Source organism: Maylandia zebra, linkage group LG23 (genome assembly GCF_041146795.1).
Source record: "Maylandia zebra isolate NMK-2024a linkage group LG23, Mzebra_GT3a, whole genome shotgun sequence".
NCBI classification, from domain to species: domain Eukaryota; kingdom Metazoa; phylum Chordata; class Actinopteri; order Cichliformes; family Cichlidae; genus Maylandia; species Maylandia zebra.
In genome coordinates, this window is record NC_135188.1 from 34,125,003 (window position 1) to 34,197,091 (window position 72,089).

Here is a 72,089-nt window from a genome sequence, read left to right on the forward strand (position 1 = left end):
CAGATAGTTAAAACGGGTATGCTGGTGGCAAAGAAACTTATTCTTTTACAGTGGCGGTCTTCTTCGGCCCCGTGTTTTAAAAGGTGGCTTAATGAGATGGTGTCTGTGGCCAGGGGGGAACAGATAAGATTTGATAGAAAGGGGAACCTGGCGAGTTTTTGTACAATTTGGCAGCCATTTCTAGAATTCTTAAAAATTAACTGATCATAATTCATGCCTCACACCCCGCATGAATTTTCTTATTTTATTTTACTCTTTATTTAGTTAATATTGCTATAATTCTTTTCTTCCTCTTTTTTCTTCTTTTTTTCCATGCTTATAAGTTCACAACTGCTAAATGTAGTAATTGTCCTCAGTTGAATCTGTATAAGCATGATGTGTTTAATTTAAAAGCAAAAAATAAAATAATTTAAAAAAAGAAGAAAGTTGGCTTACAGGAGAGTAGCTACAAGACAATAGATGAACCACTTGCTTTGATGCTTAATAATGCAAAGCTACTCTAGTGAAGTAGAGCATAAACATACTGAGAACAAAGGCACCAATAAGTCATCGATAAGTTAGAGGTTTAGACAAAAAAGATCATTTATTAATGTATTCTGAATTAAAAGCTACAACCAAGTTCAGTTAGCTTTTTTCATTATTTGTTTACTGTGTGTTTTAGTAGGCTTTAGAGTTTTTTGTTGGCGGTTTAGCCTTAAGACACATGTCAGCGGGTTCTTGTCAGAGGATAAAAACCACGTGACCAACCTGTCTGAAACGTCCAGTCCAATAAGAAATAAAATAGTTTTCAGAAAAGCTTCTGAACGACTTATACAGAACACTCACACATAAAATGCTAAGTCCCTATACTTATATTTATTTAGTTACATTCCTATGAATTTTATGCCCAGCAATATTCTTTTCTTTAAAGAGTTTCATTTCAGAGCTTTAATTCTGAAGTCACACTTCGAATATTTCTGGTGAAATTTTGGCACGGTCTGTTTGACTTGATGCGCCCTTGCACAGAGAGATGCGGCGACTGTGGTGCGCGCGCATAACGTCAGAGCTGAAGATGTTTGGTCAAATCGCGTTAATTAAGTAGCACCATACCGGATGTTAATCGAAATTACCGACAAAATAAAACACATGCTAGGTTTCAACGTTTAAATGTGATATTCTGTATTTGTAATGTACTACTACTAATAATGATAATAATAATAATATGATTGTGCCTTGGTTTGTTAAATAACTTTTCAAATTATTGTGTTATTTTTTTGACTTTCATTATTTTGCTTGAAACATTCTTTTCCTGCTTCATTTCATTTAAATAAAGAGGTTGGGTATTGGTAGTTTAAGATTTTCTGAATAATAATAATGGAATATTTTACAATTCCACGATTCATTCACTCTCACACACTGGTGTAGGCAAGCTACAGTTGTAGCCACAGCTGCCCTGGGGCAGCCAGACTGACAGAAGCGAGGCTGCCATATCGCGCCATATCGGCCCCTCACCAGTAGGCGGCAGGTGAAGTGTCTTGCCCAAGGACACAACGACCGAAACTGTCCGAGCCGGGGCTCGAACCAGCAACCTTGCGATTACAAGACGAACTGCCAACTCTTGAGCCACGATCGCCCACGATCGAATGTGTGGTTGAAGGCTTCCAGAATAAATTTAAAGTGGATCCAAGGCAGAAGACTTTATTTTTTAAATTAATTTTACTTCTTTATTTCTTGTTTTCATTCATTAATTAATTTATTGTTTGGGTTTTTTTTTAAGTTGTGTTGATTTATAAACATTTTTTTAAAAAAAATCAGTAGCCTTAAAAATAAAACAAAAAACCCTCATTTTGGAAGCATCGCGTGTCATGAATGTCTAAAAAGCGGGAAAGCTGTTAAAACGAATCACTAGGAACGACTAAAACGAGCCTTTATTTTGAGCGGCGTGACCGGAAATGCCGCCCGTTATCGTCGCCGCCTTTATCCAGCTTCCAGCAAACACACAGCATCTCTTAGCGAACATGGCGGCAACTTGACAACGGCAGCGAGCTGAGGATGGTGAGGGCTTGAAAAAGAAAAAAAAAGAGGTCTGTCACAGGCTGTAGGCCCATCCGCCGACACAAAGGCATACAGCTTCGCCATGTTGGAAGAGGATAGCGCCTTTGTCCCTGCACGACCGAGGCCGGGGGAAACGTAAACGCGTCGGGAAGTGTTTCTAAAAACGGAGTCGAGGCTACGCAGAGGAGCGGAGCGGCGCGGCGCGGAGGAGAGCTCGGGGCGGGCGGGCGGGAGGACAGCGGCTTCACCGGTCAGCCATGGAGGATGCGGCCCGTGGTCGCCAGCGTTTGATTTCCCAACCGACCCACGCTCCTTTTAATGGGAATTACCGCTGATAGCAAAGGCAAGCCGGGACAACCCACCGCCCGACACTTGAGGGGAGGAAAACGCGAAGCGGACCCGACGTCAATGACTGTTGCGGCAGAGGAGCCCCCACGGTGGAGTCGGCCGGTTCCCAAAATATGACCAGGGGTGCTGGGACGTGTTGGCAGCAAGAAGATGACGACGGCTTCCAAATCTGGCTAGAGCCCCCCCGCGACAACCAAAAGCCATTCACCGACTCAGAGAGGGCGCAGAGATGGCGACTGTCCTTGGCATCCCTCTTGTTCTTAACCATCCTCCTCTCTGATCACCTGTGGTTCTGCGCCGAGGCCACGCTGGCCCGGACCCGGGACAAGTTCGCATCCACCCACCCTTTGTCACCTCAGACATACTCAGCACACAGCAGCCTCAGAGGAAACCCAGATGATATTTTTATAGGAAACTCTACCAAACATTTGTGGCGGCTCGAAACTTGCCACCGGGATAGTTTATCTAACGACTGCTTTACTTTCTTGGATGCCGACGAGTTGTGCAGGGGCCTTTCCGACAGAGAGGGGACGCGGGCTGTAAATATGAGCAATTTGTACCTTTCCTTTTGTAACTCCTACTCCCTGCTGGATTTGTTGTACGGCTCGACGAGTCCGGACAATTTGAACTGCAGCCTCGACGCGCTCGGCGACGGCGACGCGAACCGCTGCAGTCTGTGCGTCCAGGCGTACCAGCGCTACGACCAGCACGCCCAGGAGAAATACGAGGACTTTGAGCTCCTCACTCAAAAATACGAGCCGGGGGCATATTCGGTGAGGACGTGCATGGAGCAGTGCAAGGTAGGCTGCAAACAAACAAATAAAACCTGCAAGAAAAGAGAGGAAACAAACAAACAAACAAACAAAAGGGATGGGGTGGGAGGGTGTTGGGGAGAGGGGGGTGATGTGGTGGTGGCCATCTGTTGATTTGGGCCCGGATAGATGCCAGTTTGTGGTCCTCCTCCTCCTCCTCCTCTTGTCGCCATGGAGACGGGTGACAGATTCAAGGAGACTCCCGGCTCCGGGCCTCATGTTCATTCATCTCCTCATCGTGTTTAGGCCCCATGCTAATGTGCAGATGGAGGCCGTGTGTGCGCGCCCCATCCCCACAGTCCTCCCTTTTACAAGCTTGTGCACTTCATAATACCGGAGAACGCATATGGTTAAGTAAGACCACTGGATAATTTAATGCAGTGGTCCAATTTACCCACCCCTCCAAAAACAATGTGTCTGCTCTTTAAATGTACAGGTGCCCTTGTAGCTCACCTGGTTGAGCAGGTGGCTCAGTCCGCTGCTGATCATTGTCTTCTGGTCTCCCTTATTGGCTCCCCCCCCAGGAAATGCACATTTAATTAGTCCTGCGTTTTCTAACAGCCCAGGTTGTCTTTGTCTGTTCTGTTAATCAGTTGAAATCAAAATCGCGTAAGTCTTTGGAACTACACAGCAGTATTTTACTACTTGAAGTCTAGAAGTGCTTTAAATTTCCAGATGCTGCCAGCATGTTTAGCAGCTCATTTGACCAAAAAATTGGAGTAATTATGTACCAGCCATCAAGCAGGGCCAGATCAGACCCTTCCTCGGCCCTTTTTTGGCCACTGTGCCGCATGGTTGACACTCCAATTTTATGGCCTTCTAACAGTTTAATGATCAGGAATGAGGCAGGCACCTTATGCAAACAACTCTAGGATCCCCGTGTGTGTGTTTGTGTGTTGCTGCAGTCTGCCAGGTGTTCACCACCACTGCCCCACTCCATATCAAGAGTGTTTCATTACAGTCAAGAGGTGGTTTCCCTGCCTAATGTGCCGGAAGTCTCCTTCCCGCTGCTGTTTGCTTATCTCCATATCCGCACACACACACACACACACAAGCAAACGGCCTCGCGTTGGCTCTACTGTTTGATCGTTTAACATCTCCTGACAGAGCACGGCGAGGTTAATGTGGGCTGTAATGGGTGCCCGGTTAAGAGCTGCCTCTGACAGTCAGTCGGTTCAGCACCATGGAGCTGTCCACAGTGCTGAATGGCGCTCCCCAGCTCCATTCACAGAAGCCCTGGCCAATCCCAGATGGCCTCCATTCACCCAACCAGCGGCAGAGACACAAGCACAGGCGTCAAGTGAAAAATCTAACCAGGCCATCTGCCTGCTTATACAGACCCAATGTGTGGCATGCACAGGAGCGGGGCCTAGTTTGGAAAAAGTAGCTAGGATCTAGGGGAAGGAAATGTGAAAAGGCAAACCAAATCCCTTTTGTGTGCATTTGCAGTCAGCAAACTATGATTCACTTTCTTCTTTATGTCTCTGTTCTATTGAATGTCGTAATGCTGGTAAATACAGCAGCCTTTTTTAGGTACGATAATGCATATTGTTGCATATAAACACTCTGATTCTTTGAGTGCAGAAAGGCGTTGGAGGAAGCTGCTCTTGAATTTATCTCCTGCACAACAGTGGAAGCCTGTATCAGAGGCTAGTTTATGACAATATAAGAACAAACTGAATGGATTTATTGTTCTGCTTAGTATTTTTAGCTGGACAAAATTTATGCATTTTTAGTGCACGTGAGGATCAACAAAAGCTACACACAATTGTTTGACAACAAACATCTCGAGGTTAACCACACTGGAATGTGATCCAAGAAAAAAAAAAGTCAGGTTTCATCATCTGCAGTTAAAACTCTTACAATACTTACAATAAGGGGAACAATGGCAAACGTGCCTAAAAAAACATTAGTACGAAGCTGTTCATTAAAATATATTTGAGCAGTTTGTATAAATAGATGTACAAATGTACAATAAATGCAAACTCATATACAGAATAACATTCTGACCCTGTGCAGTCAACCGAGTCTATACGAGTGAGCAAAATGCACAATGTTTAAATTGAATGGCATCAAATTTAATCCGTGAAAGGGGCATCCATAAAATGGAAATCCCAGTAGGCGGTTATTATAATAGGCTACAGGAAGCAGCTCAACATTCATTCTTCAATTCTTCAATTTCTAGTGTATGAATCCAAAATGCTCTTCTTTTTAACAGTAATCTGTCTGCATTCCCACCACTTTTAGGAGTAATTGTAACCACTATTTCTATTTCTGTATGTATGTTAGGTAAATGTACCAGGGTACACTGAAAATTTTACAATGTGTGAAAATTTAACCATTCACACATGGGTAATAACTTAGTTATGTAAAATTATACTGTTCTTGACTCTTAACAGCCAGTGGAGTGACTTTTCTACAAAGGATTCAGGTCGAACTTCCAAAGGATGCAAAACTTATGCTCATTACTAAGTGCCCTGCTGCACTGCCTCTTTGTTGATGCCAGCATCAACAGTGAGCGTTACTAGCTAATAGTAGCGTAGAAAGAGTCCACTAACCTGAGTGACAAATGGCTGACTCGCAGCGCCAACAATTGGCTTCAATGTGCTACTGACAGTATCAGTTGCTAAGTTGGGTATCAAGTCTGTGTTAGCAGTCAAGCTAATGTTAGCTACAGGGATGTGCAGAACTAGTTGACTAAGCGACTAATGGTTGCTGTTGTCAGTAGTCGGGACCAGATGTACTAGTCGTTAAATCTAATTGTTAACATTTGAATTGATGCCCAGTCCTAAATGTTATGCAGCCAGCTGCCACCAGATAGAGCACTTAATTTAAGAAACACCATGAATGGATCTTTTTGTCAACAGTATTAGAGATCACAGATACAAGCGGTGAAAATGAGCTTTTTCCGAAGGGTGGATGGGCTCTCCCACAGCGATAGGGTGAGGAGTTCAGTCAATCGGGAGATGCTCAGAGTAGAGCAGAGTAGTCCTCCACATTGAAAGGAGCCAGCTGAGGCTGTTGCCTCCTGACTTTTTGTTTTTTTCAAAAGATATTTCAGTAATACACGAGCATCTTTTGTAGTAATATCTTTTCATATCATATTTAACATCAGCTTATTTTATGTGTTTTTCTTCTTCCCTGTCTGTTTGGAGTATTATGTACAACACTCATAATGGGCCAGTCGCATAGCTCATTATTGAAGAAGTCATATATTAATGGATTCAAATGCCTTTGTTTAAACAGTTTTTGGCATTAAATTATTTTCAAATTGAACGTTATATCTGAATGTTTCTTAGTGTAAGACTAGTCGTTTAGCCTAATTGATTTTTTCAAGTAAAAGATTAGTTGCCAGGATTATCCCTAGTGATCTAATATTAGCTAAAAGAAAGCCAGCTTTATCTACCAAAACCGGTTTGACCTAACCGGCTAAACCCGGCTAAACCAACAGCAACATCAGCAGTGTGTTTCATTCATATAGAATTTTTTTCTCTCCCGGCTCAGAACCGACTCAGTGCTGTTGTTTTTCAGACTAATGTTAGCTAAAGCTAGTGTGCTTGCTCACATGCAAAAATACTGTCTTGAGTGGACAAAGCTAGCTGTTTTATCCAAACACCCAGGGCTGATCTGGCATCTTGGCTGTCCATTTTCACATTACTTTATGAGTTTAATGTTACTAACCAACCATCACCAGATTTGTGCAGTGTAGATAAGTTACAGCAGACTCACTGTATGTCACTAGCAAAATCATATCTGAGTATAAAGGTTAGTTGACTAGTCTGCCATATTTGCTTCATCAGCCAGGCTGTGGGTGTCATTGATAATACGAGTGTTAAGGAGGTTGTTAGGTCCACGAGTTGGACTAAATGATATCTGGAGAAAATAAGAATGTAGAGTCACAGTGTAAAGGAAAATAAACAGCTGATCTTGCACACTTATGGCAGGAAACTTCAATATTCCAATATTGAAGTTTCCTGCCATAAGTGTGAGACGGCTGTGCGTTTTACTCCAGCCGCCATGTCTGACATTCTTTCTTCTCCCCTGCTGAACTGAAGCCCTGCTCATGATTTCATGTTTTAGCCACTGCCAGTCTTCAGGCCCATTCTTCACACTCACCTCTTGGCATTTGAAGGGAAAACAGTCATTTAGTCAAGCTGCTAATTTCTTTAACAATGACCCTTCTCAGTCACCTTCTAGATTATAGGGTTGCCCGAGTCCTCCGTATGGTACAGAAAGAGCAGCATGACTCAAAGGATAATATCGAGCTCTTGTTGAGTTAATGGCTACCTGCCTCGGAGAAACCTAGCGGTTCAACTTGTGTGCCCGCTCAGATGGAAAAGTGTGAAAACATTAAACAAACAGAGGCCTGAATCACTGTCTGGTGCACGGTTAACAGTGCAGACAGGTACAGCAGGCGTTTGCTGCAGGACAGTCTCTGACATTTCGAGCGAGGATATTTGAGAGTCGCGTTTGTTGTGCAGGAGTGTCTCCAGTGGTCCGCAGGTGGTGCTTTGATTCCTCTCGCCTGAGGTGAAACATCACACAGCAGACACGGCCAGTGTGCTGTTCCTCACAATGGGATCCTCCATCATCGGACTCTGTGAAAACCCACCATTCATCCTGACAGCAGGGCGGGCTTAGAACATACAAACCGGGGCAGATGCACTGAGCAGCGGTATTTTCCAGCTTTTGTTTTTTTCTTTTTTTTTTCATCCCGAGCGTGAACCAACATGTCAGACTCAGTCAGAGTTTTACAGGAAACAGCGAAGCTCTCCAGAAAGCATTTGACTGGAAAATGACTGTTAGCTAACAAAGGCAAGGGGTCACAGTAATTAGGGTGTTCCCTACTCTGGAAGCAGGTGCACGAAACTCACGGTTTGCTATGAGCCTTGTTTTTAAAGTGGTGTTCAGTAAGTTTTGTAAAAGCTGGGAAAATGAGAAGACCGGTTGTCTGTCTCTATGTTAGCCCTGTGAGACTGGCGACCTGTCCAGGGTGTACCCTGTCTCCTTCCTTCCCAGTGCTGGGACACGCTCCAGCCTCCTCGCAACTCGATTCTGGACAGTATTTAAAAGAAATCATGCTATGTTCAGTGAGAGTTGAAACTAGAGATTGACTCTGTGAACTCGTCAGAAAAATCTTTACTGAGGTCACAGTTTGAGGGAGCCAGAGAGACTCATTGTAACCATAGATCTCTATAAAACCAGACTTCTTATTGAAACCAGAGGAATTCTCAAGAAAGTTCATTTGTGTGGCATATTTTAAATGACCTCAATTGACCAAAGTGCTGTAAAAGCTATTCAGAATGTACACTGTAAATATATATATATATATATATATATATATATATATATATATATATATACATTAGGGGTGGGGGAAAAATCGATACTGTGTAGTATCGTGATATTTTGTTTGCTAATAATGTATCGATACAGGGACAGCAGAAATCGATATTTTGTTACAAAAAAGTTTTTGTGGACTGGAACATGCTCCGACTTCAGAGCATGTTGATCCTTTTTCTGAGCAAGAACCCTGACATTCCTTCACTGTCCAAATGTGTTTAACTTTTTTTTTTGCAGCAATAAACATGACAGTTTACTTATCCATCCATCCATCCATCCATCCATTCGCTACCGCTTATCCTTTTCAGGGTCGCGGGGGGCGCTGGAGCCAATCCCAGCTGTCATAGGGCGAGAGGCGGGGTACACCCTGGACAGGTCGCCAGTCTGTCGCAGGGCTCACAGTTTACTTATTTTAAGACATATTTTATTTTAATTAAGTGTAAAACTTTTTTATTTAATGTAAAATTATATTTTGTTTTAATTTACTTTCAAATTCTTCAGTTGCTGAATGGGCTGCATGGTTTTCATAAATTGCATAGTTCAGAATAGCTATAATTGTACCAGATGGTTGCATTCAGTTAAGTTGGACTAGACTGTAATACAAACCGTTCAGTTTGTCAACAATAAAACTGACTGAAATGAGAGAAAGACTGAGTGTGAGACTTTGATATTAGATAAAATGAATATTGATAAAGTTTACCTTTATGTACAGAATCTGAATATTGCAAAATATTTTTAAAAAATTGCAATAACATCGTATCGTGCGTTAAGTATTGTGATAATATCGTATCGTGGGATGTATGGTGATTCCCACCTCTAATATATATATATATATATATATATATATATATATATATATATATATATATATATATATATATATATATATATATATATATTAGATGGGTTTTTAAAAGTGTTTTAAAACGATTAAGAGACTTGGCAGCTCTTATGTGAAAAGATAAGTTGTTCCAAAGATTAGGAGCCACCACCGAAAAGGCTCTCTCGCCTCTGCTTTCAAGCCTGCATCTAGAAAGAGCACAGACCTCGGTGCTACTGCAGGATTGTATGCCTTCAAAAGTTCTGTTAAGTGAGGGAGCGCCAAACTACTGAGATCCTTAAAAACAAGCAATAAAAATTTAAACTGGATCCTGAAATGTACTGGAAGCCAGAGGAAGGAGGCCAGTATAGGTGAGCTGCTGCTTGGAGGTGATAATGACTGGATTATTCTCTCAAAATCATGTGGCACGACGTAGGTAAAGGTAACCTCACTGAGGAGCCTGAACTTGATATAGACTTCTGCAGGAAATCAACGTCTTTCTCAGGAAGTGCACGAGAGGTTATTTGGAAGTTTACAGCTTTACAGCTAAAAGGAGTTTCCCGTTATGTCACAATTACAGTACAGTTTACAGTTAAAGCATAATTCATGCATTAGTTGAAAGAAGCTGAGCTTAACAAGAGAGCTAATCTGTTTATCACACTGTCAAAAATCACAACAAGGTTCCTTGCAACCGGATGACAGCAATCGGCTAAGGGTGTTTCCTCCAAGTTTGTGTTTTGCATTTGTTCAGATTGAGGAATTTCATCTTCAGCCGTCATTCTTACTTTTGATCTTTTAAAAAGATTGCAGGTTAGCAACACTTCTGTATTGGCATTGCTTTAGAGGCTCAGAAGCTCCAAATATCTTTCATGGATTAGAGATATTTCGGGTTCTGGCTTCACCAGTTATGGCCAATTACGTTGTTTGTTTAATCAAATACGGCTGGACCATATCATACTGTTCACGGTAATAATGTTGGGCAATGATAAGAAAATGAAATATCGTGATAGAATATGGGTAAAACGCTCATGCGCAGTGCCTTTGTTTTCATACGCACATGGCGGAAAAAGCATGGCGGCGACGGAGAATGAGAAGGACGGAAGCGGATCGTTGAATGAAACAGATGAACCAGAATTGGTTTGTCAAAATGCTGCAACTACAGTGGTGTGGAACTGGTTTGGCTTTCTTCCGTCAGATACACAACAAAGCACTATTTTTGGTAGAGCATGCTAGCGAGCCGTCGTTATTACCGTGTTTTTCGGAAAATGCGGCACAGTTAAAATCAGTCCTTTGATTTTCTGAAAAATCGACCGTGCCCCTTATAATCCCGAGTGCCTTATTTATGTAATTCTGGTTGTGTTTACTGACCCCGAATCAATTTTATGTGGTAAAAAAATCTGTCAAAAATGTTTTAGTACGACTTTGCTAAGCTACAAAGCCGCACTGCTTGATGGATTGTCGGAGCATTACTGCTACCATAGTCGGGAGCCTCGCGGAGTGATACGTACTGTGCTTCAACATAATATTACCGTATTGTGTGTGTATAACCTCTTTTTAAGTTTTGTGTATATTATACATGGTTAGGATATGCTCAGGATATGATGGCCCATTTCCCCTGGAAATGTCTTTTGGTTAAATTATCAGCAAGGAATTTGCATTTGCACTGTTAAATTTGTATATAGCTTTAATTTACATAAACCAGCTGCTTGTTTAAGTGAAAATACATTGATGGGATTTTTTTGCACTAATAAAGTTGTGAAGTTGTAAAGTATTTTGTCTTGCATCAATTATATCGTCAGTTATATTGTTATCGCAAATTTGCAAATATATATCGTGATAAATATTTTTGGCCATATTGCGCTGCCCTATAATCAAATTTGAATTCTCCTTACAATGTCCTAACAAGCATCATGTTGGATTCAGTAAGACTGCAAACTTGTGTCTAAGCCCATAAACATTTCACTGTAAACATCTATACAACTTTTTGTAATAAGAATGCTGGTTTTAGGCATTTAAGTTTCTTGAAGACGTTTCATCTGAGAAGCTTCTTCAGTTCTAAGAGCAACTGGTAGAGAGTCCCCGATTTTGATCATCTTCCTAATCACACGAGCCAGGTTGTGAAAACAGGTGTAGGTCACAATCAGCCAAGGTTTCGGGTGAACCCATTGTGAAACCTAGCCCCACCCTATCATGTGAGGTCAAATGGCCCAGGATGTGAGTGGGTGTTAAGGTGTCTTGGAAGGGATCTCAAAACTGGATTATAGATGGCAGACAGTTGGTGTCGCAAGCCACCTCCTCTGTTCAAAGATAGTCGTTCACAGTGGAAATAGATGGCTTTTTTAGGCACTTTCACAATGGCTTCACTTTTCAGGCCTTGATCCAGAGGCTAAAGTTGGCTCGAACGTTAAAGATGTGCAAATTACTGTTGAATGCGTTCATTTTAATGAGCCTAGCCTTATTTCCAGTTGCATGGAGTTACTTGCTCAGTAATAAGAAAATAATACCCACAGCATGGTTACACACTTTTTCCCCCTTCTCATCTCTGCGATGCCTTCATGGGGCAGATGTAAATAAAGCTGGAGTTGTGGTATTCCGCATGTAGCCTGGAATATAGAAGAGGAGCAAGCATTAATGGATTAGTGTTTTCTTAAGTGGCAGGTCATTTCAAATGTAACATTTCAAACAGCTCAACAAATAAATCACCAAACACACAAACTCTTTCTGCGCAGTGTGTCTGCTCAAAACGTTAATGTGCTCCACTCTAAGAGATAAAGATGCAAGAAAGCCAGGACAGAAGAGGAAGAGGAGATTATTTTCAAAGCTTATGGAGTCACAGCAAGTGAAGTTTGATAAACTGGAAAATGAAAGCTTACAAGCGACGTATTATTTCACTTTGGAGATTTTCAATTCAGATGTGTTGTGGAATTATTATACAAACTCATACTAAGCTGGAGTTTTATAAAGCTTGCATGGATATAGTGTACCGTGCAGTTTTGTGCAGGTTAGTTTGCAGTACTGTGGAGAAGTTTACTGCAGTGACTGGTACAGAGCTGGCTGTGGTTCTCAGGTCAATGCTAGGCTACATCAAGGGTAGCGGACACTAACTTATATTTAAGGTGGTGATGTTAATTAGATTCACCCAGTTTTTATAGAGCTTATTAATTGAAAAATCAGCAATGCGATTCTTGTTGAATGCAGCTGGCTGAATGCACAAAGAGCAGTGAATATTGCAGTATTATAACAGGTCAACTGATCACAGCCCAGACAAAGAAAAATCTACTGGAGATCACAAAACAAATTATTATGCGACTTACTTACTTAGAATTACTACTAAGTAATTTTTTGCCCCACCTGATGTAGGGTTCCCCCACCTTCCTATTTGTTGGTAGTCAATGATTTCACTAAAACCACAAAGGGCTACATCTACATCTTTTATACACAGTGTTCAAGTCTGGATTTGGCACTGTTTGAATTTGGTGATATGTGATGGGTTATTTTGTCACTGTAAGTACAGTCTGGTTTGCCTTAGACGTGTTTAGAAGTTGTTTTTCACCTTTATAGCCACACAGGGGACGTTAAACTGGGACTTTAAACAGTAAATGTTGGCATTTTTGCTTAAAATATACTAACATAATGATAGGATGCATGGTTTGATTCAGAATCCTGATGTTTTGCTGTTTGTAATGAAAGGTAATCCAACTGAGCAAAATAGGAAGCATCCCAGTGGGGCTGCACACCTCTCGGAAGGGCTCTATTATCTTCATTTCCAGCTTTTATACATGTTTTTAATCTTCAATTCTGCGATTTCCCACCAGAAATGATGAGCCTGCATCTAAGTGCATAGTTTAAGCCAGAAACTTAAGTAAAAGGATGCGTTATATTCACCCAAATAATGCTCCATTAAGAATTCTTTAATACAATTAAATACTGCTTTTCAGGTAGTTTTAATGTATTACGTTGAACAGTGCTGGAAGTGAAAGCAATTATGAACCATAATGATATATCCACCGGGCAGCATGGTAGTAGCACGGTGGTTAGCACTGTTGCCTCACAGCAAGAAGGTCCTGAGTTCAATTCATAATAACAATAATAATGTAATTGGATAATCCAAATTGCCACTAGGTGTGAATGTGCGAGTGAATGTGAGTGTGAATGGTTGTCGGTCCTTGTGTGTTAGCCCTGCGACAGACTGGTGACCTGTCCAGGGTGTACCCTGCCTCTCGCCCTATGACAGCTGGGATAGGCTCCAGCGCCCCCCGCGACCCTGAAAAGGATAATCGGAAGCGAATGGATGGATGGATGAATAATAATGTATACTTTATTAATCCCATAGGGGATTAGTCCTGGGTCTTTCTGTGTGGACTTTGCACGTTCTCCCCGTCATTGCGTGAGTTTTCTCTAGGTACTTTGATTTCCTCCCACAGACTAAAGGCAAGCAGGAAGTGAGGTTAGGTTAACTGGTCATTTGGAACTGCCCAGAGGTGTGAATCTGAATGCGAATGGCTGTCTGTCTCTGTGTTAGCGCTGTGACAGACTGGTGACGTGTACCCTGCCTCTCACCCTAAGACAGCTGGAATAGGTTCCAGCCACCCCATGACCCTGAAAAGGAGAAGAGGAAGAGCTTCAGGGAACAAACTGATGGCTGGACTTTCTCCTTGATTTTCCAGTAGAGTGCAGAATAAATAGTTCCATTCCATTAGTTAAACTAAGTCCTCCAAGTCCTGAAGTAGCAAAGCAACCACCATGTTAGACTGTTAGTCTGATGTTCTTTTTATGAAATGCTGTGTTAACTTTTTACCAGATGCAACAGGACTCAAACCTTCCAAAAAGTTCAGCTTTTGTCTCATCAGTTTATGGAATATTTTCCCCAAACGTCTAAAATGTGAGACGAGCCTTTGCGTTGCTTTTTGGTCAGCAGTGGTTTTCACTTTGCAGTCCTTTAGATGTTGTCCTGGGTTCTTTTGTGACCTTGTAGATGAGTCGTCGCAGAGTCCTTGGAGTAATTGGAGATCGGTCACTCCTGAAAAAGTTTGCCAATAATCCAAGTTTTTTCCATTTCTGGATTTGTGGCTCCATCTGTGGTTTGCTCGAGTCCCAAAGCCTTAGAAGTGGCTTTGTAACCCTTTTAAGACTGATAGATGTCACACACTTTGTTCCTCAGCTTCTTCAGATTGTGGTGTGATGTGTTACTTTTTGAGGCCTTTCTAAATGTTAACAGATGTTTTTACCTGAAAACCATAAAGTCATGCACTTCACACATCTGCAATGGAAAAGTTTTTATCTTTTATTATTGAGCCTTATCAGCTCACAACAATAACTCAGTCAGCTGGCTAGTTACACACACTCAGTAGTCTGTTTGTGTTTTTTATTATTACTGTAATCACAATCATCCAAAAAGATGCAAAAATGTGTAAGTGATAAATGAAATAAAAATTTCTTGAGGAGGCCCTCAATAAAAAAGCCCTTAGGCTAATCTCATCTTAATTTGGACCTTCAAAATTTCTTCTGTTCTTGACACAACGACACAAAAATATCTGCTGTTTTTTACTGAATCGCTGGGAAATATGCTTCAGGAAGAATAATGAATTAACGGCACAGGTGTCTGCACCGTTGTTCCTCCTGGGTAATTTTACTCATTTGTGGATTTGAAAGCAGAACTCTCGGCACCTGCATGGAAAGTAATCACAGAGTCTGTGGAAGTAAAAAACTTTTCCTGCTTGTATTAGGGTTTCTGTTATTTCTCTGTTGCTGCTGGTTATTTGGCTGCTTTTTGTACTACACCTCATCATTTCGGAACACAATCCCTGACCAGTCCTTCCACAAATTCATCTCCTCCGCCCCTCCCTTCAGGTCCGATTGAAAGTCTAATCTTAGCCGGTGTTGTGTGCAAATGGAAAGGAGGACAGCATCCACAGCATCCTCCCTCTTTACATCCTTGTCAACCGCACACATCTGCATTGATCTCAGGGACGGGTGGCAGCGATATCAAGAGGTTGATCCCTATTGATTTGAGCCTAGCGCTGCATGTTCACACGTCCTTCATTTGATAGTGGGCAGCTCCTCTGACCAAAATAGGGCAGCTGCTGAGCTCAGTGAAGACATCACGTTATTATCTGAACCTGTCTGATTGTGCCATTCGATCTGGGAACAAACGTGTGTTTCAGAGGAGGGCATGTACAGTTTATAAAGAGACCGGTGTTAGAGTATCAGCCACCTCATCTGTTATCTCTCAACCTGCAACATGGACAGCTATGCAATTGTGCAGCAAATGATGTGTAACAACAAGGATATCAGCTCTCAGATGGGGGGGCCTTGAAACTAAACCTAAACACAGATGGAGCTCAGTGAAGTAATGTGTTTTCCTGTTAGGGTTTGGAAAAGGCTTATGCACTACATTTTGAAGAAGAAATCAGCAAAATCTCATCACAGTTGAATATACATTAAAACCAGTGTGATACTTTTACTTTACTATATGTTGGATGGACTTCTCCTTTCACACAGTCATCTGATTTTAAGATGAGATTGTCCTGTAAAGACTGTCCCACCTATCTTAGCTGTTGTTTTTCATAATTACCTTGCTCAATTGAGAATGATCCATATTGCATGTAATTTATCATATTATTTCTCTTGATTGCAGGCATGGTTGTAAAAGTATCTGGTCAGCTGTGTCCCTGTGTTAGCCCTTAGACAGCAAAACAAGACCAATTTCTCTGCAGGCCGATAATATTAGCTGATCTTAGCTATTTGCCAGTTTATTGGTATCTGCATTTACACCAGTGAATACATGAAAATTAAAGAAGTGACAGGATAAACACCCTTCAACTATGTTATGAGTATTGACTTTACATAGTTTGTCCACCAGAGGCACTCCTTTTAGCAACATATATGTTTGGACAAACACAACCAGCTGATCCAGGCCGAGCGTAAATGAGTATATAAATAATTACATTTATATGCAGGAAAATCTTTTTACTTTTTGTGCATCTGAAAGAAAAACAAATGTTAGCCAATATATTGACATATCTAATTTTTAATCACAAAATTTGGATTAAAAATCCTATATCGATCAGGATCTAATACAGTGTAACAGATGGATGTAGATTCCTGTTCTGAAAGTGAAGCCATCGTGGGAGTCTTTAAAGACAGCATACTTTTTAATGGTGAACAAGGGCGATCCAAATATTCCCTTCCCTAGTGCTCAGTCGCTAGTTTCAGGTCATGTTGAATAAAACTTGATTTGTTTTCTAAATCCTCAGAGTCAGAATGGAGGGTTATTAATGTTATGCTGAATAGCCAACAACTTGACTCTGAGCTTCGCAGTCAGATCCTCTCAGTTGTCCTGTCCGGTTTCAAAATAAGAAGATGGTGACAGCAAAGCAAAAATGTTGACTGACTACTGCCTCTGCTTTAGTTGGATAACTGGTGGACAAATGAACACATGGACTAAGAATGCTGATATTTGGAAAGGATATTCTGATCCCAATCCAGAAATCTCAATATGGGTGATAACGGATTGCTAGCACTAGCACTAGCATTGTATAGTGAAGGCAAAGTAGAGGATCGTTGTATGTTTGCAGCAGAATCTGACTTAACCGCTAAATCTGGTCATGTGAGTCGGCATGAATGAAAGGCTCCGTCGGTGCCTCTACCATTGACGTCTCTTGCTCTGCCTCACTCACGTGTTGTTGAGTGGCATTTGTGCATCTGTGTGAAAGCACAGACAAGACAAACTAGCTTGCCTAAACGACAGCAGCGTGCAAAGTTAAGACTCTCACACTGAGCTGAAGTGAAACTGGGGCAAATAAAGTAGGTAGAAACTGTAAAAGCAAGTTTAAATTATTTGCTTTGTTCCCGTTGGCATTTATTATTTAGAGTAACTAACATTTCAGTGGAATTTGATGTATTTATTTGCTGCATTGTACTGTGCAAAGTGGAGCCTTTCTTGAACAAATGACCCCTGGAACTGGCAAAAAAGATGCATTGCTATCTTTCCGAGGATGGCTGGGACACCAAGACATCTGTGGGAAAAAAGGAACTATTCTTTACTGTGCTTATTATTTTCTCTTCTAATGAATTACTCATTTAGTCTTCAATAAATGTGATAAAATGTCTGATGCAGTTTCTCAGTAATTGAGGCTTGGGCTGGGCCATATTATACCCTTCACGGTAATACCGGTATAATGTTAGGCAACGATAAAAAAAGAAAATATCGCGATAGAATATGGGTAAAACGCGCATGCGCAGTGCCTTTGTTTACATACGCACGTGTTCCGAAAAAGCATGGCGGCAACGGAGAATGAGAAGGGGGAAAGCGGATCGTTGAGTGCAATGGCTGAACCAGAATAGGTTTGTAAAAATGATGCAACTTCAGTGATGTGGAACTGGTTTGGTGTTTGTCCGTCAGATACCCACCAAAGGACATTTTTTTTTGTAGAACATGCAAGCGGCCGTCGTTATTACCATATTTGTCTGACTAAGGTGCTCGTAAATCTGGGAGTAATCTGGGTCCCAAACTCCGTCCACTTCAGGTCCCAAAGTCAAACGAACACTGTGGCACATTGAGAGTTCAAAGCTGTCTAAATTATTTCACCTTTAATAAAATGATCAGAACTGCTGCTTTACCAGGTGTAACAATTAAGTTTAACATCCAAGCATCCATGAAAACAGAATTTATTACATTTAACGGAGTTAGAAGTTAGCGGAAGTTAGCTCGCTAGTTTCGCTAGCTACCTAAGCATGATATCCAGTTGTTCAGTCTGACGTCACTAGCCGTGTCTGGACCTAAACTCCACTGCAGGTCCATATATCAAACGATCACTATGGCATTACTGAGAGTTGAAAAACTGTCTAAAGTCTTTCATCTTTAATAAAATGATCAGCGTTCTGCTCTACCAGGTGTAACAATTGAGTTTAACATCCAGGCATCCATGAAAACGGAATTTATGACATTTAACGGAGTTAGAGGTTAGCAGGGAGTTAGCTCGCTAGCTTCTATCTAAATACAATATAGCATGTCCTGACTGCGGGGTTTTGGAAACAAATTAAAACGTATAGCTCTGTTATCACTTCCAACATAAATGAACACAGAAAACTAAAAAGCAGTGACGTTTGTCGGGTTACTGAAGTTGGGCTAGCTGGTATATAATGATGTGCTACGTGACCGCTAGCGACACAGCTATGTTAGCATAATATAAACAAGCTAACTTTTTTCCCACTGGATAAAAGTTAATGTGAGTGTTCTCGGTGGTCAGGAACAAATGTAAGGTTTTAAAAACTGAGCTTAAATAAATGATTAGCGGTAATAAAAGCCGAGGGAGGTCAACAGTGATCGCTGACTGTTTTAGGAGCTTTTTGAGATTAAATAGAAGAAAATACATAACATTAAACATGTTAACAACACAAATGCCATATTAAACGCAGACTACTTTAGGCCCGGAAGTAGGATTCGTCGCGTCATCACTGAACAATCGGATAGCATGTTCTGACTGAGAGATTTCTGAAAAAATTAAAATGTACAGCTCTGCTATCACTTCCAACATAAATGAAGACAGGAAACTAAACAGCAGGTACGTTTGTAGGGTTACTGAAGTTGGGCTAGCTGGTATATAATGATGTGCTACGTGATCGCTAGCGACACAGCTATGTTAGCATAGTAAAAACAGTGAAGCTGCAGGATGAACGCAAACACTTTTCCACTCGATAAACGTAAGGGTTTCTGATGGTTAGAGACAAATGCAATCGCATGGCAGGATGCTGTAAACGGACCAAACTTCAGTCTGAGATAATCCAGCCACAATACGAGGTTAGTCATTAATATACTGCAACAACATGGGAATAGAGCAGCTGTGATAGAATACAGCATTAAGGAATCAATGGTACAGAAGTGGAGGAAGCAAGAAGTATGAGTTGAATAAAGTTTGATTTATCTGACTGCTTTGTTTCGCTTAATGTGCCTTATAATCCCGTGCACCTTGTGGTCCGAAAAATACGTATTTGACTTTTTTATTTGGCACACTGCAGTTAAATGTTGCAAAGCACCTCTTTTTAACTTCAGTGGATATTGTACATGGTTATGCTCAGGATATATCCACCCATTTCTACTGGAAATTTCAGTAAGAAATTTGCATTTGCACTGTTAATTTTTTATATAGCTTTAATGCACATAAAAAACAGCTGCTTGTTTAAGTGAAAATAAATGGATGGGTTTTTTTGCGCTAGTAAAGTTGTGGAGTTGTATTTTGTCTCCCATTAATTATATTGTCAGTTATATTGTTATCGCAAATTTTCAAATATATATCGTGATAAATATTTTTGGCCATATCGCCCTGCTCTAATTGAGGCTGTCTCTTGAATTGTCTTATTTTGTACAAAATAAGATTTTACAGAAATATGGGGAAAAGGGGGCAAACTCCAGCCAGACACTGCATCACCTGTCACCTAATTTTCTGTGAAAAATCGTTATCCTTTCATCAGGTAAGGGCCAGTATCACTGTGCAGATCCCTTACTGTGTTGGCTTTATTTTGAAATCAGCTTACAGATGGATTCTTTGTGTAGCGGTGACTCTGTGCGTATACATCAAACCAGCAGTGATTATGACGGCTCTCGGAGTGGAAGTGGCTCACATACGGGTGCTGCTGCAGCTCTGACTCGCTCTCTCGCTCAGCCCACAGTACCTCCTACTTGACAGCAAGACATAGATACAGACTCTCTCATCCACAGATCTCTCCCTTATGTTGCAGTGTTAATGTGCTTTAACTCATCTGCATGAATATCCTGTGATCACACATGCTTTTTTTCCCCTTTGTTAGCCTTTATTTATTATTCATATTAGCCAACACGGTGCGTGTGAGTCTGTTACAGTCTCACTGAGCCTCCTGTGCATTGACGAATGATAGACTGTTGCAGTGCATTGCATTGTTCGCCTGTCTAGGTTGCAGTAAAGCCACGGATGGAAGCGCTCACGAGTGATTTCTGCCATTGTGCCTTCCTGTGGTGGTTGTGAATGCTGACCTTGGAGAGGTTTTGTCCCTTCAAGATGCCTGGCCCACTCCACGACGCCCCCTTTTATGAATGGGCTGATCCCTGAGCAGAATGCTAATGAGCCAGGGAGAGGAGAGAGGGGAGGCCAGCTGCTGCAGTGCACGGCAGCGCTTCCATATTGTTTTTGAGTGTCCAGGGAGCAGATCTGATGAGATCACAGGAGATAGCGGCAGGGCTGGGAAAGAGGAGAAACTGCACTGGGCTAAACAGGGCTCACGTGGATTACCCACTCAATAGGCCTTATTCAACCTCTGTGGCATTTCAATTAGATATGACACATGGAGTCATTTCTCTGACATAACCTAATGTTGTCAAATCAAGGGCAAAGGCTTAAAGTAATCATAGCTAGATCATGTTTGATTACGGGAGTGGAAATTTAAATATTTCAGTGCTTTGGTTTGGAGCACTATAAATTTACTATAACACCAGTTTTCGTTACACCGGCTCTAGCCCCAGTTTGGACCCCTGGCATTTAAAAGGGTCGTTGAACAACACCTGGGTTCTAATAAACCTAAAGGGTGTTGTAAATATTTACTGTTGTTCTGAAGGCATCGCCCATGTCGCTTACAGATCCCTGTTACTTTTTTAAATGTATTTAAATTTTTTGTAATTTTGGCTGTAAAATTACAAAATAATTCTGATCTTTCAGGAACAATTAGAATTTTCTCTCAAAAGAGTTGAGGAGTTACAGTAATCTGAGACACACATGGTAAAATCTAGGCAGAGCTGATTTTTCTGTTTATCTGTTCAGATAAACATACCTTGTGAATGCTTTGTGGTACCATGATACACCGAATATCCCTGTAAACCTCGCCTTGTCTTTTTTCCCGAAACATTTAGTTTTTGACTCTAGCACAAACAGTACTGGAGTTAATGCCAGTTAAAGAGTGCTTGTAAAATGAGCCGCCCGCCCATGGTCAGTAGCTTAAAAATAAAAAAGGGTTAACAGTCTTTTGTCAGTCTCATTGATGCTCATTTTACATTGTGGACCTCATGCAGCCCACTTTGATCTTAAGTGGGCTGAACCAAAGAAAGACCCCTTTCTGTCGGTGTGAAGATGTTTAACTACGCATTTAATCCCATTTAATATAAAAAGAAGTGCAATTTCAGCAGTACATATCAGTAAATGCTGCTGTAGTAAGTGCAAAAAATCTGTCATAAGTAAATAAATACCTGTATTAAACTACAGATAAAGTTCTGGTAGTTCACTGCCCAGAAAATGTTCTTTATCTCTAAAAAGCAGAAATTTCTAAATCAGAAACAGGAACTTTCCTGTGATTCCATTGTTTTTGTTTATCTGTTACTTAATTGTTTTGGTGTAGAATGAATGGTAATGGTGGAGGTCTTTATCAGTAGGAAACACTGTAAAACTTGTGAAAATATAGTTAACTCATTCACTGCCAATGGCTGGCAGTGAATGAGTTAAAAGTCCAAAATCTATGTCCGCTATATTTTCCATACAAGGCCCCGGAGGTCTGATTCTGGCCCCGGGGCCTCGTATTTGACATCCCTGGTCTATCTTAGTGCAAAGATAGCAAAAGGTAAAAAGTTTCTTTTGCTGCTTGTGTTTTCTGTTTTGACTGTGGGCAGGTCGCCATCTTTGTTTCGACTTTCAAAGAGAGACTCAACATGATGCATAATAATCTGAAAGTCCTGCTGTGAGCGGTTGGGGGTTGAGGGGAAAGAGAATATGAGGTTTTTGGAATGATAGTTTGAAAAAAACAAAACACATCTAACCTTTTATTTATTTAATTAAATGTAAATATAAATGTAAATATTCAAGGAAGGAACCACAGCAGCCACAGTGCACTAAATGAACACTGCATGCTAGCCTATTAGCTTCAGTTAGCTTATTTATAATGTAATCAAATGACAGACTGAAGAGACTGGAGTGCACCTACCCACAGAGGCAGCTTCATTTTAAATTGGGCCAACGTCCCCTTTAGAGTCATCTTCCCATGCACCTCTGGATTGATTTCAGTGCTGCTCCTGTTGAAATCCCATTTTGCCTGTTTCCACTTGCACCTCTGTGGCGAGTGTTGGATTTCTCCCAGTGTGTCAAAACATCAAAAGGGATGGAATTTTGTTTTTGTGGCTGCAAAACCCATTTAAAGTTCAACATGTGCTGGGTCACAGCGGCACAATGGTCACTAAGATGCCTTGGCACTTGGATGATCTGTGCAAGAGAAATTCACAGTGCACAACCTTATAAATGTGGAAAACATCTGCCTGGTCGCTCTCCTGATCTGATGAGCAATCTTCGGACTTGGAAAGTGTGAACTCTTTGAATGCATCCATTTGCTCTCTGGGTGGTTTCCAGAAATCCACCAGTCAGGTCAGTTTAACAAAAAGGCTGATATTTTCTCTGCTCAGCTTTAACATCCATGTTACATTTGCAGATCACACCTACAAACCATTCAAAGTCCCAAGCATCAAGTTGTCTGAACATCCTAGCGATGCTAGTCTGTTTTTAGATGATATGTTGGTGGTTGATGCCCTGATACACAAACTGGTGGGTTCTTTTTGCAAAGTTTAGACTTGATATTTTTTGGTTGTCTGTTTTAACAAGATGCAACGAGCAACTTTTCTGATATGGTGTTAGTGAATTTTGAGCCAACCGTGCAAAGCTTTAAGTTAGAAGTTAAGGTTACTTTAAGGGTATTGGAATATGTGGGGGGGTTGTAACAGGTGCTTAGTCTCTTCCTCCCACTGCAAAAAAAAAAAAGACTAAAGCTTGGAAAGCTATTAATGTAATGGTTTTCTCCTGTATTCTAATAAATAAGAATGATTTCAGATCAGCACTTATTGGCCAACAATTGACCAGATGACCTGGAGCCCTAGTTGTTTGGTTATAGTCAAGTCTGGATCAGATGGACACTTTGGAGTTATTCAATGTGAAAATGATCTGCTACTTCCAGTTTAAAGATTAAAAAAAAAAGTGTATGCCCCAAAGAAAAGACAGATGCGTTATAGTGACACATCAAAAATCCTCCCTGGAGATGGATTGCATTTACTTGCCAAGCTGTTCTCCTGATTAAGCAATAATGGAACAACCAAAATTTAATTATAGTAAAAACATTCATTAGTTTGGCTAAGTAATTATGAGAAAATGAAGACATTTCAAGCAGGATGTTCTTTTCCTGTGAAACACCTAAGGGTCAGGCAAATGCCTCCATTCATTTAAGCGCATGGCATCAATTAGTCTAACAGAGCTATTGTCTGCATAGGTATTTAAATGGATTATTTTTACAGGGGCTGATATAAGCCTGAATGCATATCCCAGTCCCTTTGTGCTATATTACATTATGGTATTTAACTAATCTGGAAAATGCCTGTTTGGTGCAGGGTGGTGGGGGTGGTGGTGCCCTTGTTTATGAAGCACTCAGCGGTGTTTTCTGTGGTGGTGTCATATATGAAGACTGATGACAAGCGATCCTGAGTGCTGCCTTCAGATGATCACATCTTAAGTTCCCCACCACTTGGCACTAATGGAATTATCTGCCTTTCCCTTTAGTCAGGTACTGCTCTCTTTAGCTGCCACCCCCCCTTCTTTTTTTAAAGCCAGGTGTGCATGTATATACAGTACAGTGAACTGGGTAAAAGGCTTTGTTAAGCTCTGTGTGGCCCATTAGGATGATTGAGGATCATGTCTGTCCCGGTAAATGAATTGTCAGTCTCTGGACATGAGTTTTGTTTATTAGAGCATAGTGTGACAGTGAGCAACAGTTTCTCTTTTTCTTTTTTACAGTAAGGTGATTTACAGTATCACAGAGTACACTGCCAGCCTGTGAGTTATAGGATTGCATAATGGTTTTTGTGTTTTTAAAAATGCAGCCCTGTAGGATACAGTGAAACCTAATTTACTTAGCTTTACTATCTGCAGTGACGGCACATGCCATTTTCGGAAGAACCAGCAGCTTTTCATTCAGGATTTGCTGCAGTGGTGATTTCATCAGCTTCCCTCGCTGCTCTGAAATGAACTATATTATGCACAGTACAAAAGGTGGCAGAAAAGCCAAGGAGAGGCGGGGAAAACACAAAACAGGAAGTGACAGAGGGGGAAAAAACGCTTTGGCAGAAATTGGTGGATGTGGGCATGAGCAACTGGCCATAGAGTCCTTTTTATCATGTATACTTTTTCAAGTCTACTTGGAGTTTGCTGCAAAGGGTGCATGGGTAGTTGGTGCACCGTGGCATAGTGTGTCCGTGGACGAGTCAGTGAATTTGCAAAAAAAGGTGGGAGACGCGAGCACGTCCGCTTGGAGCCTTTGATGACGAAATTTAGGTCGCTCAGACTTAAGCGGACCTTTGCATACTTGCGCGTGTGGAAAGCATAACATGAACCCAGCTACATTCAGACTGACAGCTCAAAGAGTTTAGTGAAGAATCCTGGACACTTCTCACCCTTAATGGACAGTTCGACGGATGTGCAGGTCGCAACTTCGCATTAACAAAGTACCATCCTTCGCTAAAAGCACGCCCACATACGATAAGTATGTTTTAACCTAAATTGGACCATAATTAACAACATGAACATGAGAAATCTCGACCTTATTAGGGATATATTTAATAAGGTTAGTGAGAAACAAGGTCATTGCTTTTTATACAGTTCAACCTCTTTTAGCAGCCAGAACAGATGCCATCTGCTGGCCACTCTGAAGGATGCAACAGACTTTTTGCATTGGCTTCACTTTTTACACGTGGAGGTGTGAATATAAGTGTGAATTGTTGTCTGTCTCTGTGTGTTAGCCTTGCAGTAAACTGAGATTTAATCAACCTGAGATCTCTCATCAATGTGTTCTTTTTGAACTGATGCTTTACCTGTTAGGGCTAATATTTAGATATGGCACCTGGACTTTGTGTTACACATTTAACAGTGTGGTGCATTTAAGGAGGTTTTTTTAATCATTACCGGTGAACATGTTAGAACTGTTCTTTTACAGTGAAGCCTGTCTAATGTCAAGGAATACCAGTTTAAGGATATGTCAAAACAAGCACAAAACATGTGAAATTACAATTAATCTATTCAGTCAATATAACATGTACTGGTTGAGGGATGGGAGCTTTGTTGTGAGACTTTAGTGGGACTCAAACAAATCTTTGTAAGTATCTGAAATAGCATTTCATATTTCACTGTATAATAGTACTGTCTGCAAACTAATCTGTTAAACTGGTCTCTTAGTAAAAGCAGTATCTCCTTGACATCAGTGGTTTTCACAGAAAGTATTTTCTGTGGTCTGGTTAAGATAAGGTGCGACTGATATCTTGTCCTTGGGTGTTGCACCCAGTGATTGAAAGAAAAGGCTATCTATGGTATCCCATCCACAGTTACAAGTCCACTTAAAACAAAACCGTCTGTAATCAAACATCCTCCATCCATTTTACCCTACAAAAAAAGCCCTGATGATTCTAATATGAGATAAATCTCCTGTAAATGTGTAATGACACCATTTTGAAACTACCCCAAGTGACTTTTCCTGTGTTATAATTCATAATGATGCACAGCCAGTATGGTAATTGCCAAAAACAATCCTGCAATAAACCAATATAGACAGGTAATATAGGCCAACCAGTGTCTTCTCTGACTACATCTATCATTCAGGTAAATGTAATTTGCTATAAAAATTCAGTATAGTTGTTAAGAAGTACAAATTCCATTGATAATTCTGTTAATCTGTGTTTCTGTGCGCTAATAGTTAATCTGTCGGAGAGAAATAGAGAATTATTCGTTATGGATGGTTAATAACAGCTTTAACATTCAATTTCTGGTTAGAAATACTACATTTTGACTTGAAGTTCACTATAATGTCAAAAAGTTAAAAATGTCTGCAAATTCCACTGTTAAAACTCTAATTCTGAGATTTTGGTCCAATGATAGCATCACAGAGTTACAGCAGATTTGTGCATGATACAAATCTAATGTTCCACCACATCCCAAAGGTTCTCAGTAGCACTGAAATGTGGTGACCGTGCATCCCATTTGGTAACAGTGAACTCATTGCATTGTTAAAGAAGAAGTACTTTAAGATAAGCTGAGCTTTGCGACATGGTGCATTATCCTGGGAGCAGCCGTCAAAAGATGAGTACACAGGTCACGAAGGGATGGACACGGTCAGCAACAATAGTGTTGCTGTTATCATTAAATGATAGGGCCCAAAGTGAACATCTCCCCCAACACACACACACACACACACACACACACACACACACACACACACACACACACACTAATAGTATGGAATCGAATTTCCCAGAGGAACCCACCCGAGGGATTAATAAAGTTCTATCTTATCTTATCTTATCTTATCTTATCTTATCTTATCTTATCTTATCTTATCTAGTATGATTTCATACTATATACTATGGTGTAATACCCCCTTGAATCATTGATGCAAGGAAGAATGGATAGATCCATGTGGCAGAAATTACCAATCATCAGACTAGGCAGGTTTTCCAAGCTCCTGTGGTTTTTTTTTGGTTTTTTTTGTTTGTTTGTTTGTTTTTTTTGAGAACTGGGACGTTTTTCTTTGTTTGACCAGAACAGATCTCTGTAAACCTTAAACAAGGCTTTGATGCAAAATCCCAGCAAATCAGAAATACCACAGATCAGAAATACTCAGACCAGCCCATCTGGCACCGCACCAGTACCTGGCTACATTCAGCGTTACTTTACATCACCTTTCTTCATGAATCTGGTGCTTGGTTTGAACTTCAGCAGATGGTCTTGAATAGGGTTTTCAATACTCAGGTACTAATCAATACTAATAATTGCTATCAGATTAGAAAGTCATTTGCAGTAGCACTGATACAAACAGTACTGTTTGTGCCTCTTCCAACTCATGCACAACTTCATACAGCACCACTGCAGAGAGTCTTGCACACAGCCCTTCCCATCACTACAGACTAAAGTAGTTGACACTCACGTCACTGAATTTTGGTTCAATAACACTGAAACATTAAACTGTTATAAATAAAGTTTATAATACATTAATGTTAACTGCTTAACTCTTAGCAATTACGTGATAGCTGCAAACTCTTCCTCAGGGGGTCATAAGCTAGTGTAGTGTGGTCCCAAACATGCGTAATTAGGAGGGTTTTATCAGGAAGGGCATGGCATCCGTCATAAAATCTTGCCAAATCGACCATGAGGATCCATCTGCTGTGGAAATAGAGAAGTTGAAAATACTTTTATTGGATAGCCACACTGGCTGTCTGTTAAGTTATCATTAAGGTAGCGGCTAGTGGCTATGGCTAATAGTAAGAGAAGTAGGATTGTCTTTAATTACTTTGTGGCAAATTTCCAATCCAGGGATGGAATGAGAAAGATTGACCGATCGATTAAGAGAAATGGAACAACTTTGAAAGCAGTTAAATGATTATATTTAATGTAAGAAAGCGTGTCGTTTGAATTTTTGTGTTCATTTAACGCTAAAGATATTTTAGTCAGTGGTGTTAAATTATTTTTTTCAGTTGGGTTGTTGATTTTTAGCTCGAGTTTAAAAGCATAAGCACTAATGAATGTATTTTTTTGCGAACTGTTCAGGAAGCAGTGTCATTAATTGTTTGTTTAAACTCATGTCTCAAGGGCCAAAATGTGTTGTTTTCACATAAAAATTATTCATGCTTTTCTTTTTCTTTTCACAGATCTATGCTATATACACCTACAAATACAGGTCTCATATAAATCCCTTCATGACCTTGTGCTGCCTACTCACTAGCCTTAGAGCAAAGCAGAAAATATTTTATTTATATTTTATTCGTTGAAAGATGAACATGTGCTGCTGTAATTATTAACGGTAAAAATAACATCTGCCCTCAGATACACACCAAGATTATGAATTAATGGGTATTCTTTACTGAGTAAAGACCTGTGGCATAAGCAGTGTGAATGTAAATCATGTGAGTACAGGGATTTTATTCCGGTAAATCACAAACAGTTGAAGCTGCAGTTTGTAGCCTCCGTTGACTTTCTCACTTCATTAAGTCCAGTAAAAACACAGAGCAATCCCACAGTCTCTACCTGTTTTTCATTAGTATTCAAGGCACAGAATAACAGCCTACAGTAATAACCCACTAATAATCCTCATTGTCAGTTTTTATTTTTACTTTTTTGGGAGCGCTTGGTGTCACCAGAGACCATAAATATACATGGGAAGTATTAAAACTCAGCCAGTCCTGCTGTCAGTCACCAGAATCTGATTTTCCCTCATTGTCTTGAGCAATGAGCTGGTGATGCAGGATGATGTCACTAAATCTCAGCTAATTATGATATTTGTTTTCTAGTATTTTTCATCCTTTTCATGTATTGAAACTTCCTGAAAATGTATCCCAATAGCCACTGTGTTATTTTAAAATGAACCCCAATACTTCCCCCTTAGACCGTCATTATCAAAGGGAAATAGCTATAGCTGGATACGTTCCAGATCAAAAGTTTAAGAGCACTTGAAAAATGGCAACAAATCATATTTTGCATGATTGGATCTTAACAAGGTTCCAAGTAGAACTTTAACATGCAACAAGAAGAAATGGGAGTGAGACAAAACATTTTTTTGTTTCTCAGTATTGAGTAGCTCCACTGTTATTGTTGATCACTTCAAAAATTCGTTGCTTGATATTTCCATGAGGTGAGTGGGAACAGCCGGCCGCATGAAGGACATCTACTGTCTAGAACTGTTGTCCATTTTTGTAAACTTCCCTTGCCATCCATCCCAAAGGGTCCTCAGTTGGATTTAGATCAGGGGAATACGCAGGATGGTCCAAAAGTGTGATGTTATTCTCCTGGAAGAAGTCCTTTGTCCTGCGGGCATTGTGTACTGCAGTGCTGTTCTGTTGAAAAACCCAGTCGTTACCACACAGATGAGGGCCCTCAGTCATGAGGGACGCTGTCAGCAACATCTGGACACAGCCAGTGGCCGTTTGACGCCCCTGCACCTCCTGAAGCTCCATCGTTCCACTGAAGGAAAAAGCACCCCAGACCATTATGGCGCCCCCTCCACTGTGGCGTGTAGAAAACATCTCAGGTGGAATCTGCTTGTTATGCCAGTAACGTTGGAAACCATCAGGACCATCAAGGTTACGTTTTTTTTCTCATCTGAGAATAAAATTTTCTTCCACCTTTCAATATCCCATGTTCAAAGTCCAAGTGGTCAGTTCTGTGGCGCTCAAGCAGACGAGGCCTTTGAAGACATTTTTTGTTTTTGAAGCCCTTCGGTCTCAGATGCCGTCTGATGGTTACAGGGCTGCGGTCGGCACCAGTAACAGCCTTCATTTGGGTCGAGGATCGTCCAGTGTCTCGACAGACAGCCAATTGGATCCTCCAGCTCAGTGCTGGTGACATTTCTTGGGTCTTCCACTCGACTTTTTTTTTCCATAACACTCAGGATCATTTAAGAAATTCCAAATGATTGTTTTTCTGCGTCCCACCTCAGCAGTGATGGCGTGCTGCGAGAAACCCTGCTTATGCAGCTCAACAACCCGATCACATTCAGGGAACATTGTTTTGACTTTGCCATCGCAAGGTCAGTGTGACTACCTGACAGAAAATGACAATGAATCCACATTTTTGCACAGACCTGGCCTTTTAAAGGCATGAGGTCCTAAACTTTTGATCAGCTGTAAAACAGCCTGTATCAGTTTAAGCGCTGTTTTCAATAAATTGCATGCTCCAAAAAATGTTTTGTCTCACTCCCATTTCTTCTTGTTGCATGTCGAAGCTCTACGTGGAACCTTGTTAAGATCCAACCATGCAAAATATGATTTTTTGCCATTTTTCGCCTTTTAAACTTTTGTTCTGGACTGTACAAAGCACTTTTTTTTTTACCCCTTTGGGATTCCCCCCCCCCCCAAAAAAATTTCTTTAAGAAAACTGCACCATTGTTAACCACCTAAATAGCTACCTGCCTGTCTACGTGTAAACATGTTTACCTGTTGGGGCTGGGTTTGTGTCTCCTCCCACAAACCAGGAATCTTTCACATGTAGGGTGAAATATGTTAACTGCTACATCATGCTCATTAATGAATATTAGAAAGGCACTAAAGACAAACAAATAGCACTGCAACATAAAACCAACTCGGGCTTCCTCCTTGATGTTGAAACAAGTTGCATCCATTTAAATTTGCATACAAAAAACCTAAAGCAATACATTTGATCATATTTCTAATTTTTCAATATTATTTTTCATTTAGCTGTAATCCTAACCATATCATTAGCAAGGGAGTTTCAAACGTTATTTTTCAAAGTATTGCAGGATTTTGCAAACTGCTCCAGTTTGAGCATCCTTGTCTGGCGATAGATCAGTGCAGATCATGCACCTCTATCTAAGAGAGCTGCTCCGTTTAGCACGAATAGAGAGAATGTCAAGCCATTATCAGAGGCACCTGGTACACCCACAGTCCCAATGCCGTTCCCATGTGACCTCCCCTCCAAATCCTCCCCTCATGTAAACTGCTAAGTGGCCACCTGAGTTGAGAGCCACTTTGGTGCGTTTCGAGGAGCTGCACACTGCTGTGAAGACCCTCTCCCACCTCTTCAGCAGTGTTCAGCTCTGTTAGAACAATAGATGTTAAATGGGAAATCGCGCTCCTCAGCTTTGTCTCATTTCTAATAGATGCTCTTTCGCACTCGACTGCTACTGTAATATGTCCCAGAGATATTAACAAATTTCTTTCGTAGTTAGCTCTCAAGGCTGCAGAGATGGCAGGAGGAGGGGGTGTATGAACGCAGGAGCTTGTGTCAGGCTCCTGGTGTGGGCGGAACGGGAGGCCTCTTGGACATTTAACTTCCATTTAGCTGTTATATACACTAATAAACACACATACAGTGCATACCTTTAGTGACATTTCTGTGTGTGCTATACCAGAGGTCTGTAAGCACTCATTTTTAACTTTATAACATCTTATTTTTTGATCAGCAGGTGGATTCTTTCATTTTTCCTCATAAATTCTATGCCTACAACACTTTGCATCAGTTATCTGATTTCTAGTTACTTAAGAGACGTGTATGTCTTCACTTTTCTCTGAGGTCTCTGGGAGATTAGAACAGTAACACAGTTAACACACACTTAACTTTATAATGCATTCATAACAATGTCTTCTACTCTTAAGGGGCTTGAAAATAACCAGAAGATCTTGTCTCTGTAATAATCCTGTAATAATACTGCGAGGATGCTGCTCTACTAGCATTAGCTTTTAGTGCAACACATCACCATGTCTACATACTACATCGAAGAGCTCTTAGCATGGCTTTTGGTATTCATGTTCTAGTTACAAAGTTTTTTTAAATTATTAAATGTCTTAGAAGAGGAAAGGACAATAGCATGATAACAGCAAAAAGCTGTCTATCTGATAAACTAATCACATTATATTATGTAACTATAGTGTGTGTGTGTGTGTGTAATAGACAAGCATTTATATAGTTACAGGTTGTTGTGTTTTTTAATACAAAAATACATGTCTTTTGGCTAATAGCAGGGAGTTAAAAGTTAATGTTAGCCTAGTAAGCTTTTTGTTTTTAAAGTTAACTTTATTTGCGGCTTGCTAGCTTGGTTAACGAGGTGTGTCCATAATTCACTGTGATATTAAATGGCGTCTTAACGTTCAGTAGCGAAAAACAGGAAAAATTAGCTCTGGAGACTCAAGATATACCAGTGGATTGGTTGTTGACTGGAGTAAGTTGGTACATTTACCTGTTATTAAAGTTTACCTATGTAGAAATGTAATTACATATCAACAATACAACACTTAATGTTTGTGCTGTTAGTTAAAATTCTTAGAAAGTTAGACAAAATTAAAATTGGTGATCTTAAAAACTGGATTTAATAAATTGGAAATGCAAAGTAAATTGGAATTGTTGCATCTCAATATAGCGCAAAGGGCAGCAAACGACACTAACTGATCATCAACATCAACAACTTTGTGAACATGCTAGCGTTTAGTCTAAATCTGTACTCTGTCTTAATCGAGCCATAAAAAGTGGGCAGAGTGACGACAGACTGTGGGAAATTTATTATATGATGAATCTTTATTTTGTTTTCTTTTTCTTTCTTTGTTTTCTTTTTTCTTGCGAAAAGTAAAAGGTACATATTTGCACTGTTTCTTATTTTTCTTAGATTTTAGGGGTTTACTAGGCAGAGGTTAGAATCTTCTTACAGACATGTGATAGGTAATAAAAACAGAAATGAACCAACTTTACACCTTTTCTTAAAAAAAATCTATTTTTGTTGCTTTGTTGTAGAAAAAAGAAAGTACAAGGGTCAAAAATACGGTAAGCAATTTACCCCTAAAGGAGTAATACTTTTTTTTTCCTGACTGTGTTCAGATTACAGTTTTAACATCTATATGCTGATTGCTCTCCTCTCGCACACTGGCCCTTCCTTCTCATTCCCTCTCTGTCATTATTCCCAACACTCGGATGTGATGATCACCGTTTACACTTTCTACCTTGAAAAGCGATCATCTGTGATGACGTCAGTCACCTTGAATTTATTTTCTGCAGACCTCAAAAACTCAGTGTGTAGAAATGGATGGAATCCAGAGATTAATGTTGCCAACTTGTATTAGGTGTCTGGATATTTAATGATCTGTCTGTCCCTTTTTTCTTTCCAGTATTCCCACCTTTGAACCTTGTCTTTTTCTAGAGTCCTGTCATGTTAGTACTTACCTGGACTCCAGTTCTTTCATCCTCATGTTAGCGTACACATAAACAACCAGGTGTTTTAGATGTCATGTTTCATTGCTGATAAGAGTGATGTAGCCAAGCTCAGTTTTGTGGTTCCTGTGTGTCACAGCGACAAGGTCCCTACTCAGCATTTATCCCACTGTGTTTATCATGGAGCGCCATCTCGGGGGTTGGATGGTTCAGTCGATATGTCCCAGGCTTATGTCAAGCCACCTGCAGTCAGCAGGGTCTGCATCGATGAAGAAAGCAGAGCCACACTGACCTATTCAGCAGCCTCGCTGTTCTCTGATCCAGCTGAAAATGATTTCTTTAAAACTTGGGAGAGGAGAGCTGCAGAGCTGGCTCCAAGCCAAGAGGGATTCTTCGACCAGAGCACGGCTTAATCTACTCACCGTGAAAACCAAACCTGGGAAACAACCTCATGCCTAAAGAAATTAGGTTTGTTTTTCGCAGCAGATAGCATTTTTACATGGGCTGAATGCCAATTGTTAGACCTGCCTGCTTTGTAAATGGAGCCAGGCTGAAAACAAATCCCGCCATGCACATTCATGATCATGTTTTCTCAGAAATGATGAACAAAACACGGTTCAGGGAAATGATGCTATGTTTGCATCTACGTCCTGATAAGTGGATCCAATCTTGCAGCATTGGGTGCAAAGCAGGAGCAGATAGCGTTGAGTCGGATTGTAAAAATCTTCCCGTTCGTGTCAGTCAAGCCTAATGGGTCAGACGTCTCATAAAGCTGTGTCCTCTAGAGAGGCTTTCCAGCTAAAAGGGTCAAGATTTCTAGAAGCCTGTCAATATGATTGATCTTTAAAGCAGGCCCGTGTTTAATGTTTTCACCTTTAAACATTGTTCTTTTGGGCTTGTTTACTTCTGAGAAACTGGAAAACCGACAATTTGTCAGCATTTACACTCGGTTTCAGTTCAGAGGTTTATCAGAGCTGCTTTACTGACAAATGTTGACATTTCAAAAATAATAAAATAGATTAAAATCTCATTTTTCGTAGATTTTTTAAAATGTTTTATTTGTTGAACAGTTTGAAATGATTGTATAAAAATAGACAGTACTGAGCAAATGTTGTGAGCCAACCTTCATTTCCTTATATTTTACTTTCAAGGAGCCAGCCTTTCTTATTCTTACACTTTTTCAGTGGACTTGAGCATTAAGTCTCCAGCCTTTCTGAAGGTCTTTCCAAGCTTTTCACTCATTTTCAATCTAGTTCTTGTACCTGCTCATTGTTGTTTTGGGGGTTTTTTTTGTCTTTGTTAAGCCACTTAACACTGACCTATGAATAATTCCTGTGTGAAAAAGGCCCCTAACTAGACGGATGAACCAGTGTTGTCCCTTCACATAACAGACAATTGTAAATTATATCTTTAGGGACTTTGTTATGGGCAGCCTGTAACAGAAACACAGAATTTGTTTCCGTTTCTTTGGTTCAATCCACCAAAAATGTCAATGGTAACATAGTTTGACAGGCATAAAATAGTATTTTTGCAACACCGAGGTGATTGCCAAAGAGCTATTAGCTGAAAATTTGGCATATCTTGACATAATTCAGCAAAGACCTGACACAGGGTCTAAGAAATATATGTGACCTAGACCCGTCTGAAATACTAGTAATAACTTTTTTTTGTATAGCACTTTTTAAAACACACAGTAGTAAAGTTTCTCACAGTTATAGAAGCCACACATTAAATACAGACACAATCAACATACTGCTTGGGTCCAGCTGATCACAGGCTGAGAAGGCTTTATAAAAACGAGATCACCTCTGGTTTTAAAATAAGGATGTAGGAATGTTAAGAGACCTGATGATCGGAGAGGCTAGCTGCTGTTACAAGTTATTAGTATTTCTGCTATATAAGCAGAGCCATGTATCTATGTAAGTTAATAGAATTTTAATTCTGAATTTTGCTCAAAGGTAATGAAGGGAAGCAAGAATCGGGGAGATATGCGGATGTCTGCTAGTTCTTATTGGCAGCCTAGATGCTCCAACTGCCTTCTGGACCAGTTGAAGTCAGGCTAAAGAAGACTGAAAGACACACGTTGAATAGTTACAATAATCAACACAGTCCTAACAGTGATGACGTCCTCTGAAAGTCTCATTAGGAAATTAGGAAATTAAGGTTCTTTAATATATCTGTGAATTGCTGTGTATTTATTTTTATGCTTTTATTCTTTTTTAAGTCCTTACTTGCTGTCATCTTGGTGTGATGGTGTCTTGGGCTTAATTTCTCCTCTATGACATTGACTGCTAGCATATTGTTATTGAAAAGTAATGGAGGTATAGTATTTAGTCTTTATGTGGTTAAAAAATTTTTTTTTCTTTGTTCACTTGATTTTTCCCAAGTGAGCGCTTGTCGGTAGAGGCTGACACGGTCAAGGTAGGAACAAGGGTCGCACTGAAATTGCAAACCATCTAATTTGGTGAGAGCGCCCTGCCTCAGTGTCACACACAGAAGCTCTGCCTGGATGTGTTACATCACCAGAGGATGGGATGCAATAAGTGCACACGTCAATGCAGGAAAACAGGCAACCGTGTGTTTGCCTGTCCTGCTGGATTATCCAAGTGTTGCATCATTGACCCAAGGCAACCGCTGAGATTTAAGCTTTGAATGATCAAAGTCCTATCAACAAAATTTTGCCAGTATTGATGGTGTCTTTTTTATGTCCTGCTCTGTGTGGTTTATACAATTCTTTTTCCTGAATGAAACAGGTCATATTCGCTTGTTGATTTCCACTTCAAATGTGAGCTCTTCAGTATCGTGAATCTAGCCCTATTTTGCACACTGGGTACAGTACGGTACTTAAAAAAAGCCTTGTCAAACCGCGAAACACAGCAGAAAATAGCACAGGTAGTGTAAGAGCCCCTTCCTGTTCTAACGCAGCCATGATTTGTGTGAGTGGTAATGATCTGTGTCATTCAGCTTCTAACTGGGATCTCACTCTGCTGCTGACTCATATGCTTTTTATAGCCGTCTCTGTCATTCCACTTTATAGCCGCCGCGTGTGTGTGCGCGCGCGCGTGTGTGTGTGTATGTGTGACAACACCGTCCTGCTGGGAAAGAAACAGAGTGTTGATACTTCACAGCATGTTGAGTTAAAGTTTTTTACATACCCGGGAGCTTTAAGCCAATATGAGTATACAGTTAACGTGGCACTTCATTTATGAGCCAGAACTTGGGGATACACTCGTTGTGGCTCAAGACATCATTTCATGGCCTGTGTTTAGTAGTATATTAAGGCTAATAAAAAAATATGCACACTTAATGAGTAATGTTTGGAGCTTCCTACTCAAAAGCAGCCATTTTACTGTTTTATGAGCCCCATTTTAGAAAACACACTCATTCACTTCAACAAGAGTTGAAAAGATAAAAAAATTAACACATAATATCTTCACATATATACACATAGTAGTATAGCATAAAAACCTGAGACAGGAGAAGGGGCTAGCTTGACTCTTAACAAGAACTAAAGGGTATGGGATAAAACATGATATAAGACATCCGGTATTTGGTCAGTTCTTTAGTAAATTGGTAAATAAGTTATTAGTTATTAAGAATGAATTAGAGTAGTTGAAAAACAGCAGTGCATATGGGAGCTGCTGTAACAGGCTGCTGCTCAGGAACAAAATAAATAGATTATTTACTCTTTTCAAATGTAACATAATTGACTATTCAAACATGAAGCTACATTAGCTTATCATAAAATCTAAAAAGCAGCTCTCTTGCTTTTTTGTTCTTTTTTTTGGAAAGAAGAAAATTAACAGTTTAAGTCAATTCTGTAACATAAATAGTAATTTAGCTTAGTTTAGCATCACAGCTGGAACTGAAGCGGGCTAGCTTGGCTTCTTTTAACAAAATTAAAACAATATTCTTCATCTTTCTAAGATAAATGTGAAGTTAGATAATGTTAGCATATGAAACAGAAAAAGGGGGGAATCTAGCTTTAATTTTTCTGAATTTAACAATATTAACACAATTTATTTCATGTCTCTAAATTAAATATGAAGCTAGATTAGCTTAGCATTAGCATAAAAGCTAGGACACAGGGAGGGGACGCTAAATGTTAGCTACCTTTCATGTTTGAACTATTACCAGTACCTGGAATTTTTTGACACTTTCTTCACGTTAATAGTATTGTATAATAATACATAATAAACAAATTATAAATAATAAAAAAATACATCAATAATTCTTGAATGAATTTTTTTATTTTGCACACCATAATAGCTGTGTTGGTCACTGTCTGACAATGTCTGTGATGTCAACACCACTGTCACAGTGTCTGCGTACTTCATTATTAAATAATAATGTTAGATTATTATTGGTTATGGTTATGTTACATAATATGTTTGTTTGCAACAAGTTTCTCTGACAACAACTTATCCCACGGCCTAATTAAAATTACTAATTAAGGATAAAGAAATTAACAATAGCAATGGATAGACATGACAACAATTTAGTTCCCTAATAGTCAGATTTTTTTTCATTATAAAGAAGCAGAATTTAGTGTCTTCTATATTTCACAAAGAATACGTACAGCCATTTATTTCTTTAGATCATCATAATGTAGCCCCACATTTTTTTCCTCTTGTTGGTCTGCACTTGAAAGTAGAAAATAAAGGCACAGTGGGGTTTTTTACGAGTGCTAGTTTGATGTTGAACGTGTTTATATATTGTTGATTTTTGTGCTATGCTACCAAATGAGTACCGAGCAAACAATTACATGTGTCTGCAATTCAGCAGCTCCTCTTGTCTACAGACAAGCTCTCCCACAGTCCTCTCTGTGTTAGATGACAGGCATGCGAATGGGAATGGTGGGGGAAGCCCTGCAGCCCGGGAAAGCAGAATGGAGGATGAGCTGCTTTGCATGTCAGATTTACAGGAGCTGTCAACCTGAGAGCCGCTTCTTGTGAACAGCTCTTGGTTTTGGTGGAATGACCAAAAACTGACCCTTTTTTACAATACAGAAGTCACCAGGAGTGTGTGATATCCATTTGAGCTGAGGAGTGGATCCCCTTTTAGCCAAGCAGAGAGAAGTTATTTGTAGGGTCTTTTTATTACATCGTAAATGTGACTTTTTTCCTTTCTGGCTGCTAACTTTTGCAGCATGTAGCACCAGAATAGCTCCGTTAATCTTTATCTTTCAATATACAGCACAGTTGTAACGCTACCTGCTGGCTGCAAAACCAGTGACACCCCCCCCCCCCCCCACATGCATTCCCTGCAGAGACACAGTTGCTCCGCTGTTTGATTTGAGAGTGTTTTTTGCTATCCAATTGATTGATGCTACATGACAGCACACAGGCAGAAAACCTCCCCTGAAGGCATCAGATGCACTTTTTTCCAACCTGCCAGTTATTTCATGTGGCAAACAAAAGCATTAGAACTAAAATCATTAAAATCAAATTGAATTTACAATTAAAATACACATTATATTCTCCCTTGGCTTTGAATTCCATTCAATTCAATTTGATTTTATTTATATAGTGCCAAATCGCCGCAATAGTTACATCAAGGCACTTTATATTGTAAGGTGAAGACTTTACTATAAGGCTGAGAAAACAGTGAAAACACCAACTATCAGATGACCCCTATGAGCAAGTGCTTTGGCAACAGTGGGAAGGAAGAACTCCCTTTTAAGGAAGAAACCTATGGTAGAACCAAGCTCGGGCCATTAGGCTTGTGTTTGTTAGTTGCGATTGTAGATGCCAGTTGTTTGTAATTATTCAGTAGTAAATGCATCCCTGCATTACGACAGTTAGCTCGTCGGCTATTAAATGCCTTTAACACATCTACAGTCTTGATGGTTGTGAGGTCAGGACTCCACAATGAAGTTCTGTCATTGTTAGGTTGTAAAAGCTGGTTAGTCAGTAACAGACAGGAACACTTCTTCATCATCCTGCTGTCCATTGTCTGTGTTTTCTATTCCCTGCATTACAGTTTTTCAAGTTTCACTACAACTTCGAGAGCAGTTGGCAAGTGGCTGCAGACATGCCAGCTTTTCAGTGACTGATGGTTGCCAGATGGTCGATGGCTGCTCTCTAGACCCGTGTGACCCCTAACAATAGTTGATCCGTACTTTGCAATTAGGAGCCTTTACCCAGAAATAGTAGATAAAATAGTACTTATGCATTGAGTCTCATTTACCCAATCACACAGATTCATGTAATGCTTTTATCTGTACCTAGGCACTTTGATCTAGCATTCATGCTCTCAATAACACTCTTATTGATACATCTGGAACAGTTCGGGGTTCAGTATCCTTCCCAAGGACACTTCGATACATAGACTGTAAGGACGTTTTCCCAAATATAGTTTGTTTCCTCTGGTCCGAATAAGTTGATGAATTTGTAGCTTTTTCCTGTGGTTTGGTTTGTTTTAGCACAGAGAAAAATCCAAGTCAAGTCCAAGTGAACCAAAATGTGTTGAGAATTTATGTTCATTTCACAGCTAGTGCTTACCCATACTGACCCTTGCACTTTTATGATAACTTGCCGCATCCCAGAATACAAAGCATATGTGGTTACGAGACCTCTTTTTTTTTTTTTTTTTTAGCTCACACTTGTAAGGTAGACCTCGTAGTAAGTTTGGATTAAGGTCGGATCACATTCACACCATAAACAAACCGCTCTGGAGTTGAAATCAACGAAAACAACTGCGCCAAGACTCTTTGGAGGAGGTGGTCGCGGTGTGGTTCTTTTGGTCCACATTTCAGCGATTACTGTATTCACACCTGCACAAACAAACCGCACCGAGCTTGATTGCAATGGACTAAACACCACAGGTATGAAAAGACCTTAAAAAAAACCTAAAATCCTATTTTTAGACTGCCCGTTCTACCACCTAAGTCAACCTTAAAGAAAGAAAGAAAAGCTAACTAGCTTTTCCCAAGTGAATGTGCACCATGAAAATGGACAGGTGGCCTTACTTTTTTAAACAGCAAAAGACCAAACCCACAGTAGTCAGTGCTATAGAAGTTAAGTGTCTTGTGTAATAGTTAACAAGTTGTGAAGTTTAAAAACAATTAATGCACTGCATACTGTAAACAACCATTGGTTGTTCTAGCATTAAACCTCAACCTGTCTCATATAATAGTCATCACTGCTGACACTTATCTGGCAGAACATTAGCACTTAAATGGGATTTTTATTCTTATTTATTCTTCAGCTTTAAATAATTGGCTTGGGAGAAAATTACTTAAATTTCTAGAGTTAATACCCAAAACACAGCGACTAACCGACACGTGATGTGTTGTCAGGTGTGGCATCTAAACAGGACTGAAGCTCTTTGTGCAAATAGATGGGCTTTTGCTGAAATCAGCTGCAGGGAGTAAAGCCCTGGTGGAAGCAGTTGCCAGCTTGGTGTCTTTCCTGTCTGTGTCTCTGGGCTTCAGTAAATTGTACGAAGCAGACTAAGCTGCATGGCGACAGAGGCTTTTTGAGTGCCAGGTTCCCATTCACACTGATCACACATTAGACTGATCAAATCAGACTCCAGGCCTGCTTCCTGACTAACTCAATTTGCTCTTGTACGTTTCCCTTTTCACGCTGAGCATACGCACGCACACATTTACACACACACGCAGACACACATAGACCTGCTTGCACGCTTAAACATGTGCACACAAACAGACAAACCGACAGAGAGTGGGGCAGTACCCATTGAGCTCTAATGAAAAGCAGAAAAAGCCGTTACCTTGGCAACTGCCAGCATACATCTTCAGGAGGACCCAGATTTCCTGTCTCACTGCGATCGTATTGTTTTGGCTCTCTTTTGATAGCCGCGGTATCCCTAGACGGATTATCTCACGGCGGTGAGAATTTATATAAAATGATCGCAAATTAAACAGCAGCATATGCGCAGACAAGAAGCCGGCACAGTGAAAATCCTCGGTCACGGATTTTACACGTCACACTCCAACAAACTCTTGAAAGATAAACCCCCATTCATTGATCTGTCTGATTTTTATCTTGGCCCTGAGCTTGTTTTTTCCTCTGTACGTTGAGCTGTTGAGCCACTTCACCGTAACAACGCTTTTACCAAAAACAGAGAATCATGGGAATTACACTGTTGGTGTGGTCTATCTAAATTACCCTCCAAAAAACAAAGAGGTGTAGTCACTATAGTCCACAGCAGTTTGTTGTTGTTTTTTGCAAGTGTGAGCTTGGATTTAAACAGAGACAGATTTTCCCTCTAAATCCCAAACAGCATTGACTTTTTTCCCCTCTCCTTTTGCTTTGACGGATGAGTGTATTTCCTGGAAATAAGCCCAACAGTACAGTATGTTGCAGATGCATGTAGAGTGAACATGAAGTCATACGTGTCTGGAATATATTAGATTTTACAAAGCACATTGTTCTCATCATTATGATTCCCATCATCCTAATCAGATTATTATAATTAATATAATTGCCTGTGCACTGTTTGTTATCTTTGTATATTGGCATAAATAGGAAATGAGACGCACATGTGGGAGGCCAGTGCTAGAGGTGAAGATTTACCTGGGTACAATTTAAACAAACATCTAAAACCACGAGGAGTCGAACCACAGTGACAGCCCCGCCTCCAAAGCATGGATGTCTCTGTGTGGTTAAATAACACGGAGGGATAATTAACTGTGCCTGCACCATTTTGTCTTTCCCTTTGGATTTTTTTGTTAGTTTTGTTTGTTTCATTTCGGAGGTTTATGACTATCATTACACATACAAAATTTTTGATTTTATTCACATCTATTATTTAAAGGCCCCATCACTTTTGTTTACTTTTGAACAGTTTTGTATTTATTTAGTTTGCCTAAATTGTTAAAGTTGTTTACTTAGTTTTTCACTTAAATATTTAAAATCAGATTCATTTTCATGATTAAATTGAGTTTAAGTAAGTTAAATTTTTGAAAAAAGAAGACAAAAAGCTAAAGTTTGCTACTTTGTTATTTATTAAAGTCTGAAGGTGGATGCTTCTGGAAACTGGCCAATCATAATAGAGGAGGGGGAAGGCCTTAAAGAGACAGGCACAGGCTTACATTATCACACGTATCAAGGGATCAATTCTAGATTAAAAATCATTTCGTAAATTCAAAAGATGATGGCGCAAAAATCAATATATAACACTGCCATATTATTGGATTGTATTGATACTGGTGAGCATCTACACGGTAACTGACAGTTTTAAGGTTAACAATAAAGAATAGTTTTAGTGCTAAAAATATAAAACCAAATTTTAAAAAATGATTACAATAGAAATAAAAGAAGAATGCAGTGATTTGCAAATCTTATTAACTGACAAAATGTACAATTTGAAGAAAAATATATGATGCCAGAAACACACTTCAGAGAAGTTGGGGCAGACCCATGTTTAACACTGTGTAGTATCACCTCTTCTTTTAACAGCAGTAAAGCTGCTGCAGCAGTCCTGAGTCTTCTTTGTCATGGTTTTTGTCTCATGATGCTCCAAATGTTTTCAACAGGTAAATGGCCTGAAATGCATGAAGCCCAGTTCACCACCTGGACTCTTACAAAAGCTACAAAAGCCATGCTTTTGTAATAGATACAGTATGTAGTTTGACATGGTCTCCCTTGAAAAAGATTTCATTTGGATGGGACCATATGTTCCTCTAAAACGTGTATATACCATTCAATTCCATGAGCACTAATGCCCCCCCATGCATTCAGCGACACAGGTTTTTTAAGTGTGTGCCAATGACAAGCCGGATGGTCAACATCCAGTTTGTCTGGCCACAGGGTAGTTTTTTTTGCTTTGCATTAATCCATTTTAAATGAGCGTTGGCTCAGAGAAGATGGATTGTATTCACATATTGCATAATAGAGTTTTATTTTGTTTGCCTACAAAGCGGGGTTTTCAGCATGCACAAGCATGTTCCCGTGCAGTCCTCCAAAAACGCAACATCGTGTAGCTAGAATGGGCATAGGTCGAATGCTGATTGGTTGAGAAGTGGGTTGGAACGGGGAAGAGAGCGACAGTTTACCAGGAAAGGGAGAAGTGTGAAGCAACATTAAAGATTAAAAAAAAAAAAAAAAGCATATCACAGGCTCCACCACGCCCAAGATGGGCTTTTATTTTCATTTTCCCAACTTTAAAAGGCTTCATACTAATGTGGAACATTGGTGGTGTTCCCCTTAAAACTCAGATTGCGTTATTGCAGCATTCATTAGTAAGTGCAAAACTTGGCTCATGGCAAGATTTTAGCATTGTACTATTTGGTAATTACATGACTGTTGGTAATGGTTTGTTTTGTCTTTGATTCATCACTTGAAAATTGCTGTTGTACCTCTATTGCTTAAATGTGTCAGGCAGCCTAATGACTCTTTTAGTGGCTTTCATCACTTAATAGCAGCACATTTCCGCTGTTATTTAACTGACACAGCTTTTCATTGCATGTCTTTGTGGCTTCCATGAGACAATAATTGAAAAATTGTGTTGCCAACTCCAGGTAGAGCAAAGAAAGCTGGCTCATAGGAAGCATGTAACATTGTAAGCAGTCCAAGGAAACAAAAGCATCCGGTGTGTGTCCCATCATGCCAACTCTTTTTTTTGAGGCATAGGTTTATTCAGCTTAAAGGTTCCCAGCTAGCTACAAAGGTAGATGGGATGGGGGAAAGTGCCTGTCCACCTTTAAAGACTGTGTTAGAGGGCACTTATCGAACTTACAGTGATCTTTGGTCCCACCGGGTTGGCGCAGTAGGCGGTGGGGTCCTAAACAAATCTGATTTCAGTCTCTGCTTGATATCGTCTGTGCTCTTTCCCCTCTCCTGTGTTAATCCCAATAAAACACACAAAGAAATGGCTAAGAATGAGAATGAATACAGACTGTGGTATGCCCTCGGTTCATTTAGTTTTGCTAAGCTTTCCAAGCTCGAGGCTTTGGCTATTACATGTCACCATCTGTCTCCTTATGCACATAAGTCTGTGCGTTTTGTATTACATCCTGCCTCACAGTGAACTAAAGCAAATTTAACTTGGAAGAAGACGCAGGATGAAATGTGGTGAGTTTATTTTGTGCCATTTGGTTTTGATTGCACTGGCATGCAGCAAGCAGCCAAACACACCACAGCAGATTAAAAACACCCCTTTGCTTTGAAATAAAGTCTCGTACGTTTTTGTCATGACTGTTTTTTTTCTGTTAAACGATTTTCCATTTGGCTGTTTCAAACACGCAAAAAGTCCCCCAGAAGGGGGCAGATGTTAACCAAACCCTGTCCCTAATCCTAGATGAGTCACTGATGACATCGTGGATATTAAGATATTTAGTGCCTTTAATGGCTTTATTGGAAAAAAAGTCCTGCCTGCCAATGATTACTCTGTATTTGGCGTAGCTTTGATTAGCTAATCTTTGAACAGTAACCTCTAATATCCCAGTGGCTGTTAGATTGATGTGTGAAGTGTTGCTGTTCTATTTTGGTGGAAAAAACATGTGACGCTTAGTGGACCTCTAGATATTTATTTGTTATTGTGAAAGCTATTTGAACCAAGGGGAGGGCCAATACCCAGCAGAGACAAATGCAGTAACTTCCTCCAATCCTCTTGTGGACCATGAACCTGCATCTATTTATGTAATTTTCTTGCCTAATTCTTCTTCCTCCTCCTCCTTCTCCTCCTCAGGCGGCCTATAAGCCCTGGCTGTGTGCTCAGTATTTCCCCACCACCCAGCAGTCCTGCCAGAAGAAGGTGCCGTGCCACCAGTACTGCCTGGAGGTCCAGCAGAGCTGTCCGTTCATCCTGCCCGATAACGACGACCTGATCCACGGTGGCAGCCCCAGCTTCATCTGCACAGGTTAATACCCACTTCCTGCCTAGTGCCACTTCGTGTATCCTGGAGATGAGTGCAGATTGTGTGTTTGCATGCGTGGGTGTTCATGGGGCCTTGTATCCTCTTCACAGAAAAACCTTCTAATTTAATTTATGCTAGTGAATAGCTGGTGAGTAGCATTTTGCAAAAGGACAGACAGTAATAAATCATCCAGTGTGTGTTTCTCTGTATTGACTGAATGGTGTCTCACCAGGAAAACAGTGAAGTGGTTCTAAAGGCTTTCTGATGACATCTAGTGGTGTTTTTGAGCACTGCAGTCCTCATGCAAGGACGTTTTAACAACACATTTAGTCCTTCTCTCAGTATCTGCTGCAGATTTGTTTTATTCTGTAATAAAGGTCAGCTTCACGGGTTACCTGGATGAGACTGACAACATAAAACATTTCAACACCTAAAGGGTTAGAGGTTTGTGCATGCTTATAATGGATGGAAGTCATGATTTTATTTTTAGTCACCTCAAATTTTGATTTTCAACTTTCGCTGTGTGATGATTCTATGAAAGTATACTGGGGTTAAACAGCTGAAAACAATTCCTGCAGTGCTAAATGAGACTGTTGGGTCAACTACAACCAGATTCCAAAGTAGTTGGAATGCTGCGTGAAACTAATTAAAAACAGAAAGCAGTTATTTGCTTTTAAAGCCTGTATTGAACTGAAAATTATACAAAACACATCTTATCAAATTATAGCAAAAAGTTTTCAAAACATTGTGACAGAGGCATGTTTCCCTTTTGACAGCAAATTTTAATTAAGTGTCGTCAAAATTTAGGCATTGAAATTATTTTAGTTTTAGTTGACTAAATATCATTAGATGGTAAATGGCCTGTATTTATATAGCGCTTTACTAGTCCCTAAGGACCCCAAAGCGCTTTACATATCCAGTCATCCACCCATTCACACACACATTCACACACTGGTGATGGCAAGCTACAGTGTAGCCACAGCCACCCTGGGGCGCACTGACAGAGGCGAGGCTGCCGAACACTGGCACCACCGGGCCCTCTGACCACCACCAGTAGGCAACGGGTGAAGTGTCTTGCCCAAGGACACAACGACAGAGACTGTCCAAGCCGGGGCTCGAACCGGCAACCTTCCGATTACAAGGCGAACTCCCAACTCTTGAGCCACGATCGATAGACTACATCCAAAGTTGATGAAGCTGAGTAAAATAGAAAGTCTGAAAGTTAAAGTGTTAAAGCGTCTGGTCTTCTCTTCCTCCCAAGCGCTGACATTTGTCTCGTTTTCTACCTGCTCCTGGGGGGAGATCAGATGTGCGTATTTGACCTGCACAAGAGTATCCAGAGTATTTTAATCTTGCTTTTATTAGTTGATGAAGGTGTCGATGCATTTCATCGTGTGTTAGTTTTTATTCAATTATCGTCTTGTTTCTGTTATAAAAAAAAAGGTTACTGAGGAAAACTGTGATGTGAATTATTTTTGGTTTTTACAAAGCTTTTCCTGCCCTTTTGGTGTCCCTTTCCAACAATTTTTTAAAAATACCATTTGGGCATTAGCACTCTCACCTCTGAGCAGGAACGTTTGACGTCCTGTTTGACCGTGTTCCCTCCTGTGAGTCTCCGTGGATTTCCAAAGTTCAAAGACATGCATGTTAGGTTAATGTGAGTGAATTAAAGAATTCCTGATGGTTATAATAAGTTAGTTTGCCATAAATTTAAAAATATGCCATCAAAAATATTAATGGCTGCTGTAAGCAAACTGTGAGCCACAGTGAAATACTTTGTGAAGAGAAAGGGGCAGGTGCATGCAGGTGTTCTAGAATCAACAGGAAGTTAGTCATGCTAGTTTAGCGCCTGATTTGTGTCGGTAACAGTCAGCAGTTCCAGCAACACGGCTGTCTGCGGCGCTCAGCTTTTGGAGCCAATTAAGTGACTTCCAATCCTCTTTGCCTGCCCTTCCATGTTTTGCTTTAAAAAACTGCTTTAACATCTCAGCTAAATGTAAACACCCAGCGGTGATACTCACATTTTTAGTGTGGCTTGCACTATTCAAACATATCATTATCCTAGAACTCCTTCGTAGCTACAATCTAGATATTATTAAATTTCTAAGCCATCTTCAGTGTTGAACTAATCCAGCGCTACACTATATTGCCAAAAGTACTCACTTGTCTGCCATCAAACGCATATGAACTTGAGTGACATCCCAGTTTAATATGATGTCACCCAGCTTCAACTATTCTGAGAAGGTTTTCTATAAAGTTTAGGAGTGTTTATAAGAATTTTTGACCATTTTCCCAGAAGCATATTTGTGAGATCAGATACTGATGTTGACCTGGCTCAGTTTCCACTCTGTTTCGTTCCAAATGTGTCCTGTCGGGTTGAGGTCAGGATTCTGTGCAGGCCAGTCAAGTTCTTCTACACGAAACTGACTCATTCATGTCTTTGTGGACCTTGCTCTGTCTACGGGTGTACAGTCATATCCTATCACGGTACCACGCTAGAATTTACTGAGCTCCTGAGAGCGACCCATTCATTTATGTATGTTTGTAGAAGCAGTCTGCATGGCTAGGTGCTTGATTTTATACATCTATGGCCATGGAAGGGATCGGAACACCTGATTTAAATGATTTGGATGGGTGAGTGAATCGGCAATTTAGTGTAGTCGTCCATAAACTTATTGGTGCATTGCAACCAGGAGCTGCTAAAATCAAATTGGCAGTGCTCTTTGCAACAACAAATAGGGCTCACATTATGGCATAAATCTATGTGAATCCACCATAATCCAGTCTGCATCTTTCAATGCACCATGGGAGCAGATCCAAAAAGATAATCCCCCAGTTCAAAGTGACAAAAAGCTACTTGTGGTACACTTTAAATATTTTACCTACACTACCAGCATGGCAACAAAAGCAGCATGACCTCTTACATTAGTGGAATATCGACGTAGGAAGGGTCGATACCTCAGGTTGGAAGGGTTGCAGGTGGAAATGAGTCGTACCAATGTAAGATTCAACAGCAAACTCAAACCTAATCGTTTTCATAATGTCTCTTAAAGATGATAAAAGGGTAAATCATCTCACTTGTCACAGGTGCAACAGACGAGTCAGGTGAGGTGTCAGTCCACACAGAGAAGGGGTCTAATCCAGCAGCCCCATCAGTCCTCAATCTGCTCTCATCATCAATCACATGCTCTCTACTTATGCTTTGCTTTAGTTAGAACTAAGTGAGCTTCTCTCTCTGCAGTTTAAGCTTCCCCGTGCAGATGATCACAGCAGCCATGGTGTTTTTGTTCTTTCTTTCTTTTTTTTTTTATAAACATGCTGGCAAGTTAAGACTTCCAGAACCATCAACTGATGCAGCAATGCGCTCCCTCTGTGCCGTGGTGAGCTCTAATTGGAGTTCATTTGAGGGTCACCGTGTCTGGTTGTGATTAGAGCCACACGCTGAGGTCTAGTGCGTTTGATCCGTTTACCGAGGCAGCAGATGAGCAACAAGGTGGCTGGTGTTAGACAGATCATTGTCATTTGTGCTCCATGTGAGCTGTTTATTGCACGGTTATTTTTTTCAACTTTTTAAAATTATTATTATTAAGCAACTTCACAGAAAGCCACCATAGAGATGTATCAGATTTAGCTAAAAAGGCTAAATGGAAAACAGTCTCTCTTTACTCTTTTTGTCTCTTTGTATTAGATAATTACTGTTAGCGTTTGACACATACTGATAACATTACCTACAGCCCCTAAAAATAACCAAAACATGCTGAGGACTCTCTTTGCATCCTTGAGCAATCAATAAAAATTTCAGTTCATGTCCTTCTCAGCTACAAAACCTTTTTTCGCATCTTGTTGTTACGTTGGTTTTTCTTCATGGATCCAGTATTGATGGGTGAAGCTGAACTGTCTGATATCACTGGCTGCAGTTGGAAAATCGCAGATATTAATGGATTAGTGAGGTATGCTGACCCTAATGCACAAATTTGACCCCCTTTTACATTGGCTGGTTCATTATAACTTGGGCTGAGCACATTACTTTTATTGCAGGAGCCCTACAATAAGCCGCAAATGTGTAAATATGTTTTGCACAGTTGGAATAACAGCAAACAAAATTGTTCATTTTGTCAGCTCATTTATCACCAAGAAAAATCAATCAGCGTAATTCATTTGTCTTTGATTTGGAAAGAAACGAACTCCTTCACCAGGCTACAAGACGGCGTGAGACCGGTTAGCTTAAATGTTTAAAAGTCACATTAATGATGTTAAAATGTGTTAGTGTCACATCTTGAAGCAATTATGGTGTCACGACTTTAGTTTCTTGTGTTTCAAAGTTTGCAAAGCACTGAATGCACTTTTACATTTAATGGCATATTTATGTATTTATGAGCCATTTCTTATTTTTGGTTTGGTTCCTTCTGGCCTTCCATATGAGCGTGTGAACAGCTGATTGTGAAGCAAAACAGTGGAATACAGAACACAGTTGGTATATCTGCTGTGAGAACACCAAACTACCAGTGACCCCCTGTTATAAATACAAGTGCACAGCAGGGGAACCTCAGCTTTTTCATCCAGTGTCTTCTCTTTCTCAGGTCTCTTGGGAAACCATCCATCAGACAGTGAGGCGGAGTGCTGCGACGTCCGATGGGACTCCAAAATGGACAACCCTTCAGGGGGCACGCTAAAAAGAACTGCTTCTTCCTGCCAGCCCGTGGGGGCTTCGGTCACTTCCGCCGCCACCCCGAGACTGTGCAGCGGGCGACTGAAGATCTGCCTGCTGGCCCTTGTCCTCCTACACACTGTCATTATCATTTCAGCCTCCCATAATTCTTCGTTGGTGGGCGTGGCTGCCATTTTCTCGCCAGAGGAAAGTGCTTCTAATGAGGAGTGAACCTTGGGGTTTAATCAGGGCTGGAGCTTGCGTAGAGCGATTGTTGACAGGGAGGAAGACGAAGGCTTGTCATGGCTGCCAGGGACACAGCTGGTGAGATGTGCTGGAAATGCCTCCACAAGCCTGCTGCCGATGAACCGCCAACCACAGGAAGTGGGAAGGTTTTAATTGGAGCGGAGGGTGCTGGAATTGGACATCAACCGGAGAGAGATGTTTGAGAACCACCACCCCTAAAAGAACTGACCTCTTGCCACTTGAAACCTGCTCATTGTTTCTATTCCATCCAAATGTTTTCTAGCATATTGTCCCCCCCCCCCCCCCCCCCCCTCCCCTCCCTTCTCTCCACCCTCCTCCGTCTGTTTTCGATGTGTGTGTACGGATAGCATGTCAGAGGAAAAAATGGACATCGATGAGGTGTGCACTCTCATTCGTTACTTTTAGATTTTTGCTGCACTTTCTTTCAGGTGCCAGAATGTTTTTGACATATCAGCTGTTTCCCACTTCTTGCTCTCCATCACCTTAGACGGATCTTCTTTACTACCTTGTATGTGATGTTGCTCGAGGGCCGGCTGGGACCAGCTCCATCTATCACTTGTGGATCTTGTTTCCCAGAAAACAAAATGTATGTGATTCTGTATTCTGATATTCAGCTTGTGTTTCTGTCAGACTGGACCTTTCCTCAACCCCTTATGACAGTACATGCCTACATATTTTAGGACCTTAAGTGCTCTGAGACTGGCTCACTTTCTCCTCTAGCTTGTTGGGTTGTTAAGCAAGTTAGGAGAGGTGGAGTGGTTACAAAAAAAAAGAAAAGGTGGTGACAACTCAGCTCACGATTGCATGGTGTTGCAGGAACAGTAAGCTCAGATTAGTCACCGTGTAGCGCTCCTGGGCGGGGGGAAATGGTGTTTTCTGGTTTCTAAAGTGTTCAGTTTACCTCATACAGTGGTGTTGGTGTTGCAGACAGGCAGCACGGCGAGTACTTAGACTTGCAGGGACAACCCAGGGACACTAGAGGACAGTTGCATGAAGCCAAAACACCAGGGGCCTCATTTATCAGCCAAGCGTAAGCTATCAAATTATCAGTTACACTTGTCAAGACCTTAGTGCTAACCTTAATGAGGGACTACATAACAACATGACTGCACTTAAGCTTAGCCTATGGACATTATAAACTGTGACATCACCACAGCCCTGTATCCATTTACTGATGCTCAAGGCACGCCAGACTCACTGTAATATTCTCCTGAGCGGCAGATGTTGCCTCTCAGGGAAAAATAAAGAAATCATATCAGTGCTGGTGGGATTAAAAGAAATCCAAACTGGAATCAAAAGGATTGCAGACTTTGTTTTATAGAAAGTCTCGCCGTTTCCAGCTGTAGTAGTCTCCGTCTTTGTAATCTCGGAATCACAGCACTATTCCACTGATATATCATGGAAGCGACCCGCTCGTACAGCAGGTTACAAAAATCAAGAAGTACACGACAATCTGAAACACCAAAGTGTAGCGCACGCCGGCAGTTTTGATGTCACTTTTACTGCACACAGTTGTTTGTGAGGCCAACAGCAGGCTCTATTCTAATAGGCATCAAGCTTTTCTCCAGGATGTTTGGGTTACTTGTCATTAATTATGACCCCAAAAAAGTTCAGTTTTATCTTAGTACCTCCTAAAAAGTCATTTAAAAAATAGAAACAGAAATTTCGCTGTCAGAATTGTTATGTAGCATTATTTCTGCCATTGCACTTACAGTTACAATTATGACGGGTAGCTACAGTAATATTATACGTGCATTGTGGACACAACTACTACGGTGGTCCCGAGTGGTCAAATGCAAATCAACTTTTGAGAGAACACCAGGAAATAGAGAGACACTGCAGAGGAACACAAAATACAACTAAAGTACAAAAATAACACTTTAAAAAAGAGATACACTTCAAAGATGTTGAGGGTTCATCAGTGTTGTGAGGAAGAAAAAGATGCAGATGAAGCGTTTTAATAGTGAGTCATATAATGCTGTAGCTACATTTTTGCTGTTTAATGTTAGCTTGTCACTTCCGCCACTGTTCCGTGAAGTTATCGTCTCTTTTTTCTATTTACATTGTTTTTTTAATTTAACTTCATTGGTTTTTGTGAGATTTTGCAGCTGCTGTGTTCTTTTTTTGAGAGAACATGAAAAAAATTCAAATGATAAGTTTTTAAAATTTATTAAATAGTTGAAGGTTCAAGTTACACATGGCGCCATAGGCATCCCTCTTTCCTGTATTTGGTCTGGTGTCCGGCTCATGCTTCATCTCTGCTCCAATCACAGGTCTTCTTCCTGTAAAGGAAAACTCCTTCCTATCTCCCTGTTGCTATGCAGTCTAGTAACTTTCCACGGCAGCCTCTCAATGACTTCACATGCATGTGGGTCCTGCGCCACACCCTACACAAAGCACAAATGTGTAATTTAAAGATAAAAAGTAAATTCCTGACACATAATTTTTCTGTTATGCTGTTTTCTTAAGTTGCAGGGCCATCGTACAATACCAACGTTTACTTGTGAAATATTGGTGTAAACAGTTCATGGTTATTGCGACACCCATTGTGGGGAAAAAGATTACCGTTTTTATAACAAGTCTAAGCTAAAATCAAGGAGAATGGCACTGATGTTACTAGCTAGCTGGAAAACAGAAAATTAAAATGACAAGCAAAGTGTACAAAAGTTCAACAGTGCCAAATGCCCCTAAATGTTCACAAAAATCTTCAGTCAATTGGTTCTAAAATCTTTTTTCTCCACATTCACATGCTCCTCGGATGGTCCGAGTAATTTAGATCTGACATCATTCTTCAGACTTCAATGTGCAAGAAAGATGTTGAAAAAATGGAAGCGCTGAAAGCATTTAAACACATTGCATTATTGATCATTGTCAGTATTAACCAACAACAATATGGCGAGTGAGCAAATGTCTCCTTTCTGATTTTCAAGTTAGTTGTCTATTAAATTACTACAGAAAACACTAACGTGCCTACAACTCTGTGCTGCAGGCCCCATTCCATGCATCCCACAGAACGTCATTTTTAGTTCTGATAAATGAGGCCCCGAGATCTTTGAGTGCCTCTGCTGCATAAATCTAATGAGGCAAAAGTGCAATATAGGAGGGAAAAAACAAACAGCTGGGGTTAGTGTCCTACTTTGTGACATCTTCACTACTGATGGCTCAGCTTGTCAGTATCACAGAGTTGGTGCATGTGACTAGCCAGCCACCCAATCTATCAAACCGTTGACTCTTACATCACCCTTAGACAAGCTGATCAACCGCTATCTTTCACAGACTAGCAAAGGGCTGTGTTACTGTCAGCGTGTGAGGAGTGTGAGGAGTTTTCAAGGGCTGATCCGTGTGATTTTCTTTCTTTTTCCTTTTTTTTTTTTTTTTGCATGGCTGCTGCTAGTAAAGTGCACATTTACATGAGGATGGATCATGCAGGGATTAAGATTAGTTTGAACTCGCCTATTAGGCAGCAGAAATAGGGATTTGAACCACCCGTGAGCAAATACTGACAAAAAACGTATACTAAGTACACCAAATCTAAATGAAGACATTCTTGTTTTGCTGATGGTGAACTTTGTTTCCAGATTGGCTTTTTCCTCATTTACAGCCTCACATTATTTACCACCCATCGATTTGCTCTTCGCTCACATGTCAGAGCGAAACGATAAAGTCCAAAAGTAAGTCAGGTTTTTAAGATGTCCATAGTTTTTCCCCTACGTCTACCACCGCCACAACCATTCCACATTGGCTCTATTTTTTATTTTTATTTTTTGAGATTTGTTTTGATTTCCTTGACAAACTCTGTTGACAAGAACTTACATTCCCTTGAAGACAGCAGTGGATGTAATAGACCCACACTTTGTGCTCCCTCCTTCCTTCAATCTCTAGCTGTTCATGATATGAGTCCTGTGGATCTATGCAGATGAACCCCACCCCGAATCAACATACCACTTTCCAGCACCGCCCCCACGCCAATCCATCCACCGGCACCCTGTCCTTTATGTTGTAAATATGTCCTGAGGATGTGGAATCCCAAATATCTTCCCTAACCTCTCCCTACTTCCCCCACTGTTGGAATCTCACTGTGTTTTCTGTTTGGCTCCTTGGTTTTTGTCTGTTTTTTGAGACCTTTGCTGCATTTTTCTGTTGTCTAAAGCTGTGGTGTGAGTTGAGGAGATGAAAGAGGTCTTAAAGGAAAATATACAAAAAATGAAGCTTGGATTGAGAAAGGGTTCAAATATAGAGGAAAAAAATCTGATAAAGTTGTCATATTGTCATACTAGAGATGCTTTAGTTTGCTAATTTACTTTCTTTTTTTTCTACAAAAGACTTGGATGAAATTATTTATAAAATGCGTCCCACGAGTCATGACCTTTTTTGGACGTAAAACAAATACATTTATTAACATTTTGTTCAAAAGAAAATAAATATAAATTATGTTAAACATTACTGCTGTTTGTGCTTTTTTCCCCAGTGTCTGTATCATTGATTATTGAAGAGCTGCAAAGCATTTAGTAATGAGAGGAACCAAGAGGAGTGGGTTAAGCAAAAACTGGAGTATGGGAGATGTTTGGTAGGACAGTGAAGCAATGCTTTGTACAAACTTTATACGGTGGGGATGAAGTGCTGCATCCGACGAGGGAGGCAGCTTGCCTATCAGTGGAGCAGAGGACACTGAGGTAGTTAAAAAAAAAACACTATTTGATGCCCAAAGCCCTCTACATTGATGGATTTGTCCTGAGTCCCTCAAGGTTCTGGATGTTGTGTGGTGGTCCCAGCTGACGTACCTCTGCAACATCAAACCAAGGTTGGGTACAGTGGCTCTGGAATGTAAATTGGGGCCGTGGTTCCCCCTTTTAACGTCCACTAGGCCTCTAACAAACTAGAAGTTGTTACCTAATAGATTCTTTATTGATCCCAAGAGGGAAATTATAGAGTCACAATACTACCTTTATTACCAATAAGTAAACAACAGAGGTAAAGTAAAGTGCCACAGGCTCAGAGTGAGGACTGTGAGACAGTGCAAAGAGTTTACAGAGTTTCCGTTAGTGTGGCGTGGTGATTAGCACTGTTGCCTCATAGGTCCTGAGTTCAATTCCACCACCTGGCTGGGCCCTTCTGCGTGGAGTTTGGATTCTTTCCAGGTACTCTGGTTTCCGCCCACTAACTGCACAGTCTAAAGACATGACTGGCAACCTGACCAGGTTGTTCCCTGACTATCGCCTTATCATAGCTGGGATAGGCTCTAGTGTTCTTTATGGCACCAAGGTTGGATCAGTCTGAGAGAGAAGGAGCTCTGTTGCCTCAGTAGTGTGGACTGGAGCAGGGTTAGATGGCTTGTGATGGAGAGCAGTTTGTTCAGTTTGACTTCCTGCCTCTTGATGACTCCAACGCCTCCAAATTCTGGCCAATGATGGTTCCAGCCTTGTGAATCAGTTAGTTGATCCTGCAGGCATCTCTGGCACTGATGCTGCCTCTCCCAGTAGACGACAGCAACTTGGATGCACTCGCTATCGCAGACTGTTAGAAAATCTCCAACTTCTTGCTGCATGCATTAAAGGATCTGAACTTTCTCAAAAAGCTCATGACTGTTGGTCCTCCAGTCCAGGCTGTCATTCAGGTGATCCTGTAGCTGTCCACTGTTTCCACCTCCTCACCCTCGATTTTAATGGGCCTTATAGTTTATAGGTTTTCTGTTCAATATTTTCATTTTGATATGTCAAAAATAAATAACACATCTGCTAGTTGTGAAGTTCAGAAGAGGGACTGGATGGTGACTGACAACAAGGGAAATCGCACTCCTCATTTTAGCTGGGCAAGTACTGGAGAGGAGATCTGCCCTTTAATCTCAGATTCAGGAGAAACCATGCAAGATGTTTTTCCCCTTGGTAAGGGAACACTGGACCAGCTTATCATCCTCTTGAAGATACCAAAGGTACCCATGCCCTCTGGGTATGGGTGTAACGGCTACATTTAGCCACTTTGATATTGCAACATCACTGATATCAGCGCTCGCTGGATAGGCCAAGTATAAATTGTTGATAACGGGACTCTGCCCATTATGGTGTAGCACTTACGTGGAGTTATATACAGTACCAGTGGATAATTACCAAGGTAATGAGTAATTTGGGCTAGTATCAGAAGATTAAGAACGACTCTTATGGTGTGTTCACACCAAACGCAATAGACGCGACCAGAGCGTCAGGTTTACATGTACAGTCAATGGAGAAGCACGATGATGCGCAATTGAGGGTCCTGCGAAAATTCAGAAGCAGATTTGCGTCACGAAAACGCGTCAAAGTAGCGCGTCTGGCGCGTTTATTTATTTATTTTAGGACAGTACATGTTAATGAACATAAATGTAAAATAAATTACATGAATGTAAACATGCCAGATTATAGCCAAGGGCTAATTTCCATCCGTTGTCCGTAAAACATTAAAAAAATAGACATAATAATTCATAAAAAAAATTCATAATTCATTTATAATAAAAACTCCATCACCAAACTCACACACACACCATTCTATTCCCAAATAAAACATTAAAACTATACAACTTATACATGATCACACACTTGATTTGTCCATAACCAGTTTTTAACCTGTGCCTTAAACAAGTTGTCGAGCATTCTCTAATGGATTGAGGACGACTATTCCACAGATGGCCACCCTGGACAGAAAGGACGTTCTGCCCAAATGCTGTCCGTCTGTGGGGTATAAACAAGTCTCCTCGGGTTGTAGCTCGAGTGGTCCTGTCTGAGCTTTCTTTATGCCTAATGAACTGCTTTAGTGGTGGTGGAGCAAGGGAGTGTAAGATTTTATATATTAAACACACTCTTTTAAGTTTCACTAAGTTATTGAAGTTCAGTAATTTATGTTTTTTTAACACATGACAGTGGTGGTGGGAAGTCCGTTTTTAGTCAAGTACTTTTAAACTTCTTTTATAAATGTTTTCAATAGTGTTGTTGGACAAGCAAGTGACCAGGACGTCAAACAATAGTCCATATGAGAGATGATCATTGAGTAAAAATAAGTTTTTGCAACATTCATATTTAAATTATTACATATATGATTAAAATTTCGATTATTACATTTAAGTACCTGGGACACTTTATTTGTGTGACTCTTAAAGGATAATGTGGGGTCTAGAATGACCTCAAGATATTTAAATTCTGGAGCTAATTCAAGCTCTACTCCATCCAGGAATATGTTTGATTGCTTCAAGTTTAAGGGGCATTTTGAAAAATACATGCAGACAGTTTTTGAGGTGTTCAACATTAGGCATGAGTCCTCCAGCCATTAATGCTAAAGCAGCTGTAAGATCTTTTGCCACCTGCTGAACACTATTTGCTTGCGTATATATAACTGCATCATCCACATACATTTGAGCAAATATATTTGGACAGACTTCTGGTAAGTTATTGATAAAAATTTTTTTTTTTATCAAGTTACTGATAAAAAAAAAATGCACCACACCAACTTAGTGTGGTACATTTTGTGTATTTGCACGTATCGCGTCTACAGTCTCTCTGTAAATAGTTATATTTTATATATTTGTGTTTAATGTTTTAACAGAACCAATGGATAATAACCAAGGTAATGAGTAATTTGGGCTAGTATCAGAAGACTAAGAACGACTCTTAGAGCTCTGGTACATGAACGGCAGAGGAACCAGACAAACACAGTTGTGTGGCTTAAAAGTACTTTAAAAAATTCTTTTAAAAGGCTTAACATCACTAAACAACACAGAATTACACAGAACTTCAAGCAAAAAATGTTGACCCAAAGTAGCAAAAGAAAAAAAAAAGAAAAAAAAAAGAATAAAATAAAATTGTGCACAAGTAAAGAATTAGTCTTGGTCCAAATGGTACCGGTGGGGCCAATGACAAACGGGTGTATTGCAATAGAGTCCATCCAATGAGGAGTGTGTGTGTGATTGTCTGTCCTACCGCACTACTTGTACAGTAGATGATTGGAGTCCATCAATGTGCGAATGAATGTGCGTGTGTATGTATATCGTCTCCTAGGATCTTGGGTTGGCTCGCCGTCCAGTGAACACTGGAACACTTTGGGTTCTGGAATCGCTGACCTGGTCTTTGGATTCGTCCCATATAAAAACCTGACCTATCAGCTCTCCCATTAGAACTATACACCTATAAACGTAACCCTTTGTTGTATGACTCGCTCAGAATCTGGGTGCAATGTAGGAAAAGGTTGGGGTTACACTTAATGTCAATTAAAGCACCTATCTGCTCAAATCATATGTTCCCATCCTCCATGATGGACTCTGCCTTTAAAATATGGGAAAGTAATGGCCTTAGAAATATCAAAGACCTTTTTGTAGATGGGATTTTTGCCTCATTCACGCAGCTCCTGAAGCAGTTTAATGTTCCTCGGCAACATTTTTTCCGCTATTTACAAATTCGTCACTTTGTAAAGAGTCGATTTCCTTCATTTCCGGAACTACCTGAGGAAACTTCTTTGGATAAAATTATTAATATAAACATTCATAAGAGAGGGGCGATTAAAGAAATCTATGCTATACTATTAGATCTTCAATCTCCTTCTCTCTTCATCCTTAAAGCACAGTGGGAGAAAGACCTTGGGATGACTATAACAGATGAGCTCTGGCAATCTTTTCTCCAGAGGGTACACTCTTCTTCGATATGTGCCAGGCATGGGCTCCTTCAATTTAAGGTCCTACACCGATTACATATCTCCAAGGAAAAGTTAGCCAAGTTCTATCCAGGAGCTGACCCTCTGTGTAACAGATGTAAAGCAGAAACAGGTTCGCTCCTTCATACCTTTTGGACATGCCCCAATCTTCATACCTATTGGGTGTCTATATTTAACACTCTGTCAGAGATGTATAACGTTAAATATGATCCTTCTGCTCTAACGGCTATCTTTGGGGTGATACCTCAAGACATCACTTTGCCAAAATGCTAATCGAATTCTATTGCCTTTGCTTCACTTATCGCAAGGCGCCTTATACTTTTAAGATGGAAGCAGGAAGCTCCTCCCACACATGAACAGTGGCTTGCGGAGCTCATGAGGTTTTTACATTTAGAAAAGATGAGTTATACACTGGCAGGTTCAACCACCAAATTTCTTAAGGCATGGCAGCCATTCCTGATGTACATGGAAACATTTAAAATGACCACCTTATCATGACCAGATACCATATCTCTATATCGCTATCATAGCTAACTGTACACTGAATGTCCCTTATACATTTTATTTTTCTATTTGTTTGTTGTTGTTTGTTTGTTGTTTGTTGTTTTGTAGGGGTTTCTTTGGTTTGTTTGTTTGTTTTTTCCTTCTCTATTTCTGTTATCTTTTGGGGTATTGTAAATACTGAACAGCAAACTACTGTATGTTCAATGTTTTGTTGTTAACATGCTGCTGTGACTGAAAATAAAATTTATAAAAAAAACAAAAACAAAACAAAAAACCTGACCTATAAACAATGGTCAAATATATGTCACGAACAATTTAAGAATAACTCCCACAAATTAAACTAAAGTAGTGTCAAATTGCAGTGACTACTATTCAGATCAGCTATTGTAGCCCAGCTAGAAAAAAAAAAGAAAAGAAAAAAGAGCAGTGGAAAGTAGTTTTTTTTTTCGTGTATGATGTAAACAATTTAGTAATTTCTTTTTCTTTTTTTGTTTAAAGGAAGATGTGGACAAATAAGATTATCTGTTGTTGTTTAACTTGGCCAATCAGCAATGAGTTCCCAGTGACCCTTGCTGTTGACCTTGATCACATGATTTCCTGTGTTGCCATTTCGTTCCTGTTCATACAATGCCATGTGCCAGAGAAACTAATGTTCCCGAAGTTGAATCGCTAGGAGTCAAGCAAGTCTGCTGCAGTTTTTGGTCGTTCAGAGTTTCACCCTGTCATCGGTCAGGTTCGACACACGGACCCGGTCTGAAGCAAGCTCTCATTGAGGAGCGGCGATTCCGGTTCCGGTTAACTGGATGGCGAGCCAACCCAAAAGTGAACAGGATTTGCTGAGGTTTTATTAAAGCCAAAGTTTCGTTCCCATTGAAGCTTCAGATACCTGCAGGACTACGAACTTTCTTCCTCCATCGGAGTGTGGTAGGACAAACGTTAAACAAACTGAATGGGCCCCAACGATCCATCAGTTACCAGACATTATTCACTCATACATTTGACTCAGAGAAAGCTGTATGCGCGCACTTTTATTTAGTTTGTTATTTTGGGGGAAATATTTTGTATTTTATTTTATTGCTTTCATTACATTTGTTGCAACTGCTGTGTGTCAAATATAACAAATTTGTGAACAGTCTATTGTGGTGTGGTCTCTCCTTATTGGTCTTTATACCTTGGGCTCCTGCCGATTCTAGATCTTCTGATACTGGCTAATGGGAGTTCAGTCATTCTTAATAATAATTCGTAAGTTGGGTTACACTATCACCAATTCATTCATCATCATTAGTTCAGTCATGTTGTACAACATTAAAATAGCAGGGTTCAAAGTATCAAGGTTCAAAATTTCTCTGTATCAAGGTTCAATACTTGTTTGTAACCTGTGTGACCAAGTGGTCGGCGGGGTTATGAAAGAAATAATAAAATGACAATGCCACCTGGGGGAATTCTAGCCCCCAGGAAATATGAACTTTGGAAATGAAATGTAATTAAGAAGAACGTTTGCACAGGTTCAGGGATGCACACTGAGGCCGGCTCAATGTATTAACACCATTTTATTTATTAAAAAAAATAAAAACAAAACAACAAAGACAGCGCACTAAATGTAAGGATGTACTTAGAGTAGAACTGAACTGTCACCGGCCTATGGCTCTTCACCCTTTTCAAAGACGAAGCAGTCATTTAGATAAAATATTAGATATTGTTTACCTGTAAATGCACAGAGAGAATTTAGAAATGTAATTATTGTCAAGAGTGAACAAGCACTGATAGTGTAATCTACAGCTGTGGCCAAACGTTTAGAGAATGAGAAGTGTTGTTTGCTTATTTACAAAGTTTGCTGTTTCAGTGATAGTTGTATATCATATCATATCATATCACTTCAAACAGAGGTGATCCAGTAATGCTGCACTAATGAATTAGACTAACTATTCACTTTAGCTAAAGTTATTAAGTTAGCTAAAGAGTTGGGATGCTGTGTAAGCAGTGTTGGGAAGGTTACTTTTAAAATGTATTCCATTACAGATTACAGAATACATGCCCCAAAATGTATTCTGTAACGTATTCCGTTACGTTACTCGATGAGATTAACGTATTGTGAATACTTTGGATTACTTAATATATTATCATGCTGCTTACAACTACGTGAATGTACTATTGCTGTGATTTATTACTGTTACTGAAGGTCCCGTCTCCGAACTGTAGTAAAGGGACCTCTGGCTAATACGGCGGGGTCCGTGTCGGCTCGTAGCCGAAAAATAGCTTTACTTTGTTGTCTGGGTCAACTTTGCTTGCGAGAGACAGACAGAGGCGTTGAAAGGCTGCTCCAACGGAACTTATTGTTTCGAAGAAAAACATGAACACAGCATACAGTCAAGTCTTAATAGCGTACTTACACCTGGGCTCGTCAGGCACTCTTCTTGGCTGCAGTGGTTATTATTATATTTACATGCTCCCAGCTCCCGTTTCTGCTCGATGACAGCTCCGACTTTTCCTTTTTCTCCCTCGCTCACAGACACATAACGGGTATGGCAGTCCATTCTCCCTGCAGCACGGACTACACTGCCTATGATGCTACATTCTTTAGAGCTATACCTGTCGCATTCTGCCTATTAGCCTAGCACAACAACAACAAAAAGGCCTCTCTCACCCAGGAAACACGCAGAGAGAGAGCGTCCTGATGTAAATAAGTCACTGGAGTTGATATTTTACACCATGTAACCATGGCAACCGTAACGCTGCCGCCTGGAACAACAGAACGTAGCTGTCAAACAAAACCAAACAGTCCTGACCCGCCACAATATGAAACAGGGAAACAGTGTAATCCATTTATTTCAACAAAGTAACTGTATTCTAAATACCACCTTTTTAAACGGTAACTGTAACAGAATACAGTTACTCATATTTTGTATTTTAAATACGTAACGGCGGTACATGTATTCCGTTACTCCCCAACACTGTGTGTAAGACATAAATAAAGCTAAAATACAAAGGTTTGGACACCGTTTTGCATGTTTCCCTACTGTATGGGTCTCTGCAAGCATACAGAGGGGGTACTCTGAGAGGGTCCAAGATGACAACTTTGGAATTCTACTAGAAACAGTCGATCATATTTGTTTGTCAAAGCTGAATTCAGGGCAAACTACGCTAAATTAGCGTTTTGAGCTAACAGCTACAATAAGCATAAAAGTTACCTTACGGCTATCATTTGTTAACATGACGCTTGTCCTTATACATGTAATACATTTATTACCAACCTGAGAGTTTATCCGCTGGTCATTCGATATGACGAATGACTTCTTAAGTCTTAATTCAGCTCAAGACGCTGTAGATTCCCATCAGTAACACTTTCGGTCCGCTAGTAAAACGTAATTCTATTAATCTGCGCTTGAACCAGAACAGGATGTAAGTTCCAAAAAACTGAATTTTGGAACTGAAATTGAATTCTAGAACTGAAACTGAATGGTGAGAAGTGAAACTGAAATTATTCGAGAGCTGAATTTTTAAAGGATAAAATGCAGTTTCAAAGCAAATCAATTCATTTTCAAAATATAAATTCAATTTCAATTTAGTGATGATCATTTTCAAATCAAATCAAATCACTTGTACTTGCAGGTACATTGGTACAGCACATGTGAGTGAAATTCTTGTGTGCGAGCTTCACAAGCAACAGAGTTGTGCAAAATACAATAATGTAAACAAGCAAAATACAAGAATGGCTACATCTGAAACTAATGAATATATGTACAATATATAATAGTATATGCATTTCTGGATGTGTATACTAAATATTTTTCTGTGTGTGTGTGTGTGTGTGTGTGTGTGTGTGTGTGTGTGTGTGTACACACATATTTTACAAATTAAATAGAGTAAACAATAAATAAAATATATAAAAATATACAGAGTTGAGACATGTGCAAAACAGTGGCATTACTGTACAGTATGGAGTGCATAATGTTAAAGTTCCAGTAGTGAAGCTGAGGTGTCTATGACGTGTTCAGCAGTCTGATGGCCTGGTGGAAGAAGCTGTCTCTCAGTCTGCTGGTACGGGACCGGATGCTGCAGAACCTCCTTCCTGATGGGAGTAGTCTGAACAGTTTATGGCTGGGGTGACTGGAGTCCTTGATGATCCTCCCCGCTTTCCTCAGGCACCGCTTCCTGTAGATGTCTTGGAGGGAGGGAAGCTCACCTCCAATTATCCGTTCAGAGCACCGCACTACTCGCTGGAGAGCTTTGCAGTTGTAGGCGGTGCTGTTGCCATACCAGGTGGTGATGCATCCAGTGAGGATGCTCTCAATGGCACAGTGATAGAAGGTCCTGAGGATGCGGGGGCTCATGCCGAATCTTTTCAGTCTCCTGAGAAAGAAGAGGCGCTGCTGCGCCTTCTTCACTGTTTTGTTTGTGTGTACTGACCACGTAAGATCCTCAGCCAGATGTACACCAAGGAACCGGAAGCTGCTCACTCTCTCCACAGCAGCGCCGTTGATGGTGATGGGGGTGTGTACTTCTCTGCACCTCCGGAAGTCCACTATCAACTCCTTTGTCTTTGTGATGTTGAGGGTGAGATGGTTGTCTTGACACCAGTGGGTCAGGGCACTGACCTCCTCCCTGTAGGCCGTCTCATCACCATTGGTGATAAGACCCACCACTGTAGTGTCGTCCACAAACTTCACAATGATGTTGGAGTTGTTAGTGGCTGTGCAGTCGTAGGTGTAGAGTGAGTATAGGAGAGGGCTCAGTACACACCCCTGTGGAGCACCAGTGTTCAGTGTGATGGGGGATGAGGTGATGCTGCCCAGTCTGACAACTTGGCGTCTGTCAGACAGGAAGTTAAGGATCCAGCTGCAGAGGGAGCTGCTCAGTCCTAGATCCTGCAGTTTCCTGTCCAGCTTCGAGGGAACGATGGTATTGAATGCTGAGCTGTAATCTACAAACAGCATTCTCACATACGTGTCTCTCTTCTCCAGGTGTGACAGGGCAGTATGTAGTGTCAGGGCTATGGCATCATCAGTGGACCTGTTGTGGCGGTATGCGAACTGTAGAGGGTCCAGTGAGTCAGGTAGTGCAGAGCAGATGAAGTCCCTGACCAGCTTCTCGAAGCATTTGCTTATGATGGGGGTCAGGGCTACAGGTCGCCAGTCGTTCAATGAGGAGATGGTGGAGGATTTGGGTACAGGGACGACGGTGGCCATTTTGAAGCAGGCTGGGACTACAGACAGAGAGAGGGAAAGGTTGAAGATATGCGTGAACACTCCAGCCAGCTGAGCCGCGCATGACTTGAGGACGCGGCCGGGAATCCCATCCGGACCAGTAGCTTTGCGTGCGTTCACCTTCCTGAAGCACTTCCGCACATCCTCCTCAGACACAGTGTGCGCACTGACGTCATCCGCGGTGCGCACACTGTCCGGTCTCATGGTGTTCGCTGTGTCGAATCTAGCGTAGAATACGTTTAGATCCTCACACAGAGAGGCCGTGGTCTGCGGTGTGCTGGTTTTCCCTCTAAAGTCTGTGATCGTGTTTAGTCCCTGCCACATACTCCGAGGGTTGTCAAACTGTTGCTCCACCCTGTCCCTGTACTCACGTTTGGCTGCTTTGATCGTCTTCCGGAGTTGGTAATGTGCGTGTTTGTAGTCCGATGTGTTCGCGGAGGCAAAGGCGGTGCTCCGTGAGGCAAAGGCGGTGCTCCGTGCGGCCAGTGCCGCGCGAACATCTCCGTTAATCCAGAGTTTTTGATTTGGGAAGGATTTAACTGTTCTGGATGGGACGACATCTTCCACGCATTTCCTGATAAATCCGCAGACTGAGTCTGTGTACTCATCAATGTCCCTAGCAGCCACGTGAAACATTTCCCAGTCCGCGTGATCAAAACAGTCCCGCAGCGCAGACTCTGATTGGTCCGTCCAACAGTGCACCGCCCTCCAGGTTGGAGCTTCCCATTTCAGCTTCTGCCTGTAGGCGGGCAGGAGCAGGATGGAGCGGTGATCTGATTGGCCGAATGGGGCGCGGGGGAGGGCTTTGTACGCATCCCGGAAAGAGGTGTAGCAGTGGTCGAGTAGCCCATCCGGCTACATCTACCCCCCCTTTTTTGCATTGGCGCCCCAACAATGACTCAAGAAACCTAACACCATGGCCTGAATATGGCAAGCTGAGCATTGGCGACCGGTACAGACTCAACAGGACGTGGCAAGTGATGTACATTCGAGTGCTGACCAGCTGTCGAATGTGCTGTTCTCCGCAAGTGTGGCCCACTCACCTCAGACTGTTCAACAGAGCCTGAGGAAGAACCTGGGGGAGCAGAGGTCGAGGGTGCTACAATCACACTGGGAGTAGACCTGAGCTCCACCGATGGAACTCTAGAGGCATCAGAAAGTGACACCACAGGTGCTACAGTGTGTGCGGGTACCTCAGGGACAAGGAGCCACAACTCGTCGTCACTCAGAGAGGTCTGCTCTGAGTCAGCAGGCACAGGTGGGGGTGGAACCTGTGGACCAGGTGTAGGAGGCCCTAGGCTGACCTGTGCCTTCAACATGTCGCGATGGACATGTCGAACCTTCTCCAAGTCTCCCACGGGGGCAATGGTATAAACAGCCCTGTTCTCTTGGGGTGCCCTCAACACCTGATAGACCACAGAGCTCCAAAGGTCCTGGATCTTGTGCCGGCCACGGGCGCTGTGATCTTGAAGATACACCAGCTGACCGACCTTTAAAGGAACAGGGTGGACTCTCTGGTCATGCCGCTCCTTGCGACGGTCAGCGGCAACCGTGCCCGAGCTCCCTCAAAAGCCACCATTAACCTGGCTTGGTGCTGTACCCAGTCCTGTACCTCTCCAGGCACTGGGTCCTGAACGCAGCCTAGAAGGAAATCAATAGGCAGCCTAGGATCCCTGCCAAACATCAGGAAAGACAGCGACTCTCCAGTGCCCTGATGCGGCGTGCTATTATTTATTTATTTATTTATTTATGACAGTGCATGTTAATGAACATAAATGTAAAAAAAAAAAAAAAAATTACATGAATGTAAACATGCCAGATTATAGCCAAAGGATAATTTCCATCTGTTGTCCTTAAACATAAAAAAATAGACATAATAATTCATCATTCATTCATAATAAAAACTCCATCACCAGACTTACACATACACACCATTCTGTTCCCAAATAAAACATTAAAACTATACAACTCATACATGATCACACACTTTATTTGTCCATAACCAGTAGCAATTATAGCAAAAGAGCACATGCGGTAAGCATGCAGCCCAGTTACGTTTCCAAGATGATGGCAGGGTCCGGAGGAGGTTATGGAGGGTTCGGTTAAACCATTCGCACTGCCCATTACCCGCTAGGTGGTAAGGGGTTGTACGGGACTTGGCTACCTGATACAACTCGCATAGCTGTTGCATCACCAAACTCTCAAAGTTTCTACCCTGGTCAGAGTGGAGGCGGCTAGGAATGCCAAACTTAAAAAAAAAAACAAAAACAAAAAAAACAAACAAAACAACAACACTCTGTTAACAGGGCCTGGGCCACAGTAGAGGCCTGCTGGTCCTGGGTAGGGACTGCAACAGTGTATTTGCTAAAAATGTCAGTCATAACCAAGACGTTTTCAACTCCACTACGGGAAGGTTCCAACACCGTGAAGTCTATGGCCAGGATTTCATTTGGCCTTTGCGACCTGACAGCGTTCACAACGCTGAACCCATTGCTTGATGTCAGAGGACATCCCGGGCCAATAGCAACGCTGCCTGACCAGTTCAGTGGTACGCTCAATACCTTTGTGCCCATGGTCCTGGTGCAGCTGCCTCAAGGTCTCAGGCTTCAGAGCCTCTGGAAGAACAAGTTGGAGGGCTTCCTCACCTCCACCTGGACGCAAAATATGGCGATAAAGGATGCCATCCTTCTCCACCAGACGATCCCACTGATGCAGCAGAACCATGACTGGTTTGGGGACCTGACTCCTTTCCTCCGAAGAGGGCGGGGTGTGCCTCCTCCAGTATACCAAGAAATCCTTGAGGAGGGGTCAGCCTCCTGCAAAGCACGAATATCCCCCAGGGAGTGAGATGGAAAGGCCCCAATCTCCAACTGAGTAACAGAGGGCAAAACGGCTGGACGCTGAGCCTGCTGAAGTGATGTTGGGACACGAGTCCCAGGCAACACATCCTCGGCCAAGCTGGAGCTCGTCTGATACTGTCGAGAGAGAGCATCAGCATTCCTATTACTGCGGCCTGAGCGATACTTAATCTCAAAATCAAATGCCGCCAGCTGGCAGGCCCACCTCTGCTCGGTGGCACCCAGCTTAGCTGAAGAGAGGTAAGTGAGTGGATTGTTATCGGTGTAAACCACACACTTCTGCCCCAGCAGGTACTCCCGGAACTTCTTGGCCATGGCCCACTTGAGCGCAAGAAACTCCAGCTTCATGGAGCTGTAATCGTCCATGTTGCGCTCATGTGGCTGAAGACCTCGACTAGCATAAGCCACTGGCCTAACAGCACCTTCTACATCTTGGGAGAGAACTGCACCCAAACCACTGTGGCTGGCGTCAATCTCCAAGATAAATGGGCGCGTAAAGTCAGCATATGCTAGCACAGGTGCAGACACAAGCTTTGCTTTCAGGGCCTCAAAGCTCTCCTCACACTGAGGGGTCCAAATAGCACTCAAACTCTGTCCCGAGCCCTTCTTTGTCTTGGTGCCAGCCAATTTAGCCACCACTTGATGCAGGGGAGCCACCAACGTGGCAAAGCCCTCCACAAAGCGCCGGTAATAGCTGGTGAAACCCAAAAAGGATCGCAACTCTGACATGGAACAAGGACACTGCCACTTGGCTACTGCGTCAACCTTGGCTGGATCGGTAGAGACACCCTCACAGGAGATTACATGGCCCAAGTAGTTAACCTTCTGCTGGAAAAAGGCACACTTTTCTAACTTAGCCTTGAGCCCCTCTTGCTGCAGCCTTGCCATCACCATCTCTAGCCGTTGCAGGTGCTGAGAGACAGACGAGGAGAACACAATGCCGTCTAGGTACAGCAGTAGCGACTGGCACTGCTGATCCCCGAACATCCTCTGCATTAGGCGCTGGAAGGTACCAGGAGCATTGCACAGCCCGAACGGCATACGATTCCACTCGAACAGGCCAAACGGCATGCAAAAAGCGGTCTTGGACTTATCCTGCTCAGAAACTGGCACCTGGTTGTACCTGCTGGCCAGGTTGATGGTAGAAAACCAGCGTGCGCCAGCAAGGGCATCCAGACTTTCTTCGATGCGAGGTAAGGGGAAGGCGTCCTTCCTTGTTTTGCTATTCAGCAAACGATAGTCAACGCACAGACGGAGGCTTCCATCCTTCTTGCGGACCAACACAATGGGAAAGGCATAAGGACTGCTACTCTCCCTAATTACCTGGGCCTCCAGTAGCTGGTTGATATGGGCCCTGACAGCCTCATAATCAGGAGGAATTTGCCTGTACCTCTGCCGGACAGGTGCGTCATCGAGCAGCGGTATGTCATGCAAAATGTGGTTTGTGCAGCCCAAGTCTCCCTCATAAGTGGAGAAAACAGAGCGGTACTTCTGCAAAAGTAACCGTACCTCATGTTGCTCTGACTCAGCGAGAGCAGACAGGTCAATAGTGTCCACCATCTCTTGAGCAGGGCTGCTGGTTGTATGGGAGGAAACTGTAACGGGAAAAGAGTGTTCCTCGCTAACACCAGCAGGGAGGCTAACAACAATAGCTTTGCTTATCACTCCCAAATGGGTCCGCGGGTGGAGAACAGCTTCAGCTGTCCCCACATTGGTGACTGGGATGTAGGCAACGCCCTTATCCACCTGGACCAAACATGGAGAGGCCAGCAACCCACTGGCAACCCGGACTCAGAAGGCTCAAAAAGCACAGCCTGACCTGACAACTGCTGAAAAAAGGTGGTAGCCACCAGCTGCATGACGCCACCAGGTATCCGCACAGCCCGCGAGCCCTGTACCTTAACGGTACCGACAGGGTCCTCTGGGGCTTGGGCTGCAGACTGGTGACACTGATGTAAGGCCTCCAAAACTGGTCTCGGTGCCTGTGACACAGAAGGAGAATTAAACAAGGAGTCACCGAAAGCCCCAAACAGCTCTTGATAACAGCGACGGATTACATTCATTCCTAAAATACCAGGAACAGAGGGTGTGGCACCAGGAGGGTCCTTCACTATAAGGATCCCACAAGAGGGCATTTCCTTGCCACATAGGAGTACACTGAGTTCGGGCTGCCAATGTAAGGGATGGCAAGCCCATTGGCAGCCCGAAGCTGTAACCAATGGCATGACTGAAGGCGTTCTTGTCCCCAAGGGGCAAAATGTGCCAAAAAGAAACTTTCTGTGATGGTGGAAATCATGGACCCAGTATCCACCAAACAAGGGACAGTTACCCCACTAATCAGCACATCTATCTTTGGACACGATAAAATTAGCCTGCCAATCCTATCTTTCTGTGAGCCAGTGAACTACCCACCTGAACTGTGACTCTGCAGCTCAGAGGGCTTTAGTTTTCCGACTGGGTAGCAGGAAGATTATAGTGTCCTGGCTGCTGACACCAGCGACAAATCACCGAGCCAGCCCGTGAAGGCCGAACACTTCTTCGGGGGTTCTGTAAAGAAACCACTGTCTCAGTGAGCTGATTTAACTGCTCTTGTTGGCGCTTAAGGAGTTCCTTTAGCTCACGCCACTTGGACTCGGGTGTACCAACAGGAGCGAACCTAGGGCTAGTGTGCACTCCACACTGGAAACCATATGCCGATGGGTGAGAATAGCCACGGTCGCGAACACCGCCTGAAAACCCTTCTCTTTCCCATCTAATTGCTTCCCCGCGCACCTCTAACAAGGTGGCAGTAGGCACACGGCGAACGTATTGTTTAAGCCAGGGGTGCCCAATCCCGGTCCTCAAGAGCTACTGTCCTGCAGCTTTTAGATGCATCCTTGTTCCCACACACCCGAATCAAATGAATGGCTTGTTATCAGGCCTTTGCCAAACATGATGGCATGCTGAAGAGGTAATCAAACCATTTGATTCAGCTGTGTTGGAGTAGGGATGCATCTAAAAGCTGCAGGATAGTAGCTCTTGAGGACTGGGATTGGGCAGCCCTGGTTTAAGCTCTCTGCGGAGAGCACTGTCAACAACATGTTCTACAAACTGGTCTCGGAGCAACACCTCTGCGTTATGCATGCCATCAGGTGCACTTTGTTTTACTTGCTCCAGCAGAGCCATTAGCGCTAAGGAAAACTCCTGCAATGTCTCTCCCTCCCGCTGTCTCCTCGAAAAGAAAGCCTGCTGCAGAGTGACATAGGACTGCGCATTACCATACAGTTCCTTTAAAATAGTCAACACCCGAACAGGATCCCCTCGCTCTAAATTAGGGCGAAATTTGATCTCCTCCCTTGCTTCTCCCTCCAAATGGTCAAAAATAAAGAAAGCTTGATCAGCAACAGACAGGTGCCGGGCACGCATGCACGCTTGAACCTCTTCGACCCATTCAGCTATATTGATGCCCGTTCTGCCATTGAACATGGGACATTTACGGTCCCTAGGCACCACCATCAAACGCTCTGTAACGGCGGCCTGGCTACCAACATTTGGTATGCAACCAGCAGTGTTGGGAAGGTTACTTTTAAAATGTATTCCAATACAGAATACATGCCCCAAAATGTATTCTGTAACGTATTCCGTTACGTTACTCAATGACAGTAACGTATTCTGAATACTTTGGATTACTTACTATATTATCATGCTTTTTACAACAACGTGAATGTACTATTGCTGTGATTTATTACTATTACTGAAGGTCCGCGACTCCGAACTGTAGTAAAGGGACCTCTGACTAATACTGGGTCCCTGTCGGCTCGTAGCCGAAAAATAGCTTTACTTTGTTGTGTGGGTCAGCTTTTCTTGCGAGAGACAGAGAGAGGCGTTGAAAGGCTGCTCCAACGGAACTTATTGTTTTCGGAGGAAAACACGAACACTGTGTACAGTCGAGTCTTAATAGCGTACTTACAACTGGGCTCGTCAGGCACTCTTCTTGGCTGAAGTGGTTATTATTATATTTACATGCTTCCAGCTCCCGTTTTTCCTCGATGACAACTCGTACCTTATTCCATTCCCCTTTTTCTCCCTCCTCGCGCTCACAGACCCATAACATGTATGGCAGTCCATTCTCCCTGCAACACGGACTACACTGCCCACGATGCTACATTCTTTAGAGCTATGCTTGTAGCATTCTGCCTGTTAGCTTAGCACAACAACAACAACAAGGCGCTCTCTCACCCAGGAAGCACACAGTCGCAGAGAGAGAGAGCGTCGCCCTGTAACCATGGCAACCGTAATGCTGCCGCCTGGAACAACAGAACGTAGCTGTCAAACAAAACCCAAACAGTCCTGACCCGCGACAAAATGAAACAGGAAAGTACCGCAGTGTAATCCATTTATTTCGACAAAGTAACTGTATTCTGAATACCACCTTTTTAAACTGTAACTGTAACGGAATACAGTTACTCATATTTTGTATTTTAAATACGTAACAGCGGTACATGTATTCCGTTACTCCCCAACACTGGCAACCAGCTGGTGCGAAGGAGGCCGACGCGGCACCACCACCAGACTCGAGAACAGCGCCCCCATCCCGGCGCAATTGCTCATTATCTGCCTTTAACTGTGCTACCAAGTCTCCAAGTTGCTGCAATTCTTCCTCCATAATAAATTTTGACCAAAAAAAAAAAAAAAAAAAAAAAAAAAAAAAAAAAAAGGAAAAAAAAACAGCAAGGTGCTAAAATCCTATTACTCTTCCTCCTACCTGGATACTGCTGTCTTGTCTATAATCACACTCTAAAACAAATAGAGCCTTCAAACAGGTGAACTGTGATCTTTGCAAAAAATAAAACAATTTAAAACATCTACCTCAAATGTGCATCCTGTCGACCAACGCCAAGTATGTGACCAAGTGGTCGGCGGGGTTATGAAAGAAAGAATAAAATGACAACGCCACCTGGGGGAATTCTAGCCCCCGGGAAATATGAACTTTAGAAATGAAATGTAATTAAAAAGAACGTTTGCACAGGTTCAGGGATGCACACTGAGGCCGGCTCAATGTATTAACACCATTTTATTTATTAAAAA

The 72,089-nt window shown here is 41.5% G+C and overlaps 1 protein-coding gene across 1 annotated transcript; it reads left to right on the forward strand.

The window, feature by feature from the left end:
• Nucleotides 1-1,950: 1,950 nt before the first annotated feature.
• On the forward strand, nucleotides 1,951-50,080 carry nalf1a (NALCN channel auxiliary factor 1a). Its single transcript, XM_004573279.3, has 3 exons — nucleotides 1,951-3,182; nucleotides 44,703-44,874; nucleotides 49,452-50,080. The coding sequence occupies exons 1-3, from the start codon at nucleotides 2,496-2,498 to the stop codon at nucleotides 49,748-49,750; spliced, it is 1,158 nt and encodes a 385-aa protein (XP_004573336.1). The 5' UTR covers nucleotides 1,951-2,495; the 3' UTR covers nucleotides 49,751-50,080.
• The last annotated feature ends 22,009 nt before the right edge of the window (nucleotides 50,081-72,089 follow it).

Bases quoted from the DNA above. Each gene is read 5' to 3' on its own strand.
- nalf1a (XM_004573279.3), top strand. From the start codon at position 2,496: ATGACCAGGGGTGCTGGGACGTGTTGGCAGCAAGAAGATGACGACGGC. The intron at 3,183-44,702 runs GTAGGCTGCAAA...TCTCCTCCTCAG, and splicing joins CGTGCATGGAGCAGTGCAAG to GCGGCCTATAAGCCCTGGCT. The intron at 44,875-49,451 runs GTTAATACCCAC...TCTCTTTCTCAG, and splicing joins CCCCAGCTTCATCTGCACAG to GTCTCTTGGGAAACCATCCA.